Below are 72,089 nucleotides of genomic sequence, written 5' to 3' on the forward strand. Positions count from 1 at the left end.
TCATTACCCCTGAGGAAGCCCAGGAGATGGGACATAACCCCATACAGACGAAACGCGCTTAGTACTTCTAGATGATCTTATTCAGATAAGCCTTTTTTTCTATTTTTGATGTACGGGCATTTTATATATGTACATTTGTGCTTTTGTGTACAAACCATCTTGCACTATATGTGTTTTTGTTTTTATCCTATGTATGTTTTTGGAGTTCTATTAAATTCTATGAAAAACCTAATGGTGGAGACATTCATGTATACCTGTGGGATACATTGAGATAAGCCTATTTATCTTTTTATTTGGTACAGGTTCACTTACTAGTCATATTGAGCTCACGTTGGTGGCAATTGCACTTTATTGCACTAGGAGGCACCTTTGTCATTTATTATATAATATATATTAATTAAAAATAACACTAATCCATGGCACTACCCATTCCATAATAACTACAGTAACAATAATAATAAACAGTGGGTTTATGGTACATGAATTGATCAATACACTTAAGCCTGCAGCCCCCGTCAAGGTACCCCACTTTACTACAAGTCCCTACTCTATTGCTCAGAAATATAACATGGAAATATCACATTAGTGTTAAACTCAAGGTATGCTATCTGGTTTAAAGCTCACAGCAACTTTGCTTTTGAAAGCTAAAATTAAACAGGTTAAAAGGGTTGCATGACAAAATGTGATCACAAATGATTAATTAAAAAAATAATCAACTAAACAAAAAGCACAAATCCCGGGCACTACCCATTCCTAGATTTGGGGTTAAAAATGGTATGTGATTACATTGTTTAAATAGAAATCACAGGGGCTCTGCACTCACCATAATAACTAACAATAATAATAATAAACATAATAAACAGTGGGGTTTTGGTTCATGAATTGATCAATGCATTTAAGCTTGCAGCCCCAGTCAAGCGACCTCACTTTACTGCAAGTCCCTACTCTATTGCTCAGAATTATTACATGGAAATAGCTATCACATTAGTGTTAAACTGAAGGTATGCTATCTGGTTTAAAGCTCACAGCAACTTTGCTTTTAAAGGTAAGACAGTCACTAAGCACACCTGTTGTATATATACTGTATATATTATACATATAGATAGTATATTTATGTAGGGGGGAAGGGGAAGCCTACACAAAACGATGTGTTGAAAGGAGGAAAACAAAAATCTTATATTTGCATCTGCTCTGTGGAGCAATTCAGGTGCTACATGCCACTTGGGTACTTATTAGTAGAGATAAGCAGCTTTATTCGGTTATGTTTGAATCTCAAAACAGTTTTGGATAGCCAATAAAATAAATCTGAACTTACATTAATTTGGCTAAAAGAACCAAGTCAAAACTGAACTGCTCATCTATACTTATTAGCTGCACAACCCAGGTGCTAACTTTCATATATTTCCATGGAGTGCTGCGATTTTCAGCATTTTATGTACAGTACTGTCAGTGGAACCATGAAACCAGACACAATACAGTCTCATCTCAGCCAGGTATGACAAGAGGAGAGTGGGAGGGAGCCACAGCTTGAGATTTGTGGATGCAACTGAACAGGTCTCAGAAAAACAACTTTTTAAAAAAAAAATATTGCAGATGGCGATTAATGAAAGACCCTGATAAGGCTCATTGTATCAATAGAATATCAGAATTGTGGAATATTTCTTCAAACCAAAGAATAATATTTAATGAAATACAGTACTTGCAAATACTTATTAAAGTTATTATTAAAGTGTCCATCATTTATCCTTGAAAATTGTAGCACATTGTTTCAGGATTGAGCGCCTGATTCAGCATGGATCGCAACTGCTGAAGCGTAGACAGATGGTTGATTGTTGTGTACTGTGCATGCCAATGCATCGCAGTGTGCGTGCGCAAAGGCATCACTGCAATCACACTGCCTTCATGCAGACCACAGAGAGCATTGCAGAGTGAGTGACAGGCTGTGAGCTTTTGGCGGTGGTGACGGAGGAGTGGTCAGAGAAACACAGGCGTGTCTGTCCGTTTGAACGCCTTTTCTCACTGCATTCAGCAAGACTTGCCATTTCTGCGGCAGGTCAGACCTGCTGTAATCCTGCATGAGGGGCCGACGTTACCAATGTATATGCAGGACTGAGAGGTATAACGGATGTGAGATAGCGGTAGTGGGTGTCTCTGTGTTGGCGGTGCGATGGCTTTGCAATTGCATTCATTAGCATATTTCCGCAGCAGACCTCCATGTGATTACGGAAGCTGCAGTCACAATAGTGATCCAAGCTGAATTAGGCCCAGAATCTACAAGGTATTCCAGTAGAACAATAGTGAGAGTCCAATTCCATGAAGCTATAAGAGCTTCAATCAGATTTCTTTTGGTTGCTGGTTTGGTTTTAAAGATCTTGTAGCCACTTTTATGAGGCCTGGCTATTGATTTTGCTTGATTTCATGGTTCTCAAAGTATTTCTTCACAATCTTTGTATTATGATGCACTGCATTGTCATCTTGAAAAACGGTCTCTTTCTGGAAACATCTCTTTAGCTGAACTTCCAAGAACCTCACAATATTTTTGCACACACCTCATTCTGTAAATTATGACTGAAATAAACCGTTGATTGCAGCCCTAAACTATAATCAACAATGGATGTTTCACAGTCAGATTGAGGCACTCCAGGCGATAATCTTCATGTGGAATATGTCTCCCATAGAGGCTTTCTTGGTTTCCACAATAACAGAAATAACAAAAATGACTTTCGCCACTGTTGACTGGTCCACGACTGATGTTCTTTACCCCAAATGTCCTTGAAACATAAAATGAAGACTTTAAAGTTGGATGGTTACTATAAATGCATTCTAATTAACTTTCCTTTATAGTATTATATTTGGTTATCATAGGTAATTAAATAAGATAATTGCAAATTAATTATTAAGTAGGTTGTGTACAGAACTTGCAAAATTGTATGTTGTGCAGTGGTCTGGTTAAGATATAGTTATGGAGTGTGTATGTTGTACCCTGGGTGTTAATATTGGGCACAGATAAGTTAGGTGTAGACAGGGGCGCCGAGAGGGGGGGAGCGGGTACAGATTACCCGAGCCCGGGCTTCCTGAGGGGCCCGGGTCCTCTGCCCCCTCCTTTCTCTCTCTCTCTCAGCAGCCCAGCACACAGCGTGTGCTGAGCTGCAGATGGAGACTGCTCGTGGCTGCTGAGCAGCAGCCACAGCAATCTCCTTTGCATGTGGGGGGGAAGCGATCACACTGATCGCACTCCCCCCCAGCTTTGCGCCGGGCTGAGGGGCTTACAGCACCCCACTCCGCGGCGCTGCAAAACTTCTTTGCTTGAGGGAGTGTGGTCACACCTCCCATGATTAGGCCACGCCCCCTCTGTACCTGGGCCCACCGTGGCTCTCTACGGCCCTGGGTGTAGATGGTACCTTTAAAGCTGAGATGGCAGCTCAAGTGAATCTTCCTAATCCTTTGGCAAAGAATCCATGAGCTTTATCACCTCAGGCTGTAGCGGAAAGGCTAACCTCATACACACAGTAAAGTGACATAACATGACAGTCTTGGTAAATAAAATAATTTTGTTGATTTATTAAAGGGGGTAAGAGGACATAGATCACTGGCAGGTTATTGAATTAAAATAATGATCACCATACATATGACAGGAGATTGTAGCACAAAAAGAAATATACTGTAACAATGTCAACACAGTAGTTAGCAATATAGTAGTGAACAGGCAATGTACAATAACTCTTTCCTGTAGTTAAACAGGCTTCTTTATCTTTGCTGCTCCAAGATCTCTTTGGCTATCACTAGGAAAAGGGCAATTTCTTGGTTATCTCAATATACTATACTTTTAAAAACACATTAACCTTTGCAAAACGTGGATGGTATACGTTCAGAAAGCCAGCCGTTGCAATGCCGACAGCTGGCTTCCCAACTACTTAATCCCGGTGAGGGTTAAATGACAGGCATATAAATCTAGACGCCTGTCATTTTACCGACGCTGGGAGACCGGAGCCCGCCATCCCGATTGAAGTGATGCCGGGCGCCGGGTGAGGACAGCTGCGTGGGGGGGTTTAGGCACCCTCCCAGGAGGTTAGGGTTAGGCACCCCCCGGGGGGTTAGGTTTAGGCAATTAGATGGGGGATTAAGGTTAGGCACAGGGGGGGAGGTTATGGTTAGGCACCAGAGCCGTAACTAAACTTTTTGGTGCCCTGTGCGAGAAAGAGCATTGGCACCTCCCTCATTTTTCAAAGGGACATAATGCACCCAAAAAAGGGCCATGGCTTCATTGGGAAGGGCCAGGGAATAGATAGGAGAGGCAAGAATGACAATAAATATATGGAATTGGACCGCAAATGAGTGAATTTACAGGTTGAAATGAGGACCACTGGGAAGGTACAGGGTACTGTAGAGATGTAACTATAGGTAAAAAATGATGGGTCTCAAGTGTGAGTGATCATATGTTGATTATATCACAGTCAATGGCGTGAAAACAAAAGGGGGGGCTCTAGTGACACAATCTGATATACTATATTATAGTATTGGTTAACAGAGATATAGAAAAGTTGGGGCTAAAGATTCTCCAACCAGGCTCTGCGTTTCACCTCGTGGGCTTGATCACGGGGGATTCAACTATTTAACCAGTTGATTATCATATCTCTCCTAATTTGGGTTTATATTGTTTGACACCAGATGGTGTATGAATTTACGCTGACATAAACATTATTTGGGATCATAGCATGCTTTTTGATTCTTATGTGACAAAGGATTATCTATAAATGGACTGGCAATGAGACCTTTTTTTCTATTCATTATTTACTACCAAGTGAGAGAGAATATCTCATTTGTACATGTAACTCTAGTGGGTATGAACATCATACTTAATTTTGAGATATTCCCTATTGATGTGTCTCTTTAATCTACATTGTTTATTATGATTGTAATAATTAAAAACATTTTTTTGATGTGCACTAGTGACGTTCACACCCAATCTTTGTAACAGATTGGAGTGTTTATTTCTATTTAATTTTCTAAGCGGCTCTCATGCCAACCTGATAATTCTCTCATTTGTTGTCCAATTCCTGCGGGTATGACAACCAACAGTAGATATTGGGGTTGATGACGGGAACCTCTTCTTGACTGTTTTTCTCTGGACTACTACACCAGCAGATCTCTCACTCCTTCTCCTCTGCTAGTGTGTATGAGACCGAGAGCCTGGTTGTAGAATTTTTAGCCCCAACTTTTCTATACCTCTGTTAACCAATACTATAATATTCTAATAGTATATCAGATTGCGTCACTAGAGCCCCCCCTTTTGTTTTCACGCCATTGACTGTTATATATTCACCATATGATCACTCAGATTTGAGACCCATCATTTTCTACCTATAGTTACATCTCGACAGTACCCTGTACCTTCCCAGTGGTCCTTATTTAACCATAAATTCACTCATTTGCGGTCCAATACCATGGGCATGACAGCAAACAGCAGTAATTTGGTTTGAAGACTATGACCACTGTTGACTATTTATCTTAGGGGTAACAATGCTAGCAGATATCTCACTCCTTTTCTTCCACTTTTTTAAGTGTGAAAGGAGCAGCAGAGCCTAGTATTGAATCTGATACCCCTAAAACTTTCTATTTTTCTGTCACTACCTTAACTGGGAATTATCAGAATACACTGTTACTTTACTATCTTTTGGAATACAATCCTTTAACATCAATTGACCTGGTGTTTTTTATTTTATAAGTACATGTTTCATGTTGTATTGTCCAATATATGTTTTTTCCATATTTCGCCTACTATATCTGGGTTATCTTTAAACGAGATTTGTTCACTCATTCCTTTTCACATCTTTTGTCAGATCTCTTGGATATCTGTGTAAGCCTTTTTATATTTTTATAGGTATTAATAAAAGTTATGTTTTCACTGATACCAATTGAGCTATTAGAGTGCAGCCTAACAGAGTTCTCAGGTTGAAGTTCTTTATGAACCTATACCCCTTGTTTTTCGTAATCCTAGATTTTACTCTAGGTAGCACCACCTCCCTGTTATACTAATGGTACTACAATACCAAAATCTTTATCAGAAGTGGCTATAGCATTTTCATATAATTTGCTTAGAAAGCTCCATCTAAGATCAGTGTGGTGAATTTGCCCTCTTCCTCTTCCCCTTTCATTTATGACAAGCAATAGACTTTACCTAATCCAAATAGTATAACATTTTTAATAGCTTACCTCATCCTGACCCTCCAACTCTTTTTTGAGGTCCTCCTCCTCCTCGACCCTTGGCCCCAGCGAGCACCGCGACCGTGTCTTTGGGTCTTGGTCAAGAACAAACAGGAGCAAGTCATAATACCACAGCTTGGGCTTCTGGACTTCATCAGCACCTGCACTCGAACGTTATGCATCTTTGTACTTATAGTGCGCCTTTAAGAACACTGTTCTGAAGTTCACAATTTTTGCCTTTACCCAGTTGACTTCAGCATCTTTTTCTCAGCCTCGGCTGTAGATTACATGCTTATAAAGTGCCTGAATCTTTTTGTCTCTGTTTGAGAAGTCCTTGCTGGATAACTTCCACAGGCGCTCATTGGCCTGGTACAATTCGATGAATCCCTTCCAAAATCGGCATGCATTGGATCCTGACATCTGCAAAATAATATAAAAAATAATAATTAATAGATATTTGCAGACAGTAGTGCCCCTGTGCTCCCATTAGATCCCCTTTGCTCTGCTCCCATATGTGCCCCTTTTCATCCCTTTATTGTCCCTTCAGCTCCCCTTTAGTGCCCCTTCAGTTCCCCTTGTATGCCCCTTCATATCCCCCGGTAAAAGCCCCTGTAGTGCCCTCCTGGTAGAGCCCCTTTAGAGCCCCTGTAGTGCCCACTTTAGAGCCCCTGTAGTGCCACCATAGTGCCCCCTTTAGAGCACCTTTTGCACCCCCTTTATAGCCCCTGCAGTGCCCCCTTTAGAGCCCCCATAGTGCCCTCTTTAGAGCCCACTTATTGCCCTCTTTAGAGCCCCTGTAGTGTCCCCTTTAAGCCCATGTAGTGTCCCCTTTAGAGCCCCTGCAATGCCCCCTTAAGAGCCCCCATAGTGCCCCTTTAGAGCCACTGCAGTGCCCCCTTTAGAGCCCCCATAGTGCCCCCTTTAGAACTTCTGTAGTGCCCCCTTTAGAGACCCCATAATGCCCCATTTAGAGCCCATGTAGTGCCCCCTTTAGTACCACCATAGTGCCCCCATAGTGCCTACTTTAGAGCAACTGCAGTGCCCCCATAGTGCCTACTTTAGAGCAACTGCAGTACCCCCTTTAGAGCCCCCATAGTGCCCGCCATTAAAACCCCCATAGTGCTCTCTTTAAAGCCCCTGTAGTGCCCACTTTAGAGCCCCTCTAGTGCCCCTGCAGTGCCCCCTTTATATCCCATGCAGTGCCCCCATAGTGCCCACATAGTACCCCCTTTAGAGCCCCTGCAGTGCCCCCATAGTGCCTACTTTATAGCACCTGCAGTGCCCCCTTTAGAGCCCCCAAAGTGCCCCATAGTGCCCCCATTAGAGCCCCTGCAGTGCCCCCCTTTAGAGCTCCCATAGTGCCCCCATAGTACCCCCTTTAGAACCCCTGCAGTTCCCCCTTTAGAGCCCCCATAGTACAACCTTTAGAACCCCTACAGTTCCCCCTTTAGAGCCCCTGCAGTGCCCCCATTAGAGCCCCTGCAGTGCCCCCTGGTAGATCCCATTTTCTCGCTACATACACCTAAAAAATTAAATAAAATTTTAAAAAAACCACGCACCTCCTTTGACTGTCGCACTAGCTACCCCACCAACCGCACTATAAACAAGCCCGCCACCCCCGCTATAAACTACCTCGCAAACCCCCCCACTATAAACAACCCTTGCTACCCCCCTAAAAACAAGCCCATTGCCCCCCCACAATAAACAACCCCCCGCTACACCACCGCCACTGCACTACAATCCATCTAACCAATCCCCCCATAGATGCACTGAACTTACCTTATTATTTTGCAAAGCTATGTTGTCCCCCGGCGCTCTGTAGCTGCTGCTTCTCTCCAGGGAACAGTGGAGGGAATTCGGAGCATCCCGGGTGTGGCTTGAATAAATTATCATTCGTCGTTCATCGTTTACTGCTTATAAACTGCCAGATATTTCTAATATTTGGCAGCGAAAAGCGATAATTGACCAACATGTTGGAGAGACGAAAGATTAAATTTATCGGCCAAGGGAGTGCGCATGTGTCATCGTTCAGGGTCTATCCATAGCAGATAAATTGAATGACTGAACTCGTTCAGTCGTACAATTTATCAGCTAATGGATCGGCCCCTTTATAGTTTGAAATATTGTTAATCTGAAATAAATTTGCTGGGACATAATTAAAACTGTTTTCCATCAATTATGTTTAATGAGGGGAAAAAATATGGAAATCTAATGAAGTCTCTAATGATATCCCATGTATTGAAATGGAAGAATAAATAAAACAGGCATACATCTATTTTTCTAAGTGTCCTATATAATCCTGCTCTATTTCACCCTAAACTAAATATTTTCTTTGCTAAATTACTTTAAAATGTAATATCTTCTAGTTTGCTCTATGGAAATAAAAAGCTTTAACTTCTTGCAGTTAACTGTGGTGGGATCCTGGCTAATCCTTGGGGAGTCATTGAGAGCCCAGCTTACCCTTATTCTCGCCACCCTGCAGATTGTGTTTGGCATATTCAAACCCCAAATAGTATCATCCAGATATACTTTAATGACTTTGCGTAAGTAATAAATGAAATTTATTTTTTCCAATTTCATAATGTGGAAATAACAATTGTTTAAGTAATCCTTCAAACGTAATCGGCTTGTCTTCTGTGTACTGGGAGTGAACATTACTGGCCTGCAGGGAGAAGCAGGACTCTTTAAAAGGGAAAATAAACCAAATTAAAAGGTTATACAGTATGCAAATGTGTCCTCATTAACCTAACCTCAAATTGTGTTAAAATAGCCCTATTTTCAATACCATGAAAAGTGCGACTAAACTGCACCATACATCCATGCGATCAGTATTTTTATTGAATTGCATCTATTTTGCTCTCCTAACTCAATAAAGTATGCGTACTCTCTACAACACTAGTGGACTACTAGAACAGTGTAATGGCAAAGCTGGATATTCTGCAATCAACAATATGCTGCACATAGAGACATAGTGACCATTAACCAACTGCATTTTCCATCTCTAATTCTGTCTAAAATAACTTTGTTGACCATTATATAGTGTGCTGGAGGTGCTTAGTTGAGTACTGTACAGGAAAATGCACTCTCAAATGCTGTACCCTTTTGTCCATTATAAACATTGTTGGTAAGCTTGTTAACATTTTCCATATACACCACGGTGACTCCAGAACAGCAACACTGTATCAATCTCAAGAGTCTGGTTTAATAGTGGATAACAAACAGATCATTACAGACTCTTGAGATTGATACAGTGTTGCTGTTCTGGAATCAACGTGGTGTTGTGGAAACACAATTACAAACAGAGAAATGGTCTATAATGTGTTACATCATAATATAACACCGTAGTAAGGGGATTCATTTGGTTGATATATTAGATTTGTAAGCACACATGATTATAACTGGATCCTCTCAAATGAGACGTACACACGTGGGTTAAACTAATTGCTGATACTCTCTATTAAGCAGCCAATAATTTGAGAACATATCAAACTGTCATTGAATTTAGGAGCATTATAAATTTAATAGGTACACAAAGGGACACTATCAAGTGTATATGTGACAAATATATAGGACTGAGCACAATTATTTTAATATGTTCTGTTATATGTAATATTGTATGTTTTGTATTTTGCTGTGTTTGTTCACCCAAGGGTGTATTTTAATAATTATAATAAAGGTTATATTTTATTTTTTATTATAAGTAATAGTGCACTCATATAGGGATTCTTCCCTTATCTCCTTTTTTGAAATAATGTATAATGTCCCTGAGTAGCACCCCTTACCTGATCATTAATTTATAATAGCAATAGGAATTTAAGGGTTATTTGCGAATTTGTGATGTTTTGAATATCAGTCCTTGGTGCAACCTTTCTTCTATTCCCCCCTTACCCTTATTTGTGTATTTTAGTATTTGTAGTTTATGGCAACTTTCCTAAACAGATCATATAAATGATTGGCTACATTGTCTCTCTGTACAAGCTTGATTAACTTATATATAATCTTCTTGTGTTCTTATTTGTCACATATCCCAACAGGCTTGAAAACTCCAATTATTGTTCATCTGGATCTGTGTCAGTGTATGATGGGACCCCCTCTGGTTCTCCATTACTAGGAAAGTTTTGTGGAACCGGGAGGCACAATTTTACCTCCTCGTCTAACAGTCTAAGTGTGGTCTACACCAGCAGAGGAAGTAACAGCAACTTTGTCCGCGGTTTCCAAGCCAACTATGTCTCTATTGCCCAAAATAATCAGAGTGGTAAGTATACACTGTGATGTAAAAACTCCAATTTCTAATAAGCTGCTGTTATAAACTATTATTACAATGCTGGTAATTGTCAGGTGAGAACCATTATTTATTTAGCCATAGTAGGGACCCATAATGCAAATTTACCAGAGTACTGGAAAACCAGGTGGCACTTTTCCATTTTTCTGGTAACCCAAAAGAGGCAGCTAAAAATAGAATGAATCACATATTTTACAATTTAAACCAAGTACGTAGTTTGCGTTCTTGTAATGTGAAAGTAATATATATATATATATATATATATATATATATATATATATTGTCCAAACGGCAACACTTGAAAAACAAAGAGACTCAGTCGTTCTTTGTCCGTTTGGACAATATATTTGGGTCACACGATTCACCCCGTGTGAAACCTGGGAAGGCATCGGTATTTGTACTATATTTTGAACATTTCAAGCCTATCTATGAGCTTCTGCAAATATTATATATATATATGATATTCCATAATATATTCAGGTGGCACTCAGAATAGAAATATAAGAAGTAAAACACTGAGCCTTCGCTCTTTGACGAGCGGAGGCTCAGTGTTTTAATTCTTATATTTTTATTCCGAGTGCCTGAACATATTTTGGAATACTGAGAGAATGCCATGAGTGTGCAAAGCTGTCATCCAAGCAAAAAGGGGCTACTTTGAGGAATCTAAAATATAAAACATATTCTGATTTGTTTAACACTTTTATTTGTTTCCAACATAATTCTATGTGTGTTCTTTCATAGTTGATGTCTTCAGTATTAATCTACTATGTTGAAAATAAATATATATATATATATATATATTTTTTTTATAGCTGTGCATCTTATATTAACAATTTCCATTTATTTTTCATTTATCCTTTTTACAGTAACCCTCTTATGTTCATCTTCCTCTATGGAGGTTCGGATATCAATGTGGTATTTACAGTCTTTGGGATATTCAGCAAATGACATTTTTCTGAATGATCCACAATGTCGTCCTCAATTTTATGGCAATTTGCTGATATTTTACATCTCATATGATCAATGCGGGACAGTCAGACAGGTGAGATGAGTGTTTCTGACAAAAGAAGTTTGATTTTTATCCTTGTACTGCCAATTAAAAAATTACACATTGAAAAAAAGTTCACTATTAAAATGCATTTGCAACTATTTCATGCTTCTGAAAGTTAAAAAAAACCTTGTAGAATGATAATAACTAACTTGCCCTATGTGGTGTTGGAAATTATGTGTGTGCAGGTCTTGAAGTCTGCATTTCATGTCCTTATGCAATCTACAAAACATGTGCCTAAGACGGCATCTGTATGCTGCTCTAGGCATCCTAATAGCACTAGCGCACGGAGGGGGGGGTTTGCTAAGTACCCAGAAACCCCCCCTGACCAACCAATATTTTTTTTTATTCAGAGATGGAGACAACCTTATCTCCATCTCTGCACCATCCCCGGACCACCGACGATCGGCTGCGCGGCGCAGCGCGGCCAGGCCCCTGCCAGTTCAGATGTCTGCGCTTCCGCGTCAGGTGGCTTTCATACCACCTGACATGGAAGCGCTGCCAGCTGAATCGGCAGTGGACGGGCTGTGCGCCATGCTCACAGCCCTCTCAGAGGGAGCTAGACAGAGGGAAGCATTGCCGGAGCCGGGCTCCACCTTCCGGCTCAAGGAAGGAGGTGGGCACAGGAGCGGGGATTCAGATAAGTGGGTTTTTTTTGTTGTTTGTGTATTTTTCGTTATATATGTAAGGGGCACTGCTGGGGGGAGGCACTACTGGAGGGCACTATATTGGGGGCACTTCAAGGGGGGACCACTAGTGGAGGCACTGGCACTACTGGGGGCACTGGCACTGCTGGGGGGAGGCACTACTGGGGGCACTATCTAATGGGCACTACTGGTGGCACTAAATAAGGGGCACTGCATAGGGGGGACCACTACTGGGGGCTCTGGCACTACCTGGGCACTATATAAGGGGTACTACTGGGGGCATTATATAAGTCACACTACATAGGGAGGACTACTACTGGGGGCACTATATAAGGGGCACTGCATAGGGAGGGGACTACTACTGGTAGCAGTATATAAGGGGCACTGCATAGGGAGGGGACTACTACTGGGGGCACTATATATGGGGCACAACATAGGGAGGACTACTGCTGGGGGCAGTATATAAGGGGCACTGCATGGGGGGGACTGCATAGGGAGGACTACTACTGGGGGCCTCTTTCGCACGCACCTACTTATATATATGTGTGTGTAGACATATATAACGGAAACCCCTCCCTGAGAATCCTGCGTTTGCCCCTGAATAGCTTACATGGTTGGGTGCTTTACACCTGGGTGCCTGGCCCCATAACCTGCTGGAAATTATGTGTGTGCAGGTGTTGATACAGGTTGAGTCACCCATATCCAAATATTCCAAAATACGGAATATTCCCAAATACGGAATTGTTTTAGCATGACTGAGATAATGAAACCTTTGATTTTTGATGGTTCAATGTACACAAACTTTGTCTAAGGCACAAATTATTAAATATATTGTATAAAATTACCTTCAGGCTGTGTGTATAAGGTGTATATTAAAAATAAATTAATTTCATTTCTGTACACAAACTTTGCTTGAGCCACAAAATTATTGAAAATATTGTATAAAATTACCTGCAGGCTGTGTGTATAAGGTGTATATAATACATAAATGCATTCTGTGTGTATATTTGGGTCCCATTCCCAAGATATTTCATTATGATATGCAATTATTCCAAAATACGGCATATTCCATTATCCAAAATACCCCTGGTCCCAAGCATTTTGGATATGGGAGACTCAACCTGTACTGCAGACTTATATAGGTACACACCAGTGGATCACTGAAAACAAAATTAGAGTTATGGTAGACTTACCTAGATAACTCCTTTTCTTCGAGGTCCATAGGGTCCACAAGAATACCATGGCGATATTATGGTTAGAAGACCAGGCACCAAACAGTTAAAGCTTTGGCTCCCAGAATGCCCTGGGTCCTCCTCAATATATAACCCACCCCTATCCATAGGACTTCAGTTTAGTAAGCAAGCCTAAAGGCAGAAGAAGGAAAGAGGAGAAGGAAGAACAATCATACACCAGAAACACTATTACAAAAGATGAGGGAATCTGTGACCGAAAGAAAATAATCCAATGAAGCCAGGTGCGTCAGCGTGGGTGCCCTGTGGACCATATGGACCTCGAAGAAAAGGGATTTATCCAGGTAAGTCTACCATAACTCTAATTTTCTTCTTCAGGGTCAATAGGGATCCACAGAGATACCATGGGGATGTACTAAAGAAGTTTCCCTAGGGTGGGGGATGCTCCTGAGCAGACAGGAGAACTCATCGCCCAAAGGAAGCATTCTGAAAGGCAAAAGTATCATAGGCATAGAACCTAAGAAAAGTGTGGACAGAAGACCATGTGGAAGCCTTGCATAATTGTTCAGCAGAGGCACCATGACTGAATGTCCATGATGGCGCTACAGACCGAGTAAAATGCATTGTCACCGTGCTTGGGACAGGAACATCAGTCTCTGTATACTCCTGGGAGATAATCACTCATAGCCATCTTGTCAGTGTCTGGCCATCCTCATTTGTGAAAACCATATAATAAAAAAAGAGAATTTGATTTCTTAACAGAATTCGTATGCTCCACATAAATACGAAGAGCACGAACTACATCCAGGGAGGCTTCACCTACAAAATGGTCTGGAGCCTGAAAGCTGGAACCACAATTTCTTAATTTACATGAAAAAGGGACACTACCTTAGGAAGGTAACCCTCCCATGTACGAAGAACAGCTTTATCCTGGTGAAAAATCAAAAAATGGAGAGGGAGAAGAGAGGCTAAATATGAGACTCTGCAAGCAGAAGAGATAGCAAGAAGAAAAATTGTCTTTGCTGTCAACCACTCTAAATCTACAGAGTCTAAAAGGTTCAAAAGGGGATGCTTGTAACCCCTTAAGAACAAATGACAAATCCCACGTTGCTACCAGTGGAACAAAAGGAGGCTGAACTCGCAGAACTCCTTGGAAAAAAATTCTAACATCTGGTAATGAAGCAATATTCTTCTGGAACCAGACTGACAGTGCAGAACCCCGGCCTCTTAAAGTAGCCAGGCAGAGACTATTGTCTAATCCTGCCTGCATAAAAAAACTGAATCCTGGAATTTCTGAATACCCTAGAATCATATTCCCTATGGGAACACCATTGATCAAAGGTATGCTAAACTCTGTAATAGATGGTGCAGAAAACAGACTTCCTTGCCCAAAGCATCATCTGAATAACCAAACTGGAAAATCCTTTTGCTTTTAGGATGAAAATTTCAATAGCCACGCCATCAAAGCATGATGGGGCAAGTCTGGATGTCAACAGGGACCCTGCAATTAGCAGATCCTGCCACAGAGGAAGATGATACGGACTGTCTACTGACAGATTCTGTATGTCAGTAAACCAATGACATCTGGGCCAAGCTGTAGCCACCAGTATTACTTTTCTGCCTTCCTGCTTGAATTTCCTGAGAACTATTGGAAGCAGGGAAATTGGAGGAAAGAGATGCATCAGTTTGAAGCCCCATCCCAGTGCATCCACGATTGCCACTAATAGGTCTTTATACCTGGACCCACACATACGGACCTTGTGGTTGTGGCATGATGCCATGAAATCTATCTCTGATATATGCTATTTGTTTACCAGGAGCTGAACCACTCGCGAATAGAGAGACCACTCTCCCGCGTGTATGTCCTAGCAACTTAGAAAGTCTGCATAACCTCTTGTGACTCCCTGATGATTGAGGTAGGCCACTATAGTCACATTGTCGGAATGGATCTGGACTGGCCTGCCCTGGAGCAGGTCCTGTGCCCTGATAACTGCTCTGTATACTGGTCGCAGTTCCAGAATGTGTATTGGCAAATGACCTGTCACTGCCCTCCATACACTAAGTCTGGCATCCGTGGTGAGATCCAATTTGGAATCCAGAACGGTAGCCCTTTGTTTAGATGATCCTTTCTCAACCACCACAGAAGGGAGTGAAGAACCTCTGGAGTGAGAGGGATCCTCTGAGCCCTTATAAGATGATGCTGTCCATTCCACCTGGAGAGAATCAATCTTTGTAGAGATCTGAATGGAACTGGGCATATTCCATCATGTTGAAGGCAGATACCATGGACACCAAGACCTGCATTGCTGAGTGAATGGGTACCCTTTGATTGTGTAGCCATTGTAGCAATGAAAACCTGTCCAATGGTAGAAAGATCGTTTGCCAAAGAATCAAGTAGCACCCCCAGATGTACCATATTGTTGGAAAAAGAGAAGACTATTTCCAATTGATTATCCATCTGTACTCCTATAGGACAGGCAGTGGTCAGCTAGAGATGATGTTGTAAAAACCTCCGTAAACTGTTAATATCAGGAGGCTGTCCAAGTATGGGAGCATTCTGACTCCTCCAGACCAAAAGGCATGGTAATGTTGCTGATGAACAGCAAAAAACTCAGAACATGGTGAATAGTGCAATAGTTACATGCATATATGATACTGTATGTTCATGGATCCATGAAATCCCCAGGTTCCATTGCCATCATAATTGACTGTAGGGTCCTCCATACAGAACTTGGGAACATGTATGAACCTGTAGAGAGATTTCAGATTCAGAATAGAGGGATACCCATTTAGCTTGTAATAACTCCTTCCTTGTTAGTTAAAGGAACCAGGATTATTACCCCTGAACTTAGCAGAGCATAAATGGTTTTGATAGGATCTGATGGGAGAGTTGTGCAAACAACTTTCTTGGGTGTAACCCTCTAGGAAACCATCCCGTAAAAATCCCCAGTAGGAAGGGTGTTTGTAAAAAGTTAATAATCTTTTTTGGAATCTGGAACAGTGTAGCTGGAGTGTTCCATGCTTCCCCTATAAGCTCAGTGAGTTGTTCAGACTGAGGGAATCTAGCCTAAAATCACCTTCTGGTGTCTGAACACCAGGTTTATTAGGCTTCAGGAGCTGGTACTTCATTCTCTATAATGAGGATTGAATTAACCGCCCCTGTTAGAGAGTAACATCCATTGATGACCGATGCTCCTCCTCCGAGATAGGCCCAGAGGGAGACACTTGTGTATCCTCTGCCCCCTTAATTGATATATCAGAATCTGAACCAGGATGAACTGAAAAAATGGTGCAGTCCATCTATATATCTAGACAGCTGATGCCTTATTCGCCTGTCACATGTGCAGATAAGTAGATGCTAAAAAACAGATTCTGAACTGAGTGAACATAACCCTCCATCCAGGAAGGATGTATGGGAACAGGAAACATAGGCTGTAACCCTGTGGGTAATCAAAAAATGTGAGACAGTGTGGAGGCTGATCCCTGAACAGGTGCTGGCGAGGTGGACTGTTGTGCTGTATAACAATCAAACCACAGTCCATCTTATATGAAATCCTGGGAGGCACTGTGCATCCTCTGCAACTGCACAGGATTTACATTACATGAAACCAGCACAGAGACAACAGGTCTCCTTTTTACCTTTGTCCTGAGACATGAGAATTACTTCCAAGAAACCTACACCAGTGTAGGGTTAATAATACAATGTGACCCCTTTCACAGATAAAATTAAATTGAAGTATTCTCTAACCCCTATATATCAGGTAGTAGGGGGTTAGTAACACAACAGAAAACAAAAAACTTTTCTTTCCAGCAGAGTTAGCATATAATATATTTGAAAAAGGGCATTAAAATCAACTACCCAAAACACATAAGCTTGGTAGGATCTATATGCATATAAATATTCTGCCTCCTCTACTTACAAGTCAGCATCGTATCAACTTATACAAACACCAAAGTTGGTAGGATTACAGTAATATATACCTTGGTCCTAGGAGAAAGGTATACTCAGAGAGAGATCAAAACACTCCATAGCAAACATTTCCATGATCAATTTCAGCTGAGCATCTCCAATTAATTAGAGGGGGATGGGCAGCTCAGTCTTCACAAGTAAATGTGAAGTACAATTTAACCCCTACACATCCTTGTAGTTGAGGGTCAAATGGAGCAATAGAAGTGATCATCATAACTGTCTGAATTCCTTTTTCCTTGTATGCTTAGCATATATATACGTATATATAAAGGTAACAATGCAATATCACCAATACCTTTATGTCCTGTGAGGACACCTATGCCGTACATGATTTTCATGAGCATAGTCAGTCTGCAGCTAGCAAACAGTCACATACCATGCATATATAATATAATTATAACATGCTCAAAATCAACTACAGCAGCACAAAGTATTAGTAGGACATAGCGCACCATATACCTTAACCAAGGGAGAGGTATACAGGGAGACTGACCCAAACCATCCTGAGACCAACAGCTACCAGGTGCACTCCGTGGACCGTGAACATCTCATACTAGGGGTGAGCGGGTTCGGATTTCTGAAATCCGAACCCCCCCGAGCCACCCCGATCCGAGGCAGATCCGAGTCAGGCTCGACTTTTCCCGCCTGACTCGGATCTGAAATCGAGGCAAAACATCATCATCCCGCCTTCCGAGTCTCGCGGGTTTTGGATCCTATACAAGGTACCCGCTTCGGCGCCATTTTCTCACTCGGCTGTGGACAGTGAAGAGGGAGGGTGGGAGTTAGGGCTGGCTGGGCTGTGTAGTGTAGTGTAGTGCAGAGTAGTGTTGTGCTGTGCTGTGCTGCGCTGTGCTACTGTTGTCCACTACTTCAAAGTCCATAGGGGCTGGCTGTGTTGTGCTGTGCTGCTGTTGTTAATAGGGGCTGTGTCCACTACTTCAAAGTCCATAGGGGCTGGCTGGACTGTGTTGTGCAGTCAGTTCTCCATAGGGGCTGTGTCCACTCCAAAGTCCTGTGCAGTGTCCCAGTCCTAAAGGGGTGCTGTAGTGTTGTCCAGGGGGTGCTCTGTCCATCAGGGGTGCTCCCCCCAAGTGCTAAAAAAATAATATTTTTTGTGTGTTCGTGAATTGTGTGCGCAGTAGCCGCACGTGCATCACCAAAGTAGTGCCAAGCGTGCGCCTGTATCATAAGTAAAGGGCCGGCAGGCTTGACCGTTAAAGGGTGCTGTAACCCCCAAAGTACACTCCAGTCCAAACCAAAAAAAAAATTATTTTCTGTGTTTGTGAATTGTGTGCGCAGTAGCCGCACGTGCATCAACAAAGTAGTGCCAAGCGTGCGCCTGTGTCATAAGTAAAGGGCCGGCTGGCTTGACCGTTAAAGGGTGCTGTAACCCCCAAAGTACACTCCAAACCAAAAAAAAAATATTTTCTGTGTTTGTGAATTGTGTGCGCAGTAGCCGCACGTGCATCAACAAAGTAGTGCCAAGCGTGCACCTGTGTCATAAGTAAAGGGCCGGCTGGCTTGACCGTTAAAGGATGCTGTAACCCCCAAAGTACACTCTAGTCCAAACCAAAAAAAAAATTATTTTCTGTGTTTGTTAATTGTGTGCGCAGTAGCCGCACGTGCATCAACAAAGTAGTGCCAAGCGTGCGCCTGTGTCATAAGTAAAGGGCCGGCTGGCTTGACCGTTAAAGGGTGCTGTAACCCCCAAAGTACACTCCAGTCCAAACCAAAAAAATAATTATTTTCTGTGTTTGTGAATTGTGTGCGCAGTAGCCGCACGTGCATCAACAAAGTAGTGTCAAGCATGCGCCTGTGTCATAAGTAAAGGGCCGGCTGGCTTGACCATTAAAGGGTGCTGTAACCCCCAAAGTACACTCCAAACCAAAAAAAAAATATTTTCTGTGTTTGTGAATTGCGTGCGCAGTAGCCGCACGTGCATCAACAAAGTAGTGCCAAGCGTGCGCCTGTGTCATAAGTAAAGGGCCGGCTGGCTTGAGCGTTAAAGGGTGCTGTAACCCCCAAAGTACACTCCAGTCCACACCAAAAAAAAAATTATTTTCTGTGTTTGTGAATTGTGTGCGCAGTAGCCGCACGTGCATCAACAAAGTAGTGCCAAGCGTGCGCCTGTGTCATAAGTAAAGGGCCAGCTGGCTTGACCGTTAAAGGGTGCTGTAACCCCCAAAGTACACTCCAAACCAAAAAAAATATATTTTCTGTGTTTGTGAATTGTATGCGCAGTAGCCGCACGTGCATCAACAAAGTAGTGCCAAGCTTGCGCCTGTGTCATAAGTAAAGGGCCGGCTGTCTTGACTGTTAAAGGGTGCTGTAACCCCCAAAGTACACTCCAAAGCAAAAAAAAAATATTTTCTGTGTTTGTGAATTGTGTGCGCAGTAGCAGCACGTGCATCAACAAAGTAGTGCCAAGCGTGCGCCTGTGTCATAAGTAAAGGGCCGGCTGGCTTGACTGTTAAAGGGTGCTGTAACCCCCAAAGTACACTCCAAACTAAAAAAAAATATTTTCTGTGGTTGTGAATTGTGTGCGCAGTAGCCGCACGTGCATCAACAAAGTAGTGCCAAGCGTGCGCCTGTGTCATAAGTAAAGGGCCAGCTGGCTTGACCGTTAAAGGGTGCTGTAACCCCCAAAGTACACTCCAAACCAAAAAAAAAATATTTTCTGTGTTTGTGAATTGTGTGCGCAGTAGCCGCACGTGCATCAACAAAGTAGTGCCAAGCGTGCGCCTGTGTCAAAAGTAAAGGGCCGGCTGGCTTGACCGTTAAAGGGTGCTGTAACCCCCAAAGTACACTCCAAACCAAAAAAAAAATATTTTCTGTGTTTGTGAATTGTGTGCGCAGTAGCCGCACGTGCATCAACAAAGTAGTGCCAAGCATGCGCCTGTGTCATAAGTAAAGGGCCGGCTGGCTTGACCGTTAAAGGGTGCTGTAACCCCCAAAGTACACTCCAGTCCAAACCAAAAAAATAATTATTTTCTGTGTTTGTGAATTGTGTGCGCAGTAGCCACACGTGCATCAACAAAGGAGCAGCGCCAAGCGTGCGCCTGTGTCCCATAAGTAAAGAGCCGGCTGGCTCATTTCTTAAAGGCTGGTGTAACCCACAAAGTGCACTACTCTCCAGCAAAAATAAAAAAATATTTTCTGTGTTTAGCCGCACGTATATATCAAATCGATATAACATAAATGGAGGACCAAACTTTCTCCGATAAAAATAAAATAGAGAAAGATCAAGAACCACTTCCTCCTAGTGCTGAAGCTGCTGCCACTAGTCATGACATAGACGATAACATGCCATCAACGTCGTCTGCCAAGGGCGATGCCCAATGTCATAATAGAGGGCACATACAATCCCAAATGACAAAGTTCAGGAAAATGACCTTGAAAAAAACATTTAAATCAGCTGAAGAGAAACGTAAACTTGCCAATATGCCATTTACGACACGGAGTGGCAAGGAACGGCTAAGGTCGATCTCTAGTATGTTCATGACTAGTGCTTCAGCTTCACATGACGATGGAAGCCCTCCTCCCACTAAAAAAATCAAAAGAGTTAAGCTGGCAAAAGCACAGCGAAGAACTGTGCTTTCTAAGAAGATATCACAAATCCCCAAGGAGAGTCCAAGTGTGGTGGTGGTTGCGATGCCTGACCTTCCCAGCACTGGACGGGAAGAGGTGGCTCTTTCCACCATTTGCACGCCCCCTGCAAGTGCTGAAAGGAGCACCCACAGTCCACTTGCTGATGTGCAAATTGAAGATGTCACTGTTGAAGTACAATAGGATGAGGATACTGGTGTAGCTGGCGCTGAGGAGGAAGTTGGCGAGGAGGATTCTGATGGTGATGTGGTTTGTTTAAATCAGGCTCCGGGGGAGACAGTTGTTGTCCGTGGGATGAAAAGCCCATCACGGTCATGCCTGGGCAGAAGACCAAACATTCCACCTCTTTGGTCTGGCAATATTTCTATCCAAATCCGGACAACAACTGTCTTGCCATATGTACCTTATGTAAAGGTGGAATAAGTCGGGGTAGGGACGTTAACCACCTAGGAACATCCTCCCTTATACGGCACCTGCAGCGTGTTCATAATAAGTTACTGTCAAGTTCAGAAACTTTGGCTAAGAACGTAAGCATTCCAGGGACACCTAAATCCCGTTGTCCTGTTGTATCCAAACGCCTGCAAACCACACCGTCAACTCCGTCCTCGTCAATTTCCTCCTTAGTCAGGATCGGAAGTAGTCCTGCAGGCCATGTCACTGGCATGACTGACTCTCCTATCGGGGATTCCTCCGGAGGATCCTGCATTGCTACGCCTCCTTCTGCCGCTGCTGCTGTTGCTGCTGCTGGGAGTCGTTCATCATCCCAGAGAGGAAGTAGGAACACCACTACTTTTACTAAACAATTGACCCTCCAACAGTCCTTAGCGAGGAGGATGAAGTACGACAGCAGTCATCCTGAAGCAAAACGTATAACTGAGGCCTTGACTGCTATGTTGGTGTTAGACGTGCGTCCGGTATCCGCCATTAGTGCAGTGGGATTTAGACAATTGATGGAGGTAGTGTGTCCCCGGTTCCAAATCCCATCTAGATTCCACTTCACTAGGCAGGCGATACCGAGACTGTACAGAAACGTCAGAAAAAGTGTCCTCAGTGTCCTGAAAAATGCGGTTGTACCCAATGTCCACTTAACCACGGACATGTGGACAAGTGGAACTGGGCAGACTAAGGACTATATGACTGTGACAGCCCACTGGGTAGATGTATCACCTTACGCAGCAACAGCAGCAGCGTCACCAGTCGCAGCATCTCAGAAACGCCAGCTCGTTCCAAGGCAGGCTACGCTGTGTATCATCAGTTTCAGTAAGAGGCACACCGCCGACAACCTCTTAGAGAAACTGAGGGAAATCATCGCCCAGTGGCTTACCCCACTTAGACTCTCCTGGGGATTTGTGATATCTGACAACGCCACCAATATTGTGCGGGCATTACATCTGGGCAAATTCCAGCACGTCCCATGTTTTGCTCACACAATAAACTTGGTGGTGCAGAATTTTCTGAAAAGCGACAGGGGCGTGCAGGAGACGCTTTGGGTGGCCCGAAAAATTTCTGGCCACTTTCGCCATTCAGCGACTGCGTGCCGAAGACTGGAGCACCAGCAAACACTCTTGAACCTGCCCCGCCATCACCTGAAGCAAGAGGTTGTGACATGGTGGAACTCAACCCTCTATATGCTTCAGAGGATGGAGGAGCAGCAAAAGGCCATTCAAGCCTATACATCCACCTATGAGATAGGCAAAGGAGGGGGTATGCACCTGACTCAAGCGCAGTGGAGAATGATTTCCGTGTTGTGCAAGGTTCTCCAGCCCTTCGAACTTGCCACACGTGAAGTCAGTTCAGACACTGCCAGCTTGAGTCAGGTCATTCCCCTCATCAGGCTTTTGCAGAAGCAGCTGGAGAAAGTGAAGGAGGAGCTAAGACGGAGCGATTCCGCTCGGCATGTGGGACTTGTGGATGAAGCCCTTCATTCGCTTTGCCAGGATTCCAGGGTGGTCAATCTGTTGAAATCAGACCACTACATTTTGGCCACCGTGCTCGATCCTAGGTTTAAAGCCTATGTGGTGTCTCTCTTTCCGGCCGACACAAGCCTGCAGAGGTGCAAAGACCTGCTGGTGAACACACTGTCAGCTGAAGCGGAACGTGACACGTCAACAGCTCCTTCTTCATTTTCTCCCGCAACTGGGGCTGCCAGGAAAAAACTTAGGTATCCTAAGCAACCCGCTGGCGGTGATGCAGGGCAGGCAGGACCAAGTTTGGACATCTGGTCCGGACTGAAGGACCTGGCAACAATTTCTGACATGTCTACTGTCACTGCATATGATACTGTCACCATTGACAGAATGGTGGAGGATTACATCGGTGACAGCATCCAAGTAGGCATGTCAGACAGTCCATACCTGTACTGGCAGGAAAAAGAGGCAATTTGGAGGCCCCTGTACAAACTGGATCTATTTCACCTGAGTTGCCCCCCCTCCAGTGTGTTCTCCGAAAGATTGTTTAGTGCAGCCGGGAACCTTGTCAGCGAAAGGCGTAGGAGGTTGCTTCCACAGAATGTGGAGAAGATGATGTTCATCAAAATGAATTATCAGCTCTTCCAGGGAGACCAGCCTCCAGAACGTACAGAGGGACCTGTGGTGGTGGATTCAAGTGGGGACGAGTTAATACTTTGTGAGGATGAGGATGTACACACTGAAGAGGGTGAGGAATCGGTGGATGAGGAGGATGAGGATGACATCTTGCCTCCGTAGAGCCAGTTTGTGCAGGGACACATTAATTGCCAGCTTGTTTTGTGCGGGCCCAAACGAACCAATCATTTCAGCCACAGTTGTGTGGCAGACTCTGGCGCTGAAATGATTGGTTTGTTAAAGTGTGTATGTCCTGTTTATACAACATAAGGGTGGGTGGGAGGGCCCAAGGACAATTCCATCTTGCACCTCTTTTTTTTCTTTGCATTATGTACAGTTTGGGGCCTAGTTTTTCAAACTGCCATCCTGTCTGCCACTGCAGTATCACGCCTAGATGTGTCACGTGTTTGTGCCGCCCACTCGTGTCGCTTAGCATAGTCATCCAGCTACCTCGGTGCAACCTTTTGGACATAAAAACACTATTGTGAGGTGTGAGGTGTTCAGAATAGACTGGAAATGAGTGGAAATTAAGGTTATTGAGGTTAATAATAGCATAGGAGCAGAAAAACCTACAAATTCTGTGATTTTAGCTGTTTTTATGCTTTTTTTCAAAAAAATACAGATCCAAAAAACAAAACCTAGAACCCAAAACACGGAAGGGTGGTTTTGGCAAAACCAATCCAGATCCAAAACACGAAGAAAGATCCAGATCCAAAACCAAAACACAAAACACGAAAAGTGGCCAGTGCACACCCCTATCTCATACACATGGAGGGTAGGCTGAGCAACCTAAAACCTCCGGTAAGCTGCATTAACGAACCGGGTATGCTGGCCTCGTGGCAACAGATATGCGTCTGCTACTGATCTCCGGCGTCAGACGATAAGGGCCCAGCTGGTGTAGTAAGGACGCCTGGTACTTACAGCAGCGGCTTCTGGTACATCTCTACACCAGAAGCAAGTACTGCCACGTGCGATTCCCCGCAAGCGAGGAATCGCCTCCTGACATCTCTGAGTTTTCCTTTATCTTTTCACATATTTAAAGTAAAGGCAACAAACGCAAAGTTTTATGTGACAGTCTTCACAAATCTAATGAATGTGAAGCACTCAGAAAAAAATAACAGTGATAGTTATAATTGACAGCAGAAATTTGGAAATAAGCACTAAATCACAATCACAGTGGTATAAGTACAAATGCAATCAGCAGCTAGCAAACAGTCACATACAATGCATATCTAATATAATTACAATGGGCTCAAAATCAAGTTCAGCAACGCAAAGTAATAGTAGGCTATAGTGCACCGCATACCTCAACCAAATTAGAGGTATACAGGGAGACTGCCAGACCCTCCTGAGACCACAGCTACCAGGTGCACTGAGCGTGGACCGTGAGCATCTCATACACATGGAGGGCAGACGGAGCAACCCGGATGGTGAAACATATTTATCAGGACTGCGTCTGGGTCGGGGGAGAAGCTGCCGGGGGAGCGCCTACATTCCCTAATGCTGCATTAACCAACCGGGTACACTGACATTGTAGCAGCAGATTGTGTCTGCTAATGATCCCCGGCATCAGACGATAAGGCCCCGGCTGGTGTAGTAAGGACGCGGACAATCCCTGGTGCTTACAGCAGCGGCTTCTGATGCGTCTCTACACCAGAAGCAAAGACTGCTATGCTTGAATCCCCGCAAGTGAGGAAACGCCTTACCTGACATCTCCAAGCACACTATGCAGTCCAGGTCACAGCATTGCTGGTAGCTAAGCTCAGTCACAACCCACCGAAATCACCTGCCCAATTACTGATGTTGCGCCTGGCAGTGGTAGATGGAGTTACAGCCCGTGCATCCTAATACTGACACTTAGTACTGTTTAATGTCAGGGAAGCGCTTTGTGTAAAGATTATATAAAAATGTGCAAAGATTACATTGGTATGTTCACATAGTGGTAGGTAATGAATATGGTAATCACAGTATGTATATTGAGGAATAGCATACATGCCTACCCTCCCGGTTTTCGCGGGAGGCTCCCGATTTTTCGGGTAACCCCCCGCACCCCCGGAAGGGTAGGCATTTCTCCCGCATTCTGCCCACTTCCTAGTGAAGTGGGCAGAATTAGGAGAATACCCGCGGCAATCGCGGGTCTCCGTGAAGGGGGCGGGGCTTAAGCTGTGATTCTGCATGAATCACAGCATTTGGCCCCGCCCCCTATGTAAATTGTGCCCAATCGCGGCAATTTTACCACTATGCGAATCATCAAGCCCCGCCCCCATCGGCCCCCTGCTGCTTCTCTTACCCGGGCTTCTCCCGGGAAGAGAATATTAAAGGTAGGCAACCCTGAGGAATAGGTATGTGTAAATGCAATATGTGAATTTGTTAGGATTTGCAGTTAGCAGATCATATTGTGCTATTCTCATGTGTTCATTAATTACTGCCTGTCTGGGTGCAGTATCAGCTGCATACTAATTAATTGCCCTGTCTATGCACAGGCCAGATACACTAATCTGTCATTAGGGAGGCGCTTACAAGGCTTACTCTGATTGGGCCCTGTATCTGTTAAATAAATGATTAAATAAAAAAATAAAGAGCTGAAATAAAAGAATAAAAACAAATATATAAAATGCTTTTTTGGAGTATCAGCAGTGTATATAAAAATAGTGGCCCTCATTCAGAGCCGTACGCTCTGAGCAGAGCGCACGCTCTGAATGAGGGCCGCCCTCCATAAAAATGGAGCGTCCTCCTGGACGCTCGTATAGCTGTGGGTCACCACCCACAGCCTATACGAGCGTGCAGTTTGATGGCCGCGATGGTCTTGACCATCGCGGCCATCGAAACTGCGAGCCGGAGCCTGCGGTTGAGGTTTTCAACCGCAAGCTCCGGAGTGATTTTGGCTCTATCAGAGCCAAAATCACTCCTACTGACATCACTAGTGATGTCAGTGGGCCGGCTTCTGACGGGAGGCGTTCCCCTGGGAACGCCCCCGTCAGGGAGGCACGCCCCCGGCATGCCCACCAAAGGGGACGTGCTGTCAATCAACATCGACAGCACGCCCCTTTGATCAGACACAACGAGCGAAGGACTTTCCTTCGCTCGTCGCGTCTGGCGCATGCGCACGACGGCGCTCTGAATGAGGGCCGCCCTCCATAAAAATGGAGCGTCCTCCTGGACGCTCGTATAGCTGAGGGTCACCACCCACAGCCTATACGAGCGTGCAGTTTGATGGCCGCGATGGTCTTGACCATCGCGACCATCGAAACTTCGAGCCGGAGCCTGCGGTTGAGGTTTTCAACCGCAAGCTCCGGAGTGATTTTGGCTCTATCAGAGCCAAAATCACTCCCATTGACATCACTAGTGATGTCAGTGGGCCGGCTTCTGACGGGAGGCACGCCCCCGGCACGCCCACCAAAGGGGACGTGCTGTCAATCAACATCGACAGCACGCCCCTTTGATCAGACACAACGAGCGAAGGACTTTCCTTCGCTCGTCGCGTCTGGCGCATGCGCACAACGGAGCTCCCTCCGTCGTGCGCATGCTCAGTGCAGAACATCGACCCACTTGCAAGCGGACAGCCGCTCGCGAGTGGGTCTGAATCAGGGCCAGTATTAATGCAATTGAGAATGTTTACACTCTTTTGCAGGTCATTGGGTGCCCGCTGCTATGGTGCAATGCTGCGGGTATCTTTCCCTATCTTACCCTGATAGGATGTTTTAAACTCGGAGTCGCTTGCCTGGACCTCTCTCTGACACCGGTGATTGTTAGACTCTCTTGCTGGCGTTGACATTCCGCAGTAGATGGACACTGTAGCGCTGTGTATCGTCTTCTGTGCAGGGGTTGAGGCAGGCTACTGATTAGCTGGGTTTTTACTCTGGAGGTCTGTTGGCTTATAGCTCTATGAACTGGGATCCGTCGGTAGTAACTCAGTTACATTCTCAATTGCATTAATACTATTTTTTATATACACTGTTGATACTCCAAAAAAGCATTTTATAAATATATTTTTATTCTTTTATTTCATCTCTTCATTTTTTTATTTCATCAGTTATTTATTTCAATGTTTTATTTAATTTTTTTATTTAATTATATTTGTTTTATTTTACATTATTGATTTGTTTTAAAATCATTTGTACATGTTTTTCTGTTTATTTATTTTTCTGTTTATTCTAAGTGGTCAAAGTTTTAATTCACATATTCCATTTACACAAACCTATTCCTCAATATACATAATGTAATTACCATATTCATTACCTACCACTACATGAACATACCACTGTAATCTTTGCGCATTTTTATATAATCTTTACACGAAGCGCTTCCCTGACATTAATTATTTTCTACTTCCTATTTATAATAAGAAGCATGGAAGCAGCTCAAAGACATAAGGTGCTCTTATATTATTATTATTTTATTGACGCTTAGTACTGCCAACTCAAGAAAAACCAAAGTAAAATAAATCATAAAATGAAAGCTTAAAACTGCCTAAGCAGTCTCCTGTACAAAAGGTGTGTCTGATCCTGCCGCACCAAATGAACAAACTGAAATCCTATGGCTAGAGGTGGGTATATATGGAGGAGGAGCCGGGGTATTTTAGGAGTCAAAGCTTTAACTGTTTGGTGCCTGGTCTTCCCAGGCCCGGCGACAGGCGAGTACAACGGGTACACCTGTGCCAGGCCCCAAAGTTCAGGGACACCAAATGGGGCCTTGCCACATAATAGTTATGTAGAAACTGAATGGTCCGTCTGGCTGCCCAAATAGGCAAAAATAAAAAAAATATTAAGCCGCCCAACACCCCCCCTTACCGCTGTCACTGGGTCTAGTCCGGCAGTCTTGTAATGGCCTGGGCTTATGACTGGCATGCGACATGCAACGTCATCATGATGCTCTAGGCATCGGCTCTTCCCTGTAGTCATGGCCTGAAGATCAACACTGTGACTGCAGTCCGCATCCAGGGAGCACGAAGTAACTGGCTCTCGCATGTACTGTCAGTTACAGCACAGCAACTGCAGCACCACCACCTCTCCCACTACAAATACCCTCCCTTGCAGTCCCACCCTGGAGCCAGAGTGACTGACAACGCAGCAACCAACAGACAGTGTGGTAATTCAGCTTATTTTTACTTTTCCTTTTGCTGCTACTTCCAAGTTTATTCTATATAAAAATGAGTATAAGCAGAGTGGATGTTTATATATATATTAGAGATGTGTGCCGACCCCCGTGTTTTGGTTTTGGATCTGGATCTCCCCTGGTTTTGGATCTGAATCTGGATTTGGATATTTTTCCACTGTGTTTTGTTTTCGTGTTTTGGTTTTGGATCTGAATGTTTTCTTAAAAAATCATAAAAACAGCTAAAACCACATAATTTGTGCCTGTTTTTGTTCCTACATTATTATTAACCTTAATAACAATGATTTTCAGGCATTTCTAGGCATTTTTAACCACCTCACAATACTGATTTCACTATTTCTCACCAATATAGGCCAAAATCTGGCTAAAAGTATGCAACAGAGCAGCAGCTCAAACGCACGGCAGTTTAAAAAACTATAGGACATCTATGAAACATTGCCACACAGCAGTGGCAGACAGGATGGCAGTTTAATAAACTATAATAATGTCAGTCAGCAATGCCCCAAATTGGGCCAAATGTAAAGGAAAGAGGTGCAAGATGGGATTGTCCCTCCCACCCACTCTTATGTGGGATATTAAAAAGGACATGCACAGTTTAACAAACCAAGTACTTTAGCGACTAGGACTGACACTTTCGTGGCTGAACTCCTTGATATGTTTGGGCCCCACAAAACATTTTTTGGAAGGACTACCTTCAATTATTAAGGAGGAGGTTGATGATGAGGGTGTTGCATGTGCTGGTCCAAACTGCTGGTAGCTGATACTGGACTGCTTGTTATTAATTTACAAATTATAATTTTGTTAAACAGAAATTGCTGCAAATGACGTAACAGGGAGGAGGGGCCTAGATGGTTAACGTCCCTTCCTCTGCTAACTTTGGCTTTACAAATGGAACAGATGCCTTCACAACTGTTGTCAGAATTTAGATTAAATTAATTCCACACCCAAGACTTTGCTTTTCTGGCTTTCTTTTTATCATTAGCAAGAACTGCTGCCACTGGTGGCTGATTTATGCAAATCACATCCTTATCATCAACATCCACATTAGCGTCAGATAGGACACAAATTTCCCCCTCATCCTCCTTTTGCACTTCCTTCACACTATCATCCTCATTTTTTATTATTTCACCATCTAATACTAACACAGCTGTCATGGCGTCAGTGATCCGCTGTGAAACTGGGTGACAGCTGTTATACTTACTTCCTCTATCAAAAGACTGTTTAATAGTCAATTGTTTTTTTAAATTACTTCCGATCACGAATGAGGATGTAGGTGATGATGCAGGTGTTGGTGTTGGAGATTGAAGTTGCTTGGATCCCACAGAGAGGGAGCAGGTAGGTGACACTGGACTTGTTACATTTTGAATTTTGGAACTTGGAGACATACACTTTGATATTTGATGAATGCGCTCCAAGTGACGTAACAAGGAGGAGGTTCCTAGGTGGTTTAGGTCCCTCCCTCTACTCACTCTTGCATGACAATGGGCACATATGGCTTGACAACTGTTGTGCAATCGGGATGGAAATAATTCCATACGTGAGAAGTAGATTTTCTTGTCTTTTGTCCTGGCATGACAACAATGGGCTTTGGCTTTTTCAAACTATGGGCAACAGCTGTTGCCTTACTTACACAAAGGATATCCTCGGCATCAACATCCTCATCACCAACATCTTCATCATCAACATCCTCATCATCCTTAGCGCCTTCAACTACCAAAATATCCTCCTCCTCCATGTGCAGTTCCACAGAAGCATCCTCACTGACTACGTGTGCAAGATGATGACTGCCCTTCCCCACATTTACAGAGGGTACACAAATGTTGGAGCTTGGAGGATCATCCAGTACACTAGTAATTAGGTCGGGTTCACACATGGCAACTGCAGACACACTTGCACTCTCCTCGGGGATTTGTGATTTCGGTTTCTCAGGGCACACAGTTGGTTTTCTCGGCTGTCTTAACAACTTTCAAATTTTTAATTGGACCACCACCACTACTACTACCAGTAGAAGGGTTATCAGCAGTCTTCATAAAGAAAGGCCAAGGCCTTATCCTTTCCTTTCCACTTCGTGTAGTGAATGGCATATTGCCAATTTTTTGTTTATCTAAAGGCAAATATTCTTTCAATTTTTTTTTTTAACTTCAGTAAAACTTGCTTTAGCATATTGATGGCGTGATTTAAGCCCTGTGGCATGGGTCTTCATAGAGGACGAGGAAGTTGACGGCCTTGCACTGCTGGCGGCAGCTACAACATGTGGTTCTTGGCCTTGCTCTCCTGTCATGTGACAGCCCTCCATATTTTCTGCAGTCTTGAAGCAGTGTCACAATCACCAATAGTGTAGCCAAGGTGCGGTTAAAAAATTCACACACGTGCAGTCGTGCGTACACACAAAAATATTAGAAAATAAGACAAATGATTTTTATTTTTTGTCAGCTCCAGAAGAACTTGGGGCAAGAGCACTGATTGATCATGACTGGAGTCGGGCAGCACAAGGTTGCAACTTGCGTTGCTGGCTGGCTTTTGTGTGCGCTACTGCGGTTAAGCCCAACACCCACGAGCGCACACAGAAGAAAAAAATATAAGACACTTTTATTGGGTTTTTTTTGGAGCATGACTGTAGTTGGGCAGCACAAGGTTTCAACGTGCGTTGCTAGCTGGCTCTTGTGCGCTACTGCCGTTAAGCCTAACACACACGCACACACAGAGAAATATAAAAGACACTTTGATTTTTTTTTTAGTTTTTTTTTTGGAGTCTAGAACTTGGGCCCAGAGATGGACACAGCACAAGCCCAGGACACAGCAGACAGCCCAGATGGATCAGCAGACAGCACAGTGACAGTGACAGCACTGTGACCAGAGACCAAAATGGCACCAGCCCAGGACACAGCAGATAGCACCAGCACCTCTCCCAGCCCTACACTACCCACCCTCCCTGTTCAGTCTCCACAGCCGAAGTGAAATGGCGTCCGTCGCATGGTCCCTTATATACTACATTGATCATAGAGACGAAAGCTTGCGAACCTCGAGATTACAGACTCTATCGTTTTGCCTCAGTTTCGAGATCCGAGTAGGCGGGAAACTCCGAGCCTGCTTGGATCTGACTTGGTTATGCCAAATTCGGGTGGGTTCGGAACTCTGGAATCCGAACCCGCTCATATATATATATATATATTTCACTTTTTTTTATGCCACCCTCAGGGGTGGGGTTGAAGGGGGAGAGGAGGTAAGGGATGATTGGGAGGGGGGCAGCCTAGAGATATCAGTGTACCGGGCCCCAAGAATTCTGTTGCCGGCCCTGAGTCTTCCAACCATAATATCCCCATGGTATCCCTGTGAACCCCTATGGACCCTGAGGAAGAAATGGCCCAAATACTTAACCAGTGGTGTTGTTTTATTGATAGATAGCAGGTACAACCATATTCACTGTTACACTACACTGGTAATGGAGAGAGCTTAAGTGGAACAGGGTCCTATACAGCTCACCAGCTGGTGAGTGTATGGTGCTTGCAAGTATTAGTGGATAATGCTATAACAGCTTTATGCAGGTATACATTAGGGTCTCCCATGAGCTAAGCAGAAGATTCTGTCTCCCACCATGTCACTCACATACAGTACTAGGGGGTTTATGTATCAAGCGTGGAGAAGTTGCCCATAGCAAGCAATCAGCTCCTACCTAAAATTTTATGGAGTGTACTTGATAACTGCTACCTCAAAGCTGATTGGTTGCTGTGGGCAGCTTCTTCATTGGTCCACTTCTCCACAATTTTCACTACTTGAAACATAAACCCCTAAGATAGCTGCAGTCACATATGCAGCAGCACATCAGGTTGAAACTGGCTTCCGAACAGGGCTCTGCATAATAGAATAAGGAATAGAGAAATCAAGTGTCCCTGTCATGTTCTTGGAGGACCCAAGAGTGGAAGTAAAGGAAGAACAAGAGCCTATGGGCAGGATGTACTAAGCATCGCTTTTGCAATATGGTACATCCCTCTTGACTTTGGGTACATACCATGGTTCATTACCACTGTATGTACCAAGAATTTTGCAAAGGACAGCTCTCCCAATAAGAGCTGTCCTTTACGATGCTGCCGGGCAGAGAGACTTCTGGATTTAACACCCAGAAGTCCCTCTGGCGTCCTTCTGTGCATGTGCAGAAGGAATTGGGCCGTTGGGGCTCATGGGAGGGATCCGATCGGATCCTTCCCAGACGGAAGTGTCCTGTTAAGAAGCCCATAGGCTTCTATTGGGTAACGCCACCTGAAGGTGGCGTTACCTAAGGGGGCAAAGCATCAGAATGCAATGCATTCTGGTGCCTAGTACATAAGGGGAATGCGGTAAAACCCCCAGAAAACATCATTTTTGGGGGGTTTACTGCATTTTTACCTTTAGTACATCCCGCCCCATTTGGGGCGCATGGGATAGATACAATAAAATATAACTTTTAATAAATTAATTCAAATAGTGCAATGTTGATATACATATAGAGACAAATAAGATACAAATTGAAAGATAATGAGAAAAGACAGAAATTGTGCTTATATAAAACAAAAGAAATCACACTGTATTGGTGCATACACACGGTCAGATATAGCTGCCCATCCACTAGGCGATTAAACCTATGGGTTATTCTCAGGTCAGCCCCGTTCACACTGAACCTGGGTCTGCCCTGCTAAACTTGTGAGGTCATAAAAAATGGGAGGTGACTGCTCCACAATCACCAATCAACTAATTTTAGGCATGACCCATCTCTGATAACCCAGGTTGTGCCATTTACACAGCACCATTACCCAGGTCAATCCCGGGTCTGACCCTGGTAGCTACCTGGGTTGGATTGCCGGGTCACTTGACCCGGGTTTTTTTTTTTCAAGGACCCTTTTACACTGAGCTGCAACCTGGGTAGACCCAGGTGTAAAAGGGGTATAATGGTCCAAATCATCTCCCCCTCTAAATAAAACCTAATCTATAATAATAGTGTGATAATATTGCAATGAAAACGCATGTATACGTTCCCTCCATTACGGGACCCAAGAGTGGCCCTGAGTGAGTGCAAGAGATTTTATATTTGGGCAGCACACATAGTGTAATGGTAAGCATTACTGCCTCACAGCACTAGGGTCATGGGTTCGATTCCCACCACGGCAATACCTGTGCGGAGTTTGTATATTCTCCCTGTGCTTGTGTGGGTTTCTTCCGGGTACTCCGGTTTCATCCCACACTCCAAAAATATACTGGTAGGTTAATTGGCTCCCAACAAAATTAACCCTAATGTGTATGTGTGTTCACATGTGATAGGGAATATAGAGTGTAAGCTCCACTGGGGCAGGGACTGATGTGAATGGCCAACTATTCTCTGTAAAGCGCTGCGGAATATGTGTGCGCTATACAAATAACTGGTAATAAATAAATAAATAATGTAGACTGAATCTTTATATAAGATGACCCTGTAACAAGAACATGTACCTTTAAATACAATCTATTTAATAAAGAATATTAACACACTTAAACTCAAAAATAATAAACAGGTGATCAGTATGAGAAGTCCAGAGGTGTTAGCTGGTAGACTACAGCAAATGCTAATATACATATTAGCTCTTGTAAATAACACCATTTAATTTTAAATTTAAAATTGTGACTTTGTGTAACATTCTACCACTTGTGAATAAATAATCAAAGATTAAATAAGAATGCCTAATGTCTTAATACTCTCTAATATTAGCACATTAACAAATATGAAGTTTGTTCTGCTTTTCTTCAATAGGGTGAGAAAGATACAATCAGCTACTCAAACACAGTGCATGGCCACCATTCAAATCGAGTGATTGAACGCAGCAGACAACTCAGATTGAATCTCCGTTGTCAGATGTTCCAAAATACAATGGTGCAAATCATGTACCATGCAAATGATGTCACAAACCAAACTCTGACCCAATATGGTCTGTATTCTGCTGCGCTGTACTTCTACCAGTCTCCAAGCTTCACCTATCCAGTCTACCAATCTCCATATTATGTGGAACTGAACCAGAACTTGTACCTACAGGCGATATTACATTCATCTGACACCAAGCTCACCTTATTTGTGGATACATGTGTGGCCTCTCCTGATCCTTATGATTATGTGACACAGACTTATGATTTAATACGCAATGGGTAATAAATGTAATTTTATCACTATTCAATTGATAGTTCACAGTTCTATGCAATATTTTCAACATTGTGGCACAGTATGTAAAAAAACAGAAGTGATCACAGACACTAGCGCGAATTCCCCTTGTACCAGTAAATTGTGAAATATCAATCTAAATTGTTATTAGGGCTGCCGACAGCTCCACCAAACCCCGGTACTAGGAGGGGGCGAGGCCAACCTGGGGAGGTGTGTGGCAGTCCCTCTCCTTACAAAAAAAAAATACTATGTGCGCCTGTGGCGCAGTGGGGTCAAGGATGATTGTGATTGCTTCCCCTGCACATCACATAGGGAGAGAGAGGACTGACTGCTGCTTCCGCCTCTCTCCCTAGCCCAGCACACAGCAGCATGTGCTGGTCTGATGGAGATAGCCTGCAGCAGCAACAGTCTTCTCTCACTCCCTACCTGAAGTGCCACATCTACAGAGGCTGGTGGGGGGGACTGCAGAACCTGAGCCCTCCAACAGACCTGGGCCCATGGAAATAGTAACCATGGGTGTAATATGTATTACTGCCGGCCGCATGGCAGTCTGGAAGCCAGCGGTCGGCATTTAGACCGTCAGGTTCCAGACTACATCCTGTACCCACTCCTACCCCCTCTCCATGCCCCTGATTGTTACAGAATCTTTATTAACCACAATAAAGAATGTGAATGGTGCTGAAAAATCTCAGTGAGATGATTCAGATATGTATGTAAACCCGATTGTTTATGTACATATCCGATTTTTGTGGGTCTACGTATGCACAGGAACCGTTCTGCACATGTTAGCATACAGTGTCCCCAAGCTGCAACATGATTGACATGCTATGGCCATTTGGGACAGGGAGGGGGTGTCATCAACATGCGTTTCTGGAAACGGGGGTATGTTGCACCGATTTTCTGGGAGTGCTGAGGCCAGGGTCTGTGTTGGAGGACACAGATTGCCTGTCACCAGGAGGTGACTAGTCTGAGTAAGCTTCAGCTTACTCGATGGCCAATTCTACAAACAATCTGACTGATGGTTGTGATGTAGATCTGTAGATCTTCGGACTCTTGGATCTGTGATGCCAGATGGAGGGTCTCTTTCCCTCAGATGCCTCCTTCAGGCATTGGCATATTAGTTGTACAGTATTGCATAGCCACTTTCCTGCAGCTATGCAATACTGTACATATCTAAATTAAGCCCAGTGTTCTAATGTGTCCATTTGTAATTATAGATTTTTTGCACATCATTTAAGCAAAATCATACATTGATCTTTCATTAGCTTTTCTATATAATATACTGTATGAAGTTTAATACATCACCTGCTTCCTTTTGCTTTTACAGATGTATCAGAGACTCCAGCTACGTGACCTACTATACAAACCAGACAAACCAGGCTCGCTTTGGTTTCAGTGCTTTCGGCTTTGTCCAGGGATACTCCAGGGTCTATTTGCAATGCCAACTAACTGTATGCCCAACACATAGCTCCAGCTCCCGCTGCTCCCAGGGATGTATCAACAGACGAAAAAGGGCTTTAGCAACTGCTCAAGAGCAAATTAATGTCCTACTTGGGCCCTTCGAACTAAGAAACAAAAACAAAAAATAATTAAACAAGCAGTTACAATATATGTAATAATCTACCTAATTAATTCATATTTCAACCTGCTTAGTTGATAATGTCTATTCTATAAATAGTATTTCATTGCTGATTCATGAAAGCAGTTAGAGTATTTGTTTATGTTTCTTAAGACAGAAGTCATTTTAATTCATTATTGCTTGTTCAATTTGTAGTGTTTAAAAATATGAATCTCTTAATAAAAAGTATACAGTAATCAACAAGAATATATAGTATTTTTGTCTTGCTATCATATGGATTATCTGGCAATTTATAATATCCTTTTGAAGTAAAGGATATTATATATTTTTAACATATACTGTAATTTGAACTTTATATTCGTAATGATATTTGTCTAGCAAAAAGGTGAAGCCTTTCATCTATTTTCAACCACCTTTTATGTGCATCTGCTGTTCATTGTGACTCTGATCTGTGAATTACATTTACATTACATTGCTACCTAAAACAGGGGCATTCATGGTAGACAAAAAAAATGGGTGCAGAAACAGATGCAATGGAGGGTAGTAAAGACCTTGTTCATGACAGAGCTTACAATATGGTGGGAAAAAGAGCTGGGAACAGAAGAGTGAGTGCAACTAAGAGTCACAATTATGACAGTATTAAATAGTATTGGTGGGAGTAGTTAAGCCTTCATAAAGAAGTGAGTTTTCAGAGATTTTATGGCTGAGGGATAGTGTAATCAGGCTCTTCTGTGTGAGCATTTTAGGCACTGTTCTAAGGGCATGTAAGATAATTTTTTTATATGAGATTAAGGACACTTGAGAAGCTGGTGAGGTTGAGGGATTTATAGGTGAGCATGAGCACTTTGGATCAGATTCTAGATAATATGCAGAGAACATGCAGATGTGCAGAGTGGTTGTAATGCATGTTGATTGGTGAGAGAGGAAGATCAGGCTTGCCCCAACATTTAGAAGGGATTGAAGTGGGGAAAGATGACTGAAGTTAATGCCAGATAGAAGGAGCTTGAAGTAGTCAGGGTGGGTAATGAGAGAATGGATAAGAGTTTTGGTTGCTTCTTAACCTACAAAAGGTCATTTTCTAGCATTATTTAAGAGGTGGATTTTTTTTTGCTAAAAAATCCCGCTGAGGCAACAGCCCACTGGAGTGGTTGAGAAACATGTTAGGATGCTCATATACCCTCCGGTAATTCTATTTTTAAGATAGCCCACTGCTGACTTTGTTTGCCTGCCTACTGGAAGTCCCAAAGTGCTACGCTCTCTCTCCCTTGAAACCACTGTCAGGAATCCTCAGACTGCAGCGGCGGTCCCCGGCTAAGGTAAGAATTCTGCTGTCTGCCTTATCACACGACATATTCATAACAGAGGGAGAGGTTGAGTAATTGCTGACTGAATTAACAACTCTAGTTCAGATATTATAAATTACTATGTGTTTAAATATTACCTCGTGTCTGGCAATCCTGACAAACACGCAGGATCCATGGGACAATACTGATGTACAAGATTTTATATATATTTTTTATCAGAACCTCAGGTATAATATATAGACTCAATCTCATCGGAAGGTATTATATTAACTAATCAGTGACTTTTATTACAAGTCTTTTTTACTTAGTATGTGCATTTTGTTGTAATTAACTGTATTCATTTTTTTTAAGATACTGTATGCACTCTCTTTGACTGGTTTATGTGTCATTCTATTTGTGTTCTTTTTGTAATAATTCAGAATTGTTATTTAGGGAGCTGCTGCTATACATGAATTAATGCTAGTGATCATCAGAATATTAATATTTAATTTTTAATTTAGTATATGGTTTTATTTTTTGTGCCTGACCTTAATATCTATAATAAAATAAGGGTTCAATCTATCTTGGGCTAAGTACTGTACAGCCACACAGCACTGTGAGGCTCTAATACACAGTGTCAGGATTGTACACATGGATTACTTTTCTAGAGCCAAGTAAACAAGTCTGCACCTTGCACCTGGTGTCTACACAATCTCACCTTTAAGTTTAGTAAATAATATTTACTCAGACATGTGATGTTAATTAGACTGATTAGTCATGCACAATAACACAGTTAAGAGACAATACAAAGCAATTAACCATTGAGCTACATATCAACAATAAAAGTATTGGGGAAGTTATTGATGTACGGTATATATGTCCCAGGTTCTTTACTTCTGTGTGGTAATCCTCTATGTAATGAACAGCCTTAAATGTCTGAGCACATGAGAGAGCACCTGTGAAAAGAGAATAAATGTATGTCAGTTCTGGTAATCTCTCATTGCCTTGGGAAAGCAGAAACTGTATCTGCTTGAGATAAGTGCTATGATAAATGGGAAGTAGTTACGTGACTGGCAGCTGCAAGGCCATGGGTCACAATCCCGACAGTGGCATGCCGGCTAGGGATTTATGATAGGCATCAAAATACTAATGCCTATCATAATCCTGATGCCGGAACACCGTGGACGGCATCCCGAATAAAGGTAAGTCCGGGGTGCCCTTAGCGTTAGCCATGGGGGGGAGGGTTATGATTTGGGAGTCTAGTGGGGTTAGGGTTAGGTTTTGGGGGAGATTAGGGTTAGGGACCATTAGAAAATACAAAGGGACTGCGCTATATCAATCACAGCAATAACATTTTACTGTATATAGTTTATTGTAAATTGTAAACAAATTTAATTAATACCATAAGTACACATAATAATAAAAAGCATTAAATGAAACAGAATGATTGCAATACAATGTGTGAGCAAATTCTTCCTAATAGGAAAGATATTAATGCTAATAAATATAAAAAAGAATCAATCCTCCAAGAAAAAATATTCAATACGTATTGCAGGGAGTAAAAAATATATATATATAAATATTCAATTGATACAATTATATCTGCTCCAGAGTGTGGGTTTAAACAAGTGAAACAATGTCTCCATCAAAATGTAGTTTTGTGGTGATCACAAATGTTCGATAAAGGGGAGCCACTTTTATTCACAGAATAATTAAGTTGTTGACACTGCAGTGTATAGATAGTATAAATAGGTTAAAAGAAGGTAAACAGCCGGCAACTTCTTTTATCCGTGCTAAATACTAATAAATGTCACGAATGGTGATATCAGTGGATTGCTTACCACTTGAATTAGGTGTAATGATAGCACTGAAGTTATCCAGGGGTATTCAGCGTAGAAATCGCTGGTCTTTTCTACATGCTGGAAGCTCCTCTCAAAAGCTCAATGAAACCGGCGTCTCTATTTAGCCCAGAGCGGTGCACATCAGCCGCACAGAACCATCGGGATAGCCGTTGCTTCTCCAATAATCCTGAGAATAAAAACTGCATGTGAGTGGCTCCAACACAGGTGTATTAATGAGTCCACCGTAGATGTGTTATCGCAATAGCCAGGTGATGTATCCACAAACTTCCTGAGCAGGTCCCTGCAGTCCTTAGGGTGTCCAGTGAATAATAAGGAGGATCAAACGATCTCCCCAGCAGTCTCCTAACTAGTTTCTTTACTCCAGGTAATTTCATGTGTGTATATATTGTACCAAGGTCGGGGAACTGGTACTATCTCCTGGGGTAGATGGCCCTGTGCAGCAGCTAAGAAATCACACAATGTCCACTCGTCTGCTGCAACTGGTCTCCGCCAGTTTCATTAGACAAACAAACAAAATAAACAGAAATGAACACCTTGCTGTCTGGCACTAACTATACAAAAGTGATCCTAGCTGTATTGGGATAGCAAAATGGCTACTGATAGCCATTTCTATTCATGGTTCTTATGTGTGTATCAGACATGAGGTGGTGTATCAGGCATGAAATGCTACAGGAATGTGGAAAGTAGACAAGCCATAAATCCTTTAGGCGTTGTCTTTTGCGATGTACGCCTGTGTTAAGTTTAGAAAGCCCTTATCAGTAGTTAACCAATAAAGTAGTCTGAAGTAGGTTTATGTCCATATTAGTAGAGTTAGATGGGTATGACAAGTAGGATACTATATAAACAGGAGACAAAGGAGATTCCAGTGGCCTGCCCTAAGCCCGGATCAGCCTGCAGTTGGTGGCCAGGAAATTGTTCATCCAGCTATTTCTGAAATAGACCGAAGGCTCCTGGATTGTATAACCATTTTCTATTCTGAAGCTAAGTAACTATTATTCTTTTATATCTTGTTATTGTTGTAATAAATTGCATCTTTTTTCAAGATACTGGTTTATGTGGCTTAATTAACATTCTGTATCCAAGAACCTTATATCGTTCCACCGGGAATACTAGCTCACTAATTAACAAAGTATTAGAAGGGTCTTTCAGGTTTAATTTACCTGCTTTCATCAACCTGATTCTCACACAGAGACACAAAAGTCTGTCCTTTCCCCAGGCAGTGTCTCCCTGTATTGATCAGCCTCACAGCACTAAAAAACAGCCACACAGCTGAAAACCCTAATTAGCCTCCTGTGAAGCTAATAACCCAAAAAGCTGCTAACACAAATACCTTCCTAAGGTTTCAAAAGACATAGGTCAGGAATCTAGAGCAAATATGCATGCCTTCCTCTATGATGCCAGTGACCTTGTCACAATATATATTTATATATATATATATATATATATACAAGATAAGTTTGGTGCGCAATGTGTAACCTATCTCACAACAGTTCCTTGTGGAACAACAAGTCCCAGGCTGTACTGCCACACTGATGCAGACAGGTCTAAAGCAATAGACTTTCCCACCATCCTGCTGGCACTCAGACTATACAAAAGTCTGCGTCTTCCCCTCTGGTCCCGTATTCACAATTCTGGGCGGTAACAATCTAAAAGTAAGCACAATGATGGGGCGCCCAATAGTGCATTAAAAGAACATTTATTAAGCAGTTTGACAAAAGCAGAAGTCAAATATGCGTACCGACGGTGGCGGTCAAGACCATCGCAAGTTGTATGGGTATAAAATATCAAGTGTCTGTTTGCATACTCAGCTGCTCCACGTCCGATCGTCCATGTGCTAGGCCATGTCGCCTAGCGCATGGACGACCGGACGTGGAGCAGCTGAGTATGCCACGGACATTTGATATTTTATACCCATACAACTTGCGGTGGTCTTGACCGCCAATGTCGGTACGCATATTTGACTTCTGATTTTGTCAAACTGCCTAATAAATTTTCTTTTAATGCGACATTGGGTGCCCCCGTCACTGTGCTTACTTATATATATATATATATATATATATACTGTATATATAATGCATCTTTGGTTTAGAATACCTTTTAGGAAAGTAAATGCTAATTATTTGTTTGGCACCTTCATAAGGTCTTTACCTATAGTATGTCGCCTTTCCAATAAGTCTATTCTCCCTTACCAGTACTCAGATACTCCTGCTGTAGGTCTTCCATTCTAGAAAGTAAAGGCTTATCTCCCCAAGGGATAGCCAAGGTTTAATAAGAGACAGGACACTATGGGGGTGATTCTGCTTCAGACGGAATTGCAAAGCTTCATGCAGACAGCTTTGCAATTCTGTCCTTGCTAATATGCAAATACAGCAGGAGGTGTATGACACCCTGAGGCTGCAGGCAGGGATCACCATCGCAACCATCGGTTGTGAGCTGAGGCTTACTCAGGCTGATTCGCTTGCGAGGTCAGGAAACTGCATCCATAGACGCAGTCCCTGGCCTTGCCATTCCCAGATAGTGGGGCTGACATGTTTCTGTTTCTGTGTAGGCTGGCCAACCCCATCCCAGCACCACCTCTTAAATGCTTCTGCCTGTCAATCAGATAGAGGCATAGAAGTATCTGCATGTACTCACGCAGGACCCATCCTGCACACTCGCAGAATGTGCATGTGCAGATTTCCAATAATTGGGAATCTGTTTTCAATGGTAAATCAGACCCTAAATCAAGACATCAGATGTAGCCGTGCAGGACTAGAACAGCAGCTAGCAGAGGACACAGTATAGCCAAAGCTAAATTATAAAATCTGGGCACACTGGTAGAAGCTATATAGTATTTGCATTGAAGTACTGGGACAGCAAGCAGCCTTCACAGGTACAGTATAAGAGTTGTAGTCAGGAAGCCAGTGGTCAAAATGCCGACCACCGGCTTCCTGATAGTGAAAGTCCTGCATGGGACTAATGATAGGCGTCTAAATACCGATGCCTATCATGAGTCCCATTCTGAAATCCCAACACCTGGCATACCGAACGTAGGTAAGCCAGGCATCGGGAGCTCATAGTCACAGGGGGAAGAGGTAGGTTTATGGACTCCCAGGGGGACTTAGGGTTAGCACCCCACTGGAATGGTTGGGGTAAGGCTAGGAGAAGGGGGGGTTAGGTTTAGGGTGCAGAGAAGTGTGATTAGGTTTAGGCACCCCTGGGGTGAGGTTAATGTTAGGCACTAGGGGGGAGGTTACGGTTAGGTACTCATAAGGGAGGGTTAGGGGGAAGAGGGGAGGGTAAGGGTACTTACCGTATATATTCGAGTATAAGCCGAGTTTTTCAGCTCATTATTTGTGCTGAAAAAGACCCCCTCGGCTTATTCTCGAGTGATGCTCCAGGACCCGGGCCGGTTCTCCGTTATGCAGCTGAGTAGGGTGCCACATATTGGAGGGCATCTCACTCAGCTGCGTACCATGCTGTCATGGTGCAGACTGTGTCTCTGTGACACAGCTGCACCGCGCGGTTAGCACTTCACAGTGCCAAACACAAAGCCGCCGGCGCCGGCAGCTGTGTGTTTGTTGTAATTAGCAGCCGATGAGAGTCTGTCAGACTCTCATCGGCTGCTGCTGCTCCCACTGCGGGAGCCATCCTCCGGCTCCCACAGTGGGTAATGGAAGAGACGTCATGACGTCACTTCCATAATGCAAAGCGGCCGGAGGAGCCGCTAGCAGCGTCGGGACCAGGAGCCGGGTTTCAGGTAAGTGTTTTTATTTTTTATTACCGGTTCGTCTCTCTCTACTGGGGGGGGCTACTACTGGGGGCACTACCAGGGGAGGATATTACTACTGGGGGCACTACCAGGGGGGGATTACTACTGTGGGCACTACTAGGGGGGGATTACTACTGGGGGAACTACCAGGGGGGGATTACTACTGGGGGCTCTACCAGGGGGGATTTTACTATTGGGGGCACTACCAGGGGGGATTAATACTGGGGGCAGTTCCAGGGGGGGATTACTAACAGTAGCTGCTGCATTTCTCACCCTAGGCTTATACTTGAGACAATAAGTTTTCCCAGTTTTTTGTGGTAAAATTAGGTACCTCGGCTTATATTAGGTTTGAATTATACTCGAGTATATACAGTATTTATCTTAGGCGGGATCTTCATCTGCCGGCCTTCCGGCGTCGGGATTTGATCTGGTGGGCTTAGGTCCGGTGGTAATACATACCGATTCCCTGTATACTATCCAAAGACAGGTTTAGCTGCTAATCATACAATACAGGGTCAGGGCACTAACAACTACTCTGTTAATGTACAGAAGAAGGGAGAAAGTAAGGTACCTCAACTTAGGTGCACTGGGTTTGACTTGTGAAATAATAAATATAGCTATTATTAATAGAAAATCAGCAAAAAAAAATCAATCTAAAGTAAATAGCAGAAAAGGTTAATAGAGGTTGTGATCACAACCTATATATAGTACTGAATTTAATAATGTATATCTTCTGTTAATATTATAAGCTTTGTTGTTCAGTGATGTGTATTAACGTGATGTTGTGTATTGATAATTTATTACTATTACCTTATATTGGGCCTGATTCACAAGTTGATGCAGTGTTAATTTTGTTTGCAAATGGCCGATGTTTTCAATTTTCATGCAGAGAGAGACCATATCAGTGGGCGTTCCTGGGTGATAACAGGGCAGCGGCAAGCAACTGCATCTTTTTTTGCTGCTGCGCTTGCACTGGTGGCCATGTTCAGAAAGACATTCTGAGCAACCATAGTGCTGTCCTAATATAAGATGGTGAGACCGATGTGTGTCTGATGGTGCGACTTATTGCTCAAAGTGGATGTGTCACTCCCTTTTACCACCCAGGAATGGCCAATACATTTAAGTATAATACATTTCAGACACAGGGCCTGATTCAAAGCCGCTCGTAAGCGGCCACTCGTAAGCGGCGAGCGATGTTCGCACATCTGCGCATGCGTATGAGTTTTAGTACGCATGCGCGAACCAGTCATTGCGGTCGAAAATCGTATGCTCGCAAAATAGCGAATGCCTGCTAATTTGAGTGACAGAATGAGGCGTTTGTGGGTGGTAACAGGGGAAGGTGCTTGAAAACGGGGAGTGGAGATCCGAACGCAGGCATGCCAACGGTCAAAACGGGCGTTTTAAGGGTGTGCATAATTAACAAGGCAGCGTCATCGACCACGTCACTTGGTTGTCTTTTAGCCTGAACTGCTCGCATGATTGCGGTAGGAAAATCCAACCACAAGCACTGCGAGCAGTTCATACGCCATTCGATGTACTCGATTAATCAAATAAATAGCGGAGATGACGTATGATGCGAGAGACCAGGGGGCGTTTTCCAAAATAGTGAGCGCATGTTTCGTTCGCTCGTTCAGACATAGAGGCGTCAACAGACCGCAAAGAGCGAGTGCTTAATTTAAATAGCCAGACCCTTTTTCAGAAGGAGCGGCCGCAAATAGCGTCCATCTCTGAATCAGGCCCACAGATCACCTGAATCAGCACCACAACTCTGTGCAGTAAGAATCAGGATGCATGTGCAATAGAAATAATGTGTCAGACATTGGCAGTGTGTGCGACTCAGGCACATAATGAGATGAAAACTAATGTTATGGCAATGACCGACAAATACCTTTCATGCTAACTTAGATCATCTGACGTAGGCATATAGAATCTGATGAGATGGCAGAGTATAATGAGTAATAAGGAAAACACATCAACTGTATCACATGATTTTAGCCATATAAGTAAACGGCTTTTATTATTTCCTCCATACAAAACATTATCTAATCTAGCAAACAAGTGCAATGACTTATACTGATTATTACATTTCTAGTTTCAGATGAACAGATTCAAAGCACAACCCAAGAAGCTTCTACAGGTAAGCCACAAATTATCTAATTTTATGAATTTTCCAAGTATTACATAATCAAATTAAAGAAACAAATTCATTGTTCGGCTGCATATCAATATCTCTAATAGAGCTTCCATCATTGGTTTCCTCATGGGTCTCCTGGCTTCAAAATGCACATTTTATTACACTCATCATTAAGTACCTGTTCTTCGATCAAGAGATTTACAAAACTTGTCTTACAGGTACAAGCTGAGGAAACCAGAGTAAAGTGTACATTTTAAGGCATCAAATGTCATAATTAAATTTCCAACAGATTTGTTTTCAAGCATACTTACTGTACTTTACTTTAGTAGTTGTATGTAGTAACATGCAGTATAGACCTGCGCCTGTAATGGATCAATGTAGATCAAGTTAACTGAAAGTAGTAAATTTAAATAAGTGTGGCTAGTCAAGGAGATGAGATGATATATGAAAGGGCTAAACTAAATAATAGTCACAAGTACGGGGTAGGTGAATAATGGTCAAAGGCAAATGTTCAACGATGCTGTTGAGGCCTCACCTGTCTTCAGTGTCCTGTAACCAGCGTCCTCTTCTTGATGGTGATCCGGACCTACAGTAAGTGCCGGTTGGCATGTGCCTGCTCTAATGCCGGTTGCTTCCTACAGTGTACAGTTACTATCGGCTGCGCGGCATCAAGAAATGTGTCGAGAACCTGAAAGAACCCGGCCCGGATAATACCATCATGCATATATGATTGTTGTACATACAGGAAGTTAATGCATATAATAATAATAATAATAATAATAATAAAGCAAGAAAACATTGTGTTCAACTGTGATGGCATTACCATTAGTGATGTGGTCATCCTTTTAGAACAGCTTCATAAGGTCTTCACCTATAGTATGTGACCTTTCCAATAAGTCTATTCTCCCTTACCAGTACTCAGATACTCCTACTGTAGGTCTTCCATTGTAGATAGTAAAGGCTTATCTCCCCAAGGTATAGCCAAGGTTTAATAAGAGACAGGACACTATGGGGGTGATTCTGCTTCAGACAGAATTGCAAAGCTTCAGGCAGACAGCTTTGCAATTCTGTCCTTGCTAATATGCAAATACAGCAGGAGGTGTATGACACCCTGAGGCTGCAGGCAGGGATCACCATCGCAACCATCGGTTGTGAGCCGAGGCTTACTAAGGCTGGCCAGCTTGCGAGGCCAGGAAACTGCATCCATAGACACAGTCCCTGGCCTTGCCATTCCCAGATAGTGGGTCTGACATGTTCCTGTTTCTGGGTAGGCTGGCCAACCCCATCCCAGCACCGCCTCTTAAATGCCTCTGCCTGTCAATCAGACAGAGGCATAGAAGGGTCTGCATGTACTCACGCAGGACCCATCCTGCACACTCGCAGAACGGGTCCTGTGCATGTGCAGATTTCCAATAATTGGGAATCTGTTTTCAATGGTAAATCAGACCCTAAATCAAGACATCAGATGTAGCCGTGCAGGACTAGAACAGCAGCTAGCAGAGGACACAGTATAGCCAAAGCTAAATGATATAAACTGGGCAAACTGGTAGAAGCTATACAGTATTTGCATTGAAGTACTGGGACAGCAAGCAGCCTTCACAGGTACAGTATAAGAGTTGTAGTCAGGAAGCCAGTGTTCGAAATGCCGACCACCGGCTTCCCGACAGTGCAAATCTGGCATGGGACTAATGATAGGCATCTAAATACTGATGCCTATCATGAGTCCCATGCCGAAATCCCGACACCTGGCATACCGAACGTAGGTAAGCCAGGCATCGGGAGCTCATAGTCACAGGGGGGAGAGGTAGGTTTATGGACTCCCGGGGGACTTAGAGTTAGCACCCCACCGGGAGGGTTGGGGTAAGGCAATGGGAAGGGGGGGTTAGGTTTAGGGTGCAGAGAAGGGTGGTTAGGTTTAGGCACCCCTGGGGTGAGATTAAGGTTAGGCACTAGGGGGGAGGTTAGGGTTGCGTACCCATAAGGGAGGGTTAGGGGGGGAAGAGGGGAGGGTTAGGGTACTTACCGTATATACTAGAGTATAAGCCGAGTTTTTCAGCACATTATTTGTGCTGAAAAAGACCCCCTCGGCTTATTCTCAAGTGATGCTCCAGGACCAGGGCCGGTTATCCCGTTACGCAGCTGAGTAAGGCGCCACATATTGGAGGGCGCCTCACTCAGCTGCGTACCATGCGGGCCGTGGTGCAGACTGTGTCTCTGTGACACAGCTGCACCGCGCGTGTAGCAGTTCACAGTGCCAAACACAAAGCCGCCGGCGCTGGCAGCTGTGTGTTTGTTGTAATTAGCAGCCTATGAGAGTCTGTCAGAGCCAACTTCCGGCTCCCGCAATGGGTATTGGGAGAGACGTCATGTTGTCATGACGTCTCTCCCATAATGCAAAGTGGCCGGAGGAGCCGGTAGCAGCGTCGGGACCAGGAGCAGGGTTTCAGGTAAGTGGTTTTTTTTTTTTTATTACCGGTACATCTCTCTCTACTGGGGGGGGCTACTACTGGGGGCACTACCAGGGGGGGATATTACTACTGGGGGCACTACCAGGGGGGAGATTACTACTGGGGGCACTACTAGGGGGGGATTACTACTGGGGGCACTACCAGGGGGGATTTCTACTGGGGGCACTACCAGGGGGGATTACTACTTGGGGTAGAACCAGGGGGGGGATTACTACCAGTAGCTGCTGCATTTCCCACCCTAGGCTTATACTCGAGTCATTTAGTTTTCCCAGTTTTTTGTGGTAAAATTAGGTACCTCGGCTTATATTCGGGTCTACTTATACTCGAGTATATACAGTATTTACTTTAGTCGGGATGTTCATCTGCCGGCCTTCCGGTGTTGGGATTTGATCTGGCGGGCTTAGGTCCGGCGGTAATACATTCCGATTCCCAAATATGTGGAAAAAATAGTAGCGTCCACCTCCCTGCAATATATCTCGACCAGCAGCTGTCCCAAGGGTCCTCCAGTCCCCTTCTCCAATAAAGGATAGAATATATGGAAGAACACCATTTGTTTCAATATTGCAATTAGAGCTAACAAATGGATATAAGATTCTATTGATGTCAACATGGATTCCTATTAACGGAACTGTTATTCTAATGCACTAATAAGGCCACATATTTATTCCTGAGGAGGATTTTATTGTCTTTTCCATCAAATGGAGGTGTATATTAGCAGACTGATTGGTCTGACTAATTTATGTGATTAGAGCATACAGCTGGTGCTCTATTCCAAATTGTTTCATATGTGCAATTTCTTTACTATGTTATCAAGTTCTATGCAGTGAATTCATTGTCGCTACTGACTATCAACTCTATGTGAATTCACTATCACTATTGATTATCAATTTTTTATGGTATTGACTTTTCATGTTTAAATAAACAATATATTTCTCTTTACACCTGGTGTGTTTTCTGGGTCCGGCTAGACCTATATGCACCGTCTTTATTTTCTACCAAACATACCAATTCCCAGTATACTGTCCAAAGACAGGTTTAGCTGCTAATCATACAATCCAGGTCAGGGCAGTAACAACTACTCTGTTAATGTACAGAAGAAGGGAGAAAATAAGGTACCTCAACTTAGGTGCACTGGGTTTGACTTGTGAAATAATAAAATATAGCTATTATTAATACAACATCAGCAAAAAAAAATCAATCTAAAGTAAATAGCAGAAAAGGTTAATAGAGGTTGTAATCGCCACCTATATACAGTACTGAATTTAATAATGTATATCTTCTGTTAATATTATAAGCTTTGTTGTTCAGTGATGTGTATTAACGTGATGTTGTGTATTGATAATTTATTACTACTACCTTATATTGGGCCTGATTCACAAGTTGATGCAGTATTGATTTTATTTGCAAGTGACCGATGTTTTCAATTTTCATGCAGTGAGAGACCATATCAGTGGGCGTTCCTGGGTGATAACATGGGGGCGGCCAGCAACTGCATCTTTTTTTGCTGTTGCGCTTGCACTGGTGGCCATGTTCAGAAAGACATTCTGAGCAACCATAGAGCTGTCCTAATATAAGATGGTGAGACCGATGTGTGTCTGATGGTGCGACTTATTGGTCAAAGTGGATGTGTCACCCCCTGTTACCACCCAGGTATGGCCAATACATTTACAGTATAACACATGTAAGACACAGAGCACCTGAATCAGCACCACGACTCTGTGCAGTAACAATCAGGATGCATGTGCAATAGAAATACTTCGCTCCACTGAGTCAGACATTGGCAGTGTGTGCGACTCAGGCATATAATGAGATGAAAACTAATGTTATGGCAATGACCGACAAATATCTTTCATGCTAACTTAGATCATCTGACGTAGGCATATAGAATCTGATGAGATGGCAGAGTATTATGAGTAATAAGGAAAACGTATCAACAGTATCACTTGATTTTAGCCATCTAAGTAAACAGCTTTTATTACCTACTCCATACAAAACATTATCTAATCTAGCAAACAAGTGCAATGACTTATACTGATTATTACATTTCTAGTTTCAGATGAACAGATTCAAAGCACAACCCAAGAAGCTTCTACAGGTAAGCCACAAATTATCTAATTTTATGAATTTTCCAAGTATTACATAATCAAATTAAAGAAACAAATTCATTGTTCGGCTGCATATCAATATCTCCAATAGAGCTTCCATCATTGGTTCCTCAAGTGTCTCCTAGCTTCAAAATTCACATTTTATTACACTCATCATTAAGTACCTGTTCTTCGATCAAGAGATTTACAAAACATGTTTTACAGGTACAAGCTGAGGAAACCAGAGTAAAGTGTACATTTTAAGGCATCAAATGTCATAATTACATTTCCAACACATTTGTTTTCAAGCATACTTACTGTACTTTACTTTAGTAGTTGTATGTAGTAACATACAGTATAGACCTGCGCCTGTAATGGATCAATGTAGATCAAGTTAACTGAAAGTACTAAATTTAAATAAGTGTGGCTAGGCAAGGAGATGAGATGATATATGAAAGGGATAAACTAAATAATAGTCACAAGTCCGGGGTAGGTGAATAATGGTCAAAGGCAAATGTTCAACGATGCTGTTGAGGCCTCACCTGTCTTCAGTGTCCTGTAACCAGCGTCCTCTTCTTGATGGTGATCTAGACCTACAGTAAGTGCCGGTTGGCATGTGCCTGCTCTAATGCCGGTTGCTTCCTACAGTGTACACCTGAATCTTAGTTACTATCGGCTGCGCGGCATCAAGAAATGTGTCGAGAACCTGAAAGAACTCGGCACGGAAAATACCATCATGCATATATGATTGTTGTACATACAGGAAGTTAAGGCATATAATAATAATAATAATAATAATAAAGCAAGAAAACATTGTGTTCAACTGTGATGGCATTACCATTAGTGAGGTGGTCATCCTTTTAGAACAGCTTCATAAGGTCTTCACCTATAGTATGTAACCTTTCCAATAAGTCTATTCTCCCTTACCAGTACTCAGATACTCCTACTGTAGGTCTTCCATTGTAGATAGTAAAGGCTTATCTCCCCAAGGTATAGCCAAGGTTTAATAAGAGACAGGACACTATGGGGGTGATTCTGCTTCAGACGGAATTGCAAAGCTTCACGCAGACAGCTTTGCAATTCTGTCCCTGCTAATATGCAAATACAGCAGGAGGTATATGACACCCTGAGGCTGCAGGCAGGGATCACCATCGCAACCATCGGTTGTGAGCTGAGGCTTACTAAGGCTGGCCAGCTTGCGAGGCCAGGAAACTGCATCCATAGACACAGTCCCTGGCCTTGCCATTCCCAGATAGTGGGGCTGACATGTTCCTGTTTCTGGGTAGGCTGGCCAACCCCATCCCAGCACCGCCTCTTAAATGCCTCTGCCTGTCAATCAGACAGAGGCATCAAAGGGTCTGCATGTACTCACGCAGGACCCATCCTGCACACTCGCAGAACGGGTCCTGTGCATGTGCAGATTTCCAATAATTGGGAATCTGTTTTCAATGGTAAATCAGACCCTAAATCAAGACATCAGATGTAGCCGTGCAGGACTAGAACAGCAGCTAGCAGAGGACACAGTATAGCCAAAGCTAAATGATATAAACTGGGCAAACTGGTAGAAGCTATACAGTATTTGCATTGAAGTACTGGGACAGCAAGCAGCCTTCACAGGTACAGTATAAGAGTTGTAGTCAGGAAGCCAGTGTTCGAAATGCCGACCACCGGCTTCCCGACAGTGCAAATCTGGCATGGGACTAATGATAGGCATCTAAATACTGATGCCTATCATGAGTCCCATGCCGAAATCCCGACACCTGGCATACCGAACGTAGGTAAGCCAGGCATCAGGAGCTCATAGTCACAGGGGGGAGAGGTTGGTTTATGGACTCCCAGGGGGACTTAGAGTTAGCACCCCACCGGGAGGGTTGGGGTAAGGCAATGGGAAGGGGGGGTTAGGTTTAGGGTGCAGAGAAGGGTGGTTAGGTTTAGGCACCCCTGGGGTGAGGTTAAGGTTAGGCACTAGGGGGGAGGTTAGGGTTGGGTACCCATAAGGGAGGGTTAGGGGGGGAAGAGGGGAGGGTTAGGGTACTTACCGTATATACTAGAGTATAAGCCGAGTTTTTCAGCACATTATTTGTGCTGAAAAAGACCCCCTCGGCTTATTCTCAAGTGATGCTCCAGGACCAGGGCCGGTTATCCCGTTACGCAGCTGAGTAGGGCGCCACATATTGGAGGGCGCCTCACTCAGCTGCGTACCATGCGGGCCTTGGTGCAGACTGTGTCTCTGTGACACAGCTGCACCGCGCGTGTAGCAGTTCACAGTGCCAAACACAAAGCCGCCGGCGCTGGCAGCTGTGTGTTTGTTGTAATTAGCAGCCTATGAGAGTCTGTCAGACTCTCATTGGCTGCTGCTGTTCCCACTGTGGGAGCCATCTTCTGGCTCCCGCAATGGGTATTGGGAGAGACGTCATGATGTCATGATGTCTCTCCCATAATGCAAAGCGGCCGGAGGAGCCGGTAGCAGCGTCGGGACCAGGAGCGGGGTTTCAGGTAAGTGTTTTTTTTTTTTTTTATTACCGGTACATCTCTCTCTACTGGGGGGGGGCTACTACTGGGGGCACTACCAGGGGGGGATATTACTACTGGGGGCACTACCAGGGGGGAGATTACTACTGGGGGCACTACTAGGGGGGGATTACTATGGGGGGCACTACCAGGGGGGATTTCTACTGGGGGCACTACCAGGGGGGATTACTACTGGGGGTAGTACCAGGGGGGGATTACTACCAGTAGCTGCTGCATTTCCCACCCTAGGCTTATACTCGAGTCAAATAGTTTTCCCAGTTTGATTTCCCTATTGATGTCAACATGGATTCCTATTAACGTAACTGTTATTCTAATGCAATAATAAGGCCACATATTTATTCCTGAGGAGGATTTTATTGTCTTTTCCATCAAATCGAGGTGTATATTAGCAGACTGATTGGTCTGACTAATTTATGTGATTAGAGCATACAGCTGGTGCTCTATGCCAAATTGTTTCATATGTGCAATTTCTTTACTATGTTATCAAGTTCTATGCAGTGAATTCATTGTCGCTACTGACTATCAACTCTATGTGAATTCACTATCACTATTGATTATCAATTTTTTATGGTATTGACTTTTCATGTTTAAATAAACAATATATTTCTCTTTACACCTGGTGTGTTTTCTGGGTCCGGCTAGACCTATATGCACCGTCTTTATTTTCTACCAAACATACCAATTCCCAGTATACTGTCCAAAGACAGGTTTAGCTGCTAATCATACAATCCAGGGTCAGGGCAGTAACAACTACTCTGCTAATGTACAGAAGAAGGGAGAAAGTAAGGTACCTCAACTTAGGTCCACTGGGTTTGACTTGTGAAATAATAAAATAAAGCTATTATTAATACAACATCAGCAAAAAAAATCAATCTAAAGTAAATAGCAGAAAAGGTTCATAGAGGTTGTAATCACCACCTATATACAGTACTGAATTTAATAATGTATATCTTCTGTTAATATTATAAGCTTTGTTGTTCAGTGATGTGTATTAACGTGATGTTGTGTATTGATAATTTATTACTACTACCTTATATTGGGCCTGATTCACAAGTTGATGCAGTATTGATTTTATTTGCAAGTGGCCGATGTTTTCAATTTTCATGCAGTGAGAGACCATATCAGTGGGCGTTCCTGGGTGATAACAGGGCAGCGGCCAGCAACTGCATCTTTTTTTGCTGTTGCGCTTGCACTGGTGGCCATGTTCAGAAAGACATTCTGAGCAAAGATTGAGCTGTCCTAATATAAGATGGTGAGACCGATGTGTGTCTGATGGTGCGACTTATTGCTCAAAGTGGATGTGTCACCCCCTGTTACCACCCAGGTATGGCCAATACATTTACAGTATAACACATGTAAGACACAGAGCACCTGAATCAGCACCACAACTCTGTGCAGTAACAATCAGGATGCATGTGCAATAGAAATACTTTGCTCCACTGTGTCAGACATTGGCAGTGTGTGCGACTCAGGCACATAATGAGATGAAAACTAATGTTATGGCAATGACCGACAAATATCTTTCATGCTAACTTAGATCATCTGACGTAGGCATATAGAATCTGATGAGATGGCAGAGTATTATGAGTAATAAGGAAAACACATCAACTGTATCACATGATTTTAGCCATATAAGTAAACGGCTTTTATTATTTCCTCCATACAAAACATTATCTAATCTAGCAAACAAGTGCAATGACTTATACTGATTATTACATTTCTAGTTTCAGATGAACAGATTCAAAGCACAACCCAAGAAGCTTCTACAGGTAAGCCACAAATTATCTAATTTTATGAATTTTCCAAGTATTACATAATCAAATTAAAGAAACAAATTCATTGTTCGGCTGCATATCAATATCTCTAATAGAGCTTCCATCATTGGTTTCCTCATGGGTCTCCTGGCTTCAAAATGCACATTTTATTACACTCATCATTAAGTACCTGTTCTTCGATCAAGAGATTTACAAAACTTGTCTTACAGGTACAAGCTGAGGAAACCAGAGTAAAGTGTACATTTTAAGGCATCAAATGTCATAATTAAATTTCCAACAGATTTGTTTTCAAGCATACTTACTGTACTTTACTTTAGTAGTTGTATGTAGTAACATGCAGTATAGACCTGCGCCTGTAATGGATCAATGTAGATCAAGTTAACTGAAAGTAGTAAATTTAAATAAGTGTGGCTAGTCAAGGAGATGAGATGATATATGAAAGGGCTAAACTAAATAATAGTCACAAGTACGGGGTAGGTGAATAATGGTCAAAGGCAAATGTTCAACGATGCTGTTGAGGCCTCACCTGTCTTCAGTGTCCTGTAACCAGCGTCCTCTTCTTGATGGTGATCCGGACCTACAGTAAGTGCCGGTTGGCATGTGCCTGCTCTAATGCCGGTTGCTTCCTACAGTGTACAGTTACTATCGGCTGCGCGGCATCAAGAAATGTGTCGAGAACCTGAAAGAACCCGGCCCGGATAATACCATCATGCATATATGATTGTTGTACATACAGGAAGTTAATGCATATAATAATAATAATAATAATAATAATAAAGCAAGAAAACATTGTGTTCAACTGTGATGGCATTACCATTAGTGATGTGGTCATCCTTTTAGAACAGCTTCATAAGGTCTTCACCTATAGTATGTGACCTTTCCAATAAGTCTATTCTCCCTTACCAGTACTCAGATACTCCTACTGTAGGTCTTCCATTGTAGATAGTAAAGGCTTATCTCCCCAAGGTATAGCCAAGGTTTAATAAGAGACAGGACACTATGGGGGTGATTCTGCTTCAGACAGAATTGCAAAGCTTCAGGCAGACAGCTTTGCAATTCTGTCCTTGCTAATATGCAAATACAGCAGGAGGTGTATGACACCCTGAGGCTGCAGGCAGGGATCACCATCGCAACCATCGGTTGTGAGCCGAGGCTTACTAAGGCTGGCCAGCTTGCGAGGCCAGGAAACTGCATCCATAGACACAGTCCCTGGCCTTGCCATTCCCAGATAGTGGGTCTGACATGTTCCTGTTTCTGGGTAGGCTGGCCAACCCCATCCCAGCACCGCCTCTTAAATGCCTCTGCCTGTCAATCAGACAGAGGCATAGAAGGGTCTGCATGTACTCACGCAGGACCCATCCTGCACACTCGCAGAACGGGTCCTGTGCATGTGCAGATTTCCAATAATTGGGAATCTGTTTTCAATGGTAAATCAGACCCTAAATCAAGACATCAGATGTAGCCGTGCAGGACTAGAACAGCAGCTAGCAGAGGACACAGTATAGCCAAAGCTAAATGATATAAACTGGGCAAACTGGTAGAAGCTATACAGTATTTGCATTGAAGTACTGGGACAGCAAGCAGCCTTCACAGGTACAGTATAAGAGTTGTAGTCAGGAAGCCAGTGTTCGAAATGCCGACCACCGGCTTCCCGACAGTGCAAATCTGGCATGGGACTAATGATAGGCATCTAAATACTGATGCCTATCATGAGTCCCATGCCGAAATCCCGACACCTGGCATACCGAACGTAGGTAAGCCAGGCATCGGGAGCTCATAGTCACAGGGGGGAGAGGTAGGTTTATGGACTCCCGGGGGACTTAGAGTTAGCACCCCACCGGGAGGGTTGGGGTAAGGCAATGGGAAGGGGGGGTTAGGTTTAGGGTGCAGAGAAGGGTGGTTAGGTTTAGGCACCCCTGGGGTGAGATTAAGGTTAGGCACTAGGGGGGAGGTTAGGGTTGCGTACCCATAAGGGAGGGTTAGGGGGGGAAGAGGGGAGGGTTAGGGTACTTACCGTATATACTAGAGTATAAGCCGAGTTTTTCAGCACATTATTTGTGCTGAAAAAGACCCCCTCGGCTTATTCTCAAGTGATGCTCCAGGACCAGGGCCGGTTATCCCGTTACGCAGCTGAGTAAGGCGCCACATATTGGAGGGCGCCTCACTCAGCTGCGTACCATGCGGGCCGTGGTGCAGACTGTGTCTCTGTGACACAGCTGCACCGCGCGTGTAGCAGTTCACAGTGCCAAACACAAAGCCGCCGGCGCTGGCAGCTGTGTGTTTGTTGTAATTAGCAGCCTATGAGAGTCTGTCAGAGCCAACTTCCGGCTCCCGCAATGGGTATTGGGAGAGACGTCATGTTGTCATGACGTCTCTCCCATAATGCAAAGTGGCCGGAGGAGCCGGTAGCAGCGTCGGGACCAGGAGCAGGGTTTCAGGTAAGTGGTTTTTTTTTTTTTATTACCGGTACATCTCTCTCTACTGGGGGGGGCTACTACTGGGGGCACTACCAGGGGGGGATATTACTACTGGGGGCACTACCAGGGGGGAGATTACTACTGGGGGCACTACTAGGGGGGGATTACTACTGGGGGCACTACCAGGGGGGATTTCTACTGGGGGCACTACCAGGGGGGATTACTACTTGGGGTAGAACCAGGGGGGGGATTACTACCAGTAGCTGCTGCATTTCCCACCCTAGGCTTATACTCGAGTCATTTAGTTTTCCCAGTTTTTTGTGGTAAAATTAGGTACCTCGGCTTATATTCGGGTCTACTTATACTCGAGTATATACAGTATTTACTTTAGTCGGGATGTTCATCTGCCGGCCTTCCGGTGTTGGGATTTGATCTGGCGGGCTTAGGTCCGGCGGTAATACATTCCGATTCCCAAATATGTGGAAAAAATAGTAGCGTCCACCTCCCTGCAATATATCTCGACCAGCAGCTGTCCCAAGGGTCCTCCAGTCCCCTTCTCCAATAAAGGATAGAATATATGGAAGAACACCATTTGTTTCAATATTGCAATTAGAGCTAACAAATGGATATAAGATTCTATTGATGTCAACATGGATTCCTATTAACGGAACTGTTATTCTAATGCACTAATAAGGCCACATATTTATTCCTGAGGAGGATTTTATTGTCTTTTCCATCAAATGGAGGTGTATATTAGCAGACTGATTGGTCTGACTAATTTATGTGATTAGAGCATACAGCTGGTGCTCTATTCCAAATTGTTTCATATGTGCAATTTCTTTACTATGTTATCAAGTTCTATGCAGTGAATTCATTGTCGCTACTGACTATCAACTCTATGTGAATTCACTATCACTATTGATTATCAATTTTTTATGGTATTGACTTTTCATGTTTAAATAAACAATATATTTCTCTTTACACCTGGTGTGTTTTCTGGGTCCGGCTAGACCTATATGCACCGTCTTTATTTTCTACCAAACATACCAATTCCCAGTATACTGTCCAAAGACAGGTTTAGCTGCTAATCATACAATCCAGGGTCAGGGCAGTAACAACTACTCTGTTAATGTACAGAAGAAGGGAGAAAATAAGGTACCTCAACTTAGGTGCACTGGGTTTGACTTGTGAAATAATAAAATATAGCTATTATTAATACAACATCAGCAAAAAAAATCAATCTAAAGTAAATAGCAGAAAAGGTTAATAGAGGTTGTAATCACCACCTATATACAGTACTGAATTTAATAATGTATATCTTCTGTTAATATTATAAGCTTTGTTGTTCAGTGATGTGTATTAACGTGATGTTGTGTATTGATAATTTATTACTACTACCTTATATTGGGCCTGATTCACAAGTTGATGCAGTATTGATTTTATTTGCAAGTGACCGATGTTTTCAATTTTCATGCAGTGAGAGACCATATCAGTGGGCGTTCCTGGGTGATAACATGGGGGCGGCCAGCAACTGCATCTTTTTTTGCTGTTGCGCTTGCACTGGTGGCCATGTTCAGAAAGACATTCTGAGCAACCATAGAGCTGTCCTAATATAAGATGGTGAGACCGATGTGTGTCTGATGGTGCGACTTATTGGTCAAAGTGGATGTGTCACCCCCTGTTACCACCCAGGTATGGCCAATACATTTACAGTATAACACATGTAAGACACAGAGCACCTGAATCAGCACCACGACTCTGTGCAGTAACAATCAGGATGCATGTGCAATAGAAATACTTCGCTCCACTGAGTCAGACATTGGCAGTGTGTGCGACTCAGGCATATAATGAGATGAAAACTAATGTTATGGCAATGACCGACAAATATCTTTCATGCTAACTTAGATCATCTGACGTAGGCATATAGAATCTGATGAGATGGCAGAGTATTATGAGTAATAAGGAAAACGTATCAACAGTATCACTTGATTTTAGCCATCTAAGTAAACAGCTTTTATTACCTACTCCATACAAAACATTATCTAATCTAGCAAACAAGTGCAATGACTTATACTGATTATTACATTTCTAGTTTCAGATGAACAGATTCAAAGCACAACCCAAGAAGCTTCTACAGGTAAGCCACAAATTATCTAATTTTATGAATTTTCCAAGTATTACATAATCAAATTAAAGAAACAAATTCATTGTTCGGCTGCATATCAATATCTCCAATAGAGCTTCCATCATTGGTTCCTCAAGTGTCTCCTAGCTTCAAAATTCACATTTTATTACACTCATCATTAAGTACCTGTTCTTCGATCAAGAGATTTACAAAACATGTTTTACAGGTACAAGCTGAGGAAACCAGAGTAAAGTGTACATTTTAAGGCATCAAATGTCATAATTACATTTCCAACACATTTGTTTTCAAGCATACTTACTGTACTTTACTTTAGTAGTTGTATGTAGTAACATACAGTATAGACCTGCGCCTGTAATGGATCAATGTAGATCAAGTTAACTGAAAGTACTAAATTTAAATAAGTGTGGCTAGGCAAGGAGATGAGATGATATATGAAAGGGATAAACTAAATAATAGTCACAAGTCCGGGGTAGGTGAATAATGGTCAAAGGCAAATGTTCAACGATGCTGTTGAGGCCTCACCTGTCTTCAGTGTCCTGTAACCAGCGTCCTCTTCTTGATGGTGATCTAGACCTACAGTAAGTGCCGGTTGGCATGTGCCTGCTCTAATGCCGGTTGCTTCCTACAGTGTACACCTGAATCTTAGTTACTATCGGCTGCGCGGCATCAAGAAATGTGTCGAGAACCTGAAAGAACTCGGCACGGAAAATACCATCATGCATATATGATTGTTGTACATACAGGAAGTTAAGGCATATAATAATAATAATAATAATAATAAAGCAAGAAAACATTGTGTTCAACTGTGATGGCATTACCATTAGTGAGGTGGTCATCCTTTTAGAACAGCTTCATAAGGTCTTCACCTATAGTATGTAACCTTTCCAATAAGTCTATTCTCCCTTACCAGTACTCAGATACTCCTACTGTAGGTCTTCCATTGTAGATAGTAAAGGCTTATCTCCCCAAGGTATAGCCAAGGTTTAATAAGAGACAGGACACTATGGGGGTGATTCTGCTTCAGACGGAATTGCAAAGCTTCACGCAGACAGCTTTGCAATTCTGTCCCTGCTAATATGCAAATACAGCAGGAGGTATATGACACCCTGAGGCTGCAGGCAGGGATCACCATCGCAACCATCGGTTGTGAGCTGAGGCTTACTAAGGCTGGCCAGCTTGCGAGGCCAGGAAACTGCATCCATAGACACAGTCCCTGGCCTTGCCATTCCCAGATAGTGGGGCTGACATGTTCCTGTTTCTGGGTAGGCTGGCCAACCCCATCCCAGCACCGCCTCTTAAATGCCTCTGCCTGTCAATCAGACAGAGGCATCAAAGGGTCTGCATGTACTCACGCAGGACCCATCCTGCACACTCGCAGAACGGGTCCTGTGCATGTGCAGATTTCCAATAATTGGGAATCTGTTTTCAATGGTAAATCAGACCCTAAATCAAGACATCAGATGTAGCCGTGCAGGACTAGAACAGCAGCTAGCAGAGGACACAGTATAGCCAAAGCTAAATGATATAAACTGGGCAAACTGGTAGAAGCTATACAGTATTTGCATTGAAGTACTGGGACAGCAAGCAGCCTTCACAGGTACAGTATAAGAGTTGTAGTCAGGAAGCCAGTGTTCGAAATGCCGACCACCGGCTTCCCGACAGTGCAAATCTGGCATGGGACTAATGATAGGCATCTAAATACTGATGCCTATCATGAGTCCCATGCCGAAATCCCGACACCTGGCATACCGAACGTAGGTAAGCCAGGCATCAGGAGCTCATAGTCACAGGGGGGAGAGGTTGGTTTATGGACTCCCAGGGGGACTTAGAGTTAGCACCCCACCGGGAGGGTTGGGGTAAGGCAATGGGAAGGGGGGGTTAGGTTTAGGGTGCAGAGAAGGGTGGTTAGGTTTAGGCACCCCTGGGGTGAGGTTAAGGTTAGGCACTAGGGGGGAGGTTAGGGTTGGGTACCCATAAGGGAGGGTTAGGGGGGGAAGAGGGGAGGGTTAGGGTACTTACCGTATATACTAGAGTATAAGCCGAGTTTTTCAGCACATTATTTGTGCTGAAAAAGACCCCCTCGGCTTATTCTCAAGTGATGCTCCAGGACCAGGGCCGGTTATCCCGTTACGCAGCTGAGTAGGGCGCCACATATTGGAGGGCGCCTCACTCAGCTGCGTACCATGCGGGCCTTGGTGCAGACTGTGTCTCTGTGACACAGCTGCACCGCGCGTGTAGCAGTTCACAGTGCCAAACACAAAGCCGCCGGCGCTGGCAGCTGTGTGTTTGTTGTAATTAGCAGCCTATGAGAGTCTGTCAGACTCTCATTGGCTGCTGCTGTTCCCACTGTGGGAGCCATCTTCTGGCTCCCGCAATGGGTATTGGGAGAGACGTCATGATGTCATGATGTCTCTCCCATAATGCAAAGCGGCCGGAGGAGCCGGTAGCAGCGTCGGGACCAGGAGCGGGGTTTCAGGTAAGTGTTTTTTTTTTTTTTTATTACCGGTACATCTCTCTCTACTGGGGGGGGGCTACTACTGGGGGCACTACCAGGGGGGGATATTACTACTGGGGGCACTACCAGGGGGGAGATTACTACTGGGGGCACTACTAGGGGGGGATTACTATGGGGGGCACTACCAGGGGGGATTTCTACTGGGGGCACTACCAGGGGGGATTACTACTGGGGGTAGTACCAGGGGGGGATTACTACCAGTAGCTGCTGCATTTCCCACCCTAGGCTTATACTCGAGTCAAATAGTTTTCCCAGTTTGATTTCCCTATTGATGTCAACATGGATTCCTATTAACGTAACTGTTATTCTAATGCAATAATAAGGCCACATATTTATTCCTGAGGAGGATTTTATTGTCTTTTCCATCAAATCGAGGTGTATATTAGCAGACTGATTGGTCTGACTAATTTATGTGATTAGAGCATACAGCTGGTGCTCTATGCCAAATTGTTTCATATGTGCAATTTCTTTACTATGTTATCAAGTTCTATGCAGTGAATTCATTGTCGCTACTGACTATCAACTCTATGTGAATTCACTATCACTATTGATTATCAATTTTTTATGGTATTGACTTTTCATGTTTAAATAAACAATATATTTCTCTTTACACCTGGTGTGTTTTCTGGGTCCGGCTAGACCTATATGCACCGTCTTTATTTTCTACCAAACATACCAATTCCCAGTATACTGTCCAAAGACAGGTTTAGCTGCTAATCATACAATCCAGGGTCAGGGCAGTAACAACTACTCTGCTAATGTACAGAAGAAGGGAGAAAGTAAGGTACCTCAACTTAGGTCCACTGGGTTTGACTTGTGAAATAATAAAATAAAGCTATTATTAATACAACATCAGCAAAAAAAATCAATCTAAAGTAAATAGCAGAAAAGGTTCATAGAGGTTGTAATCACCACCTATATACAGTACTGAATTTAATAATGTATATCTTCTGTTAATATTATAAGCTTTGTTGTTCAGTGATGTGTATTAACGTGATGTTGTGTATTGATAATTTATTACTACTACCTTATATTGGGCCTGATTCACAAGTTGATGCAGTATTGATTTTATTTGCAAGTGGCCGATGTTTTCAATTTTCATGCAGTGAGAGACCATATCAGTGGGCGTTCCTGGGTGATAACAGGGCAGCGGCCAGCAACTGCATCTTTTTTTGCTGTTGCGCTTGCACTGGTGGCCATGTTCAGAAAGACATTCTGAGCAAAGATTGAGCTGTCCTAATATAAGATGGTGAGACCGATGTGTGTCTGATGGTGCGACTTATTGCTCAAAGTGGATGTGTCACCCCCTGTTACCACCCAGGTATGGCCAATACATTTACAGTATAACACATGTAAGACACAGAGCACCTGAATCAGCACCACAACTCTGTGCAGTAACAATCAGGATGCATGTGCAATAGAAATACTTTGCTCCACTGTGTCAGACATTGGCAGTGTGTGCGACTCAGGCACATAATGAGATGAAAACTAATGTTATGGCAATGACCGACAAATATCTTTCATGCTAACTTAGATCATCTGACGTAGGCATATAGAATCTGATGAGATGGCAGAGTATTATGAGTAATAAGGAAAAGGTATGAACAGTATCACTTGATTTTAGCCATCTAAGTAAACAGCTTTTATTACCTACTCCATACAAAACATTATCTAATCTAGCAAACAAGTGCAATGACTTATACTGATTATTACATTTCTAGTTTCAGATGAACAGATTCAAAGCACAACCCAAGAAGCTTCTACAGGTAAGCCACAAGTTATCTAATTTTATGAATTTTCCAAGTATTACTTAATCAAATTAAAGAAACAAATTCATTGTTCGGCTGCACATCAATATCTCCAATAGAGCTTCCATCATTGGTTTCCTCATGTGCCTCCTGGCTTCAAAATGCAAAACATGTCTTACAGGTACAAGCTGAGGAAACCAGAGTAAAGTGTACATTTTAAGGCATCAAATGTCATAATTAAATGTCCGACAGATTTGATTTCAAGCATACTTACTGTACTATACTTTAGTAGTTGTATGTAGTATCATACAGTATAGGGTACTATTGATTCCTACCTATCTATACACTCTAAAATGTCGCTATTTAGCATTGTAAGTCGCACCAGAAATAATTACTCTTCAGACTTTGATTGTGTTTCCAAAGCACTAAAAGATATTATTCACCAAAAAGCTGATAGTTACACGCTTTGATCTAAATGCAATTAGCGCAAACAAATTATACAATCACAAGGTACAGTCAATACATTACGCAGGCGCTCTGGATCCAGATTTCCGACACCAAAGGTGAAGCCTCCGTCAACAGAAAGAATAGGTTCCAGGAGCTTGCATATAAACCCTTGCAGAGATAGGCAATACAATAGAACAAGTTGGCATAATCCCATTGGTTCTTCTTCCTGGTTCTTCTGTTACAATACAGTTCATATTTCAGTTTGTAAGATCACAGTCCAGCCTCCAACAGCTCTTTGTGTCCATTTTCCCGCTGAATATCAAGTCTAACTGACTGCATTACCGAGTACATTTTAATACCTATCTCTCTATGATCCATAATTTGCAGATGCTTGTTGCGATTTCCCCACCGATGGAACCAGAAGTCTGCAAATAAACAGTAGTTTAGAATAGCACCAAACAAAGTCTGCTTATCATTTAGTAAACCTGAGATCTTAAAATACAGTCGCTTTATTACATACTTAATAATGAATTAAACATTGTATATTAACCTTAATGCTAGGGAACCTTTTTTTGTAAGTGTGCAATGTGTAAGTGTAAGAATATTGTGTAGTTTCACTAATATGTGTGGTGCGTTTATGTGTTTTGTGCTTTGATAATATTTATATGTTTTATTTAATGTGTGTATGCATGTAAGTCTATGTGTGTGTTTTATGCAGGTAAGTCTATGTGTGTGTGTTATGCAATTCAGTGTATTTATAATGGATTTAATATATATATTATCCCTTTCTAACATATTTTAAAACTACAGTGCAAGGTGTTAAAAGCAGCTAGGTTCACTTTCAAACAGGGTGAAGACCTCCAGCTGACTGCCATTGCCACTTCGTCTGATAGCTAATTTAAAGGTTTTTCCTCTGCCTATTTATAATACACTTGTCAGTACTTCTTAAGCTAACCTCCGACCATTGTTTTCTAACTTCTCATTCAGACAAATTCAATTGTGCATATCAGTGTCTGGGTTATCTTTCAATTGCCAAAGCCATACTTGTCTGTATGCGGGGCTTCTCAATTTATATGTAAAACACTCACAGTATACTTTTCTCAGACATGTCTACAGAAGCTGTTTCTCACCCTGCATGAATATTGTGTTTGTCAGTGCGAGAGTGTTGTATATTATTCCCTATTTAGTGTTGTGCGAATGTGTGGATACATGCGCACACTGGGTGCGTGCGCACGCAATGGTGCGTCATGGATTGTACCAACAGAAATCGGACAGCGGACGACCAAATCATCTGATAACAGTTGAATTGCAGTTGCATGCTATTATTCAACTTCGACAGTCCACCCTTTGATAGCAAACAAGACGCTATCACAATTTTATCCTAGTTGGTCATGCATAATAAATTATTATCTAACGTCCTATATGGTATGACACAGTTAGGTCATTGAACCATTAGTAGTGCGCCTCAGGAAGGGGTAAAACAATCCTTATATGCGCTCAGCAGATCTATACGGGACCATGGGCAGAATGTGGGATCTCATCAAACCTATAAGAGTGGAGTGAGGGAAATGGAGACTACATTAACTAGGATGTTTAAAGGAACATTTGCAATATTTTATCATACATGACCAATCCTAAGCAATAACCTGCTTGTACACTCTAGTTCAGGATTGTAATACAGTGTGTCATTTATCTTGGTATCCATTCTGTTACTACTGACCACCATCATAATTTCATTCCCTTGATTTACCTTATCTTTACATTTTCAATATTTCAACACAGTAGGAACACATTTGACACATAAGCCAATTACTATGATGAGAACCAATATGAGGATCAGGACTTTACCTATACTAGCAACCATTTCCTGGACCCACTCTCCTAGAGCTGAGAACCATTTAACTGCGTTCAACCATGAAACACATTCTTCTACCTTCTCCCCTACTTCAGCCACTGAAGCATTATGGTTCTTCCGAAATTCCCCTTTCAGCTGCAGAATTTTGTCCATCTGCCGGTCTATCACCTCCTTGGGGTCACTAGTATCATTTGTAATATATGTGCAACACTTTACACCAAATTGGGTAGCCAAAGTTACACAATACCCTCCGGTTACAGCTGTTAAATAATTTAACACTAGCCTATGTTGCACAGGTTCTTTCTTATAAGCTTGCAACTCCCTACCTGTATACATAAACATGTCATCATATATCTCGGTGATATTATCTATTCATTTAGCAAGATCTTGAATATATCTGAAATTTAGTGTACCCCGAGGGATCCTCTTGTGATCCAATGCGACTAAAACTTGAAAGCCAGTTGTTTCACTAATTAACTGTGTGGCTTTATGTGCATCACAAGGAATCATATTTCTTTTGTCTCTATGTTCATACTGTGTGTGAATTTATGGTAATGGTGTGTTTTTATGAATAATAAGCATTTCACCATGTGTAAGGGTCATAACCTCTGGGAGTACTCTTCCCAGATAGCACAAACCTTCGGAACTCGGAGAGAGTCACATACACTTTCCTTCCACATATAAAATATACATCATCGGGGAGAACATAAGGAATAGAATCCATCATGATCATCCAACACATTTCCCTAACAAATGATCCTATCTCAGGTTCTCCCATCTGGTTAAGACATGTTTCTGGTTGCATAACCCTGGCGCAGTACCCTTCTGGTACCCTACCAACCATTTATTTAGTGTCATTACGTGTGTACCGATACCGGAAGTGTCTCCCACCTAGTCTAATTGTGCGTAAAAGTTCAAGATTTATAGGTTAAATATCAGCTCTTAGTGAGAAGGTCATCGTCTGGTTATTCCTCGTCACCACCCAACTTCCTGGTTTATTGAAGTTGGTGATGTTCAAACATAAAAGTGATTTATTTACTTGGTACTGGTGGAATTTAAAATGAGGGAGTTTGAACTTAAGAAATTTTCCATCCAGTGCATCCCCTCTTTGCAGTTCTAAGACCTCAGAGACATTTATGGGAACGGCACTAACCCTACATTATGCTGTCCCTGAGGCACATGAGAACACATAAAACAGTCAGTCTGGTTTAAAACTTTGCCCACCATAGTATGATAATCCTCTAAAGGATACAGACCCCAATACAGATTATACTTAGGTTGGCACTGCTGGGTGCAATTCTCATCAACTAAGGACCCACAAAACTCACACATACACAGATATTCCCCCGGTTGGTTTAGCACTCCTTCTCCCAACTCCACTCCACTGATATCCCCATCAGCTCCCCTCTCCGTCCTCTGTCCTCCATCACAGAAATGAGACATCCCAAGACAAACTAAAATGAGAAAAACCCAGGAAGAAAGACCCCCCATAATTACAGCCCACCACTCTATTGCTGGAATAGTGGTCTGTATATTTCTGTAGCTCAGGTGTTCCACTGCAATCACCAACTCTCCCGTAACAGGCTCACAATCGACAGGTCCACGTTATCTGCCTCAATTCCACCTTGTATCTCCTCCGGGTGATTAACCTTTCTGCAGTGGCTGGAATGGACCCAGGTATCTCTCTCGGCTATTTTCACAGCACCTGATATGGTCTTTCTCACGGGTCAGTCAAACAACCTGAACACAAGAAATTACGGATCATTACATATTCTCCAGGTTCAACATCATGACAGTTTGTCTCAGGCATATCAGGTGACAATATTTTCAATTTCTACTCAAAGGGGGACAGATTAAGAGGTGACCTGGGGGGTGGTCCTGACACTATTATTACCCATCAACTTACACATGACCTGTGAAATGAGTACCCCTATCACTTTCAATCATTCTAGGAATACCGTATCTGCATACAAACTCCTGTACAGCCTTTTTGTCAGTGAATACAGCAGTATTAATGGCAGCTAGATATGTCTCTTATCCAATTAGAAAACACATCTGCACAAACTAATACATAATTAAGATTCCTGCAGGGTAGTAATTGGATGGAATCAATTTGTATTACCTGAAAAGGTCCGTCTGTCGGAGGGATGTGTGATGACTCGGACAGTATTGTTTTCCCAATGTTTTTCCTCAAGCAGGTCAGAGTCAGACCGTGCGCTGCCTCAGCCAAGCTTGGGTAATATGCCTTGGGAGCCACTGGCTTACCTTGTTCATCTCTTCAGAGTCCAGAGGACTCTGGCTCACATCACATTTGATCTCCAGACTGCCTTTTCCAGTATGGAACACAAATTTGCATCTCAAATTAATTTCTGCATATCACCAGTTTGAAAAGCCACCTTTTTGATCAACCGTCATATTTATTCTTAAACCTACTGCCCCTTTTTGCAGCTTTGTCTGCCCTGTTATAGGAACAGCTGTTAACAGTAATGTTGTAGCCCCTGGGTTTAGACAAAGTCCCAAGTATTTGACCCAGGTCTGGCATGGCCGTGGTTTGTTCTTTGCAACCTTGTGCCCTGATTATGAGAAATGAAACACGACAGTTTAGTATGATTAAACATGACAAACAAAATCAGAGTACAACAATAAATCATCTACATATCAGATCCATTGCTTTTAATAACATGCCCTGTATAGTTTCACTGCAGATATACAGCAGTGGTTAGTGTGCTTCATTTCTTAATCTCAATGAATACTGGGCCTGATTCAGAGCTGAACACTCTGACCAGAGCGCTCGCTCTGAATCAGGGCCGTCCTATTTAAATGTGGAGCGGCCTTTTGGACGCTCGCATAGCTGTGGGTCACCACCCACAGCTTATGCGAGCGTCCATGATGATGGTCGCGATGGTCAAAGACCATCGCGAACATCGGGCTTGCGACGAGACCCTGCAGTAGGGTCTTGCTGCCGCAAGCCCAGGAGTGATTTTGGCTCTATCAGAGCCAAAATCACTCCCACTGACATCACTAGTGATGTCAGTGGGGCCGGACTCAGACGGTAGGCGTTCCCATGGGAACGCCTCCGTCTGGCAGCCATGCCCCTGGAACGCCCACCAAAGGGGGCCTGCTGTCACTCACCATCGACAGCACACCCCCTTTGGTGCGAGACCCCGAGCGATGTATTCCTCGTTGCTCACCGGGTCTCGCGCATGCGCACGACCTTCGCTCGCGAGCGGGTCTGAATGACCCCCACTGTAAACCAGGACACTTGATTTTACCAACATGTACATTGACTTGAGGCTTACACACACTTATTACATTTCCTTAGAGGTGCAATGTCCTAGAGGTGACTTAAAACACATTTTTCTTTTTTTATTGCTGGACTTAGGGCCTCATTCAGAGGCGGTCGGAGGATGCAAGCGGTCGCTCAGAAACTGGGCAGCCACTAGCATCCTGACCGCCTGCCTCTGTTGCAGTCGTTAGGCTGTGGGTTTACACCCACAGCTCTAACAGCCGCTCGGGTGATGGTTGCGATGGTCAGAGACCATCGCGACTTACGACGAGACCCTAGGGTAGGGTCTCACTTGTCGTAAGCCCCGGAGAGCTTCTGGCTCTGTCAGAGCCGGAAGCTCTCCACTGACATCACTAGTGATGTCAGTGAGGCCTCCCCCAAATGGCAGGCGTTCCCATGGGAATGCCTCCGTTTGGGCTGCCACCCCCCCGGCCCGCCTTCCAAACGGGGAGAGCTGTCAATCAACATCAACAGCTCGCCCCCTTTGGAAAGAGACCCGCTACGACCAGCGCTGTCAGTCGTAGCGGGTCTCACGTATGCGCACGAGGGAGCCGGCTTCCTCGTGCGCATGCGCACTGGCAAAACATCGAGGCGGTCGTAGACCATACGGCCGCCTCTCAATAAGGTACTTACTCTTTAAGTGCTAATAATATTCCTCCTCCTGCCATGCTCTCCAGTACTCTCACCGGTTTCAACTGCTGCCCCTGCTGGTTGCAAATTAACAGCTTGGGCAATGGCTGAATTTATGGTCGATTCATCATCATCTATAATTACATTTTCCTGTGGGTGACTTAAATTAGGATATAAGGGTCTGATTCAGACCCGGACGCTATTTGTGGACGGTCGTTCCAAAAAAGGGGCTGGCTATTTAAATTGAGCGCTCGCTCTTTGCGGTTTGTTGACGCCTCTATGTCTGAGCGAGCGAACGAAAAATGTGCTCACTATTTTGTAAAGACGCCCCTTTGCTGTTCGCATCACATGTCATCTCTGGTATTTATTAGATTAATCAGGAACATCGAAAGGCATCTGAACTGCTCGCAGTGCTTGTGATAGGTTTTTCTTACCGCAGTCACTGCGAGCAGTTCAGGCTAAAAGACAACCAAGTGACATGGTCGATGACGCTCCTTTACTAATTATGCACTCCCATTAAACGCCCCATTTGACCGTTTGGCACGCCTGCGTTCGGATCTCCACTCCCCTGTTTTCAAGCACTTTCCCCTGTTACCACCCACAAACGGTACATTCTGTCAATCAAATTAGTAGCCCCTCGCTGTTTTGCGAGTGCACGATTTCCGACCGTAATGACTGGTTTGCACATGCGCATTACGACCCATATGCATGCGCAGTTGTGTGAACATCGCTAAGAACGAACTAGCGGCCGCTTATGAGCGGCTCTGAATCAGGCCCTAAGTTACTTATTACGATTTTTTTTTAATGATTTTTGAGATTGACTGTACCTTCACCCCCATCCACATAGGGCGGTGGTGGTGCACGTGAACTACTGACATTACCATCCGCAACGCTACCTTGCTGTGCGTGCGTGCTATTTTGTGGCGTGCACGCAATGCATGCGATGCTGGTTTGCATCGCATGCACACCCCTAAGCCACATATCCCCCTCATGCTGCCATAGCTTTAAACATTCGTTATACTTTATCTTTTTCTTTCGAGAGTGCACCATACAGATGCTATCTTGGACATTGTTCAATACCTCCTTATCAAAGCTGCCAATTCTGGGAAACGGTTTCACACTCTTTCTCGTCATTTTAAACCATACATCACAGTACCTAGTTGCATAAGCACCATACCTAATATGCATAATATGCCGCACCGACCCGATCGGCACTTCCAAAAGCAATATCTCTACCATTTGCTTGGCTCCCATCTTGGGAACATAATACTAAACTTTTCAATAGAGATTTAAATCGGTGAAAACATTTCAAGGCTACTTTCACTTACCTGTGGACGATATTAACAGGATGCACACACACACCAATGGAGAATAACTAGGCTGCTTTCATGCACCTAATCCCTTTTCAAGTACTTTGCACTGCTAGCATGTAGGCATTCCAATAACACTTACCCTTTTCAGTGATTTCATCCACCACTGCTCAGTTTACAATCACAATATGCCACAACTGTGCAGTTCAATCACAATGCCCAATAACCCTAACTGATGACTGGATGCTGCAGTCACACTGAGAGCCTTTACCTACAACAAAACAACAACTACACCTGCTGTGTGTATAGACTTTGGTATCTACTAACGAGCCACTAGGCCGACACCAGACGCCTAGCCCCTAAGGGTCTTACGATACCCCTAGCTAGGGAACATGTTACCCCTACTAACAAACGTTCACTGTTACACACCTTATTCCTGCACAGAAAAATACACGTTTTCCCAGACTATGGCAGCACCGACTAAGGTACTTACAACAATGTTATCACACTATCAATATCACAATGCAATCTCAACGGCTTTGTTTAAACACATGGCAGCAATACAGGAAATACATATACGCTATTTTGCGACTAGTCGCATACACAATAATGCAACCACTACACAAAACGTATTATTACCCTTACACCTACTGTGTGACTTCCCCTTTTAACATGAAAATTTATCAACGTAGGAAAACAAACTTTTTCCTCCCTTGTCCCTGGATTCTAATTATTTAATGTGTGTATGCATGTAAGTCTATGTATGTGTGTTAAGCATGTAAGTCTATGTGTGTGTGTTATGCAATTCAGTGTATTTATAATGGATTTAATATATATATTATCTAGGGGTGTGCACCGGCCACTTTTCGTGTTTTGTGTTTTGGTTTTGGATCTGGATCTTTCTTCGTGTTTTGGATCTGGATTGGTTTTGCCAAAACCACCCTTCCGTGTTTTGGGTTCTGGGTTTTGTGTTTTGGATCTGTATTTTTTTTTTAAAAAGCATAAAAACAGCTAAAATCACAGAATTTGTTGGTTTCTCTGCTCCTATGCTATTATTAACCTCAATAACCTTAATTTCCACTCATTTCCAGTCTATTCTGAACACCTCACACCTCACAATAGTGTTTTCATGTCCAAAAGGTTGCACCGAGGTAGCTGGATGACTATGCTAAGCGACACGAGTGGGCGGCACAAACACGTGACCCATCTAGGAGTGACACTGCAGTGGCAGACAGGATGGCAGTTAGAAAAACTAGGCCCCAAACTGTACATAATGCAAAGAAAAAAAAGAAGTGCAAGATGGAATTGTCCTTGGGCCCTCCCACCCACCCTTATGTTGTATAAACAGGACATGCACACTTTAACAAATCAATCATTTCAGCGCCAGGGTCTGCCACACAACTGTGGCTGAAATGATTGGTTCGTTTGGGCCCCCACAAAACAAGCTGGCAATTAATGTGTCC

At 43.3% G+C, this 72,089-nt stretch overlaps 1 protein-coding gene across 1 annotated transcript; it reads left to right on the forward strand.

Moving 5' to 3' along the window:
* Window positions 1-8,174: 8,174 nt before the first annotated feature.
* On the forward strand, window positions 8,175-36,393 carry LOC148523938 (scavenger receptor cysteine-rich domain-containing protein DMBT1-like). Its single transcript, XM_088472531.1, has 6 exons — window positions 8,175-8,214; window positions 8,609-8,747; window positions 10,239-10,459; window positions 11,353-11,528; window positions 34,403-34,791; window positions 36,132-36,393. Exons 1-6 carry the CDS (start codon window positions 8,175-8,177, stop codon window positions 36,391-36,393), a joined length of 1,227 nt encoding a protein of 408 aa, XP_088328657.1.
* The last annotated feature ends 35,696 nt before the right edge of the window (window positions 36,394-72,089 follow it).

Source organism: Taudactylus pleione, unplaced genomic scaffold (genome assembly GCF_031769625.1).
Source record: "Taudactylus pleione unplaced genomic scaffold, aTauple2 ptg000125l, whole genome shotgun sequence".
NCBI lineage: Eukaryota > Metazoa > Chordata > Amphibia > Anura > Myobatrachidae > Taudactylus > Taudactylus pleione.

What these genes read in the sequence shown, in the direction of transcription:
- LOC148523938 (XM_088472531.1), top strand. Translation starts at nt 8,175, where the DNA reads ATGTTGGAGAGACGAAAGATTAAATTTATCGGCCAAGGGA. An exon ending in AATGCGGGACAGTCAGACAG is followed by an intron (nt 11,529 to 34,402) that starts GTGAGATGAGTG and finishes TTTCTTCAATAG; the next exon opens with GGTGAGAAAGATACAATCAG. An exon ending in TATGATTTAATACGCAATGG is followed by an intron (nt 34,792 to 36,131) that starts GTAATAAATGTA and finishes TTGCTTTTACAG; the next exon opens with ATGTATCAGAGACTCCAGCT.